The 72089-nt window shown below is 42.0% G+C and overlaps 1 protein-coding gene and 1 long non-coding RNA gene across 3 annotated transcripts; both read left to right on the top strand.

Moving 5' to 3' along the window:
- Positions 1-38563: 38563 nt before the first annotated feature.
- PPDPFL (pancreatic progenitor cell differentiation and proliferation factor like) lies at positions 38564-43495 on the top strand. 2 transcript variants are annotated; one of them, XM_028737011.2, is made up of 5 exons: positions 38564-38719; positions 39667-39768; positions 40410-40502; positions 40735-40834; positions 42051-43495. In XM_028737011.2, exons 2-5 carry the CDS (start codon positions 39714-39716, stop codon positions 42061-42063), a joined length of 261 nt encoding a protein of 86 aa, XP_028592844.1. In that variant the 5' UTR covers positions 38564-38719; positions 39667-39713; the 3' UTR covers positions 42064-43495. The 2 variants fall into 2 exon arrangements, with proteins under 2 accessions (XP_028592844.1, XP_028592846.1); XM_028737013.2 differs by having other exon boundaries at positions 38592-38719; positions 39704-39768.
- A 20589-nt stretch (positions 43496-64084) lies between these two features.
- Positions 64085-67335, top strand: LOC144328707 (uncharacterized). The gene is made up of 2 exons (XR_013393936.1): positions 64085-65611; positions 65777-67335. It is a non-coding gene; the product is annotated as an uncharacterized LOC144328707 (long non-coding RNA).
- The last annotated feature ends 4754 nt before the right edge of the window (positions 67336-72089 follow it).

The raw sequence follows: 72089 nt of genomic DNA, 5'->3' as shown, positions 1-72089 counted from the left end.
ATCAAGAAATGTGTGTCTTTATGAGAGAAAAAACAGAATACTGGTTCATGTCTTTTTCTTGAGAAATTCTTGAGAAATCCCTTCTGCTAACACAGAATAGTTTTGACTTTGGAATTGAGGGCCTTCAGTCATTAGTGGAAAATACCACAGTTTTTATTGTGAAATGCAAAAGGAATTGAGATTCATTAAGTTTGAAGAACTGGGGCACAACTAACAAAATGAATTTTAATAGGGACAAATGCAAGGTCCTATAGTTAGGCACGAAGAACCAGCTGCACAAATATAAGATGGGGAACATCTGGCCAGAGGCGTAGGAAGGTCAGGTGGTACCCGGTGCAGAAAATTTCTTGTCTCTCTCTGCCCCCCCCCACATTAATTTTTTTTTTTTTTTTTTTTTTGCCTGCAAAAATGGTTTTACGTTATTTCAAAGGAATGTGGATTCTGAGCCTCTGATAACAAGTAAGCGACTATGGACAGATACTTAAATCTACAGGATGGATTGTGTTTTGGTTTGTGTTATTTTATTTATATTTATTGTTTATTTAGTTTATAAAATTTATTTTAAAAACCTACAAAGTGGTATACCAAAACAAAAGAACACCACAGCAAGAAAAATTAAAAATCCTACTTTAAAACATAAAAAGCTAAAATATTAAGATTAAAATTTCTTCAACTTCCTAAGCATCTAGGTATGCTTGCCTAAAGAAGAATGCTTTTAGCAGGTGCCTGGAAAGAGTCTAGCAAAGGCACGTGCTTTGTTGAAATTTCAGCCTTCACAACATAGGAAAACAGCCAAGTAAACAGCTATTTTCATGGAGGAGGATCAAGATATTAACTGATATGCATGAAATTTCATATGTAGCTATATAATCCCATATGTAGTAAGATAAGACCTTTGCAGTAGGCATTTTTTTAAAAAAAGTTTTTTATGAAGCACGCTAGTAGGGCAGTGATTGTTCCTTGATAATTTGTCACCCCCCTCCATGATGGCACCTGGGACACCCTCCCCCCCATTTCCTACGCCCCTTCATCCGGCTTACCAGCAGTATACGTGAAAAAAATGTAGGAGGCCAACTAAACATTGGGAAGAATTTTCAGACTCCCTCAGAAAGTGGCAGGCTCTCTTCACTGGAGGATTTTAAGCAAAGGTTGGATGGCCACCTGCCATGGGTACTTACTGGTAACTTGATATTCCTGTATTGCAGGAGATTGGACTAGATGGCCCTTAGGGTCCCTTCCAACTCTACAACTCTACGCCAGTGTGGTGTAGTGGTTAAGAGCGGTAGTCACGTAATCTGGGGAACCGGGTTCGCGTCTCCACTCCTCCACATGCAGCTGCTGGGTGACCTTGGGCCAGTCACACTTCTTTGAAGTCTCTCAGCCCCACTCACCTCACAGAGTGTTTGCTGTGGAGGAGGAAGGGAAAGGAGAATGTTAGCCGCTTTGAGACTCCTGAAGGGGAGTGAAAGGCGGGATATCAAATCCAAACTCTTCTTCTTCTTCTACAATTCTATGATTCTGTGATTCTATGAAACATGACAGAAGCTTTTGGGGAAAGCTTCAATAATTGCCTCATGAAAGCTCAAGACTCATTGTGGTTACATCCTGCTCATGGGCTTCTTACAGGCATTTGGCTGGCTGCAGGAGGAAGCAGGATGCTGGTCTGCATAGGCATCTGGACTGATTCAGCAGGAAAGGATTGGATATATGGTGCATTCCCATTTAGTGTTGAATCTGATGCATTTGCTTGAGTGATCTGATTTTTTTTTTATTGACATCCATGGTCTGTGGCACATTTGCATTCTGCTTGTGGCACCAACCCACAGGGGAGCCATCTACATGATGCCCCCACAGAAAAGCATTGATAATCCCCCTATCAAATGCATGCAGCCATTCTGAGCACACACCTAGTCCTTTTGTTTCCTAAATGACCAAACACCATAGAAAAGGGGAAAGCTCAAAGCTGTATGGGAAGATTAAGGGTGGCTACATAGGTTCTCCAGAAATGTGGAATTGGGTGACATGACCATTTGGCATTTAGCTGAGACCTTAGGAAGGAATGCTGCTACATTTCCCACTAAAACACCCCCACCCCCACCCACACACCCTTTGCAATGTTGATTAATAAATAAGATAGCAACTGGCCTAATTACACCAGCCTCCTACAAAGCCTTAGCAAAGACAAAAGAGGTATTTAACCAGTGTTGAAAGGTAATCAATGTTTGCATCAGGCATATCTCAATGGAGAGGGCATTCCAAAGATGAATAGGGAATACCCCAGCATCTCTTTTTCTCTGAGCAGGTGACCTATGATTGGAAAACTTTACATGTGCACGTCTACACTGCAGATGATGTGGACACAACTCTGCATTCTGTCCTCCCTTGTGTTTGCTTCTGCTATCGGTCCAGCTTTGTATCATACTGAAATGCTAGCATTACTTATTTCACAGCCCATGACATAAGATTATGCCCTTGTTTTTATCTCATATTGTTGGAGTTCACCGCTGGTAAATCTTATGAATCATCGGACACAAATCACCGTCAATCTGCTCCCTTCCTAGAAATAATTGTACAGGCATGACTTTCCAGCTGCACAGGGTTAAACCACTTTGTTGTGTTCATTGTGGAGCAAAAGGCTTGTCTCAAATTCAATAAAAACAAGACAGAACAGAGGAAAGGTGCTGATAGTGCAGACCTCTGCCAGTCATGGAGACATGATTCACCACAGCATCAGCTTCACAGTGCTGCATATTTTAATAGCAGACAGATCATCCTTATGCTGCAAAACATATTAGGTGATATCCACTCGTGTCCCCTATGTTGACAGAAGGCAACAATCAGCAGAACAGGAAGGGATTCATTTGTGATTCCTCTTCCTCCTTGTAGTCCTCTGTGCCTCTTCAAATCTGCCCCACAGTGTCCCCCGACCTTCTGGAGTAGACTTGGGGTCTGTGTTGAGTATTGCCCCTCTCCCTAACTCATATCCAGATGTCTTCCATCAGTGCAGGGGCACCACTACGTATAGTGGTGCCCCTGTATATAACTATACAGTATAAGAGGATTGCAATGAAAGGCCATAGACAAACAATTAGAACAGAATAGTTTCATGTGACAGAGACAATAAGGCCTGTAATGCAAAGAAATCACTTTATTATAGAGTGCAATTATGTTAATGAAACACATTCCTAATATAAACCTCAGATAATTTCTGTTTACATGTGGTGATGAAATGCTTGCAAAATCCAATTTTCGTCATTTTATTTACAATTACTGAAGGTGTCACATAGCAGAGTGCATGAAGTACATTAGGTAAGTCAAGTGGCAAAGACCACCAGGGAACAACACCCCACTGTCTAGAAGTCTGACAAATCAATATATTACTGGGAGAACGTGCCGTGCTCTTAAGATAATGCAATAATCCTGTTGAATGCATCAGAATTAATCTCTGCTAAATGATACAATGAGCTGTGAAATTACAGTATGTAAATGTACAAAATTATGCTTACTTTTTAATACTTGACTGGCCACACAAGCAGACAGTGTCTAAGATACTGTGTTGATTAAGACCTCACAGGTGTAAGTAAAGTTGTGAGGGGTAGAATTCCATAACAACATCCCTAATTGTACATAGAAGACTGCATTACTTTTGGCTGCCAGATGTCTGGAAAAGAGAATGCCAGCACATGAAAGCTCTGGGTCTTGGTGTTGCATTTCAGCAGTAACTGGAGATGCAGCATCTTTTCTCTGTCTCCCCTCACACATTATTTAACATAGAAAATGGCAACATGGTGCCCTCCAGATGTCGTGGACTCCCAGTGAATCAAGGCAAATGTTGGCTGCTGCTCCTTCGCCTTGCTCCCGCCACTGCTCACTCACTCACAGAGAAGAAGGCAAGCAAGCAGCAACAGCAAGGAGGAGGGAGAGCAGCAGGGCAAGGACTCTTAAACCTTTTTCAGCCCAAGGGCCACATTTCCTCCTGGGACACTCCCAGGGGCCGCATGCCAGTGCTAGGTGAGGCCAAGAGGAGCAATGGACACTAATGTTACATTTGCACATTAGACTGGCTTCTACATCCACTCTCACATGCTCAAGGCAGGTACAGGGAAGCATATAAATTCAATAAATAAAATAAAAGGCATGATCAGAATTTAAGGGCACATTTCAATCAGGCAAAACACTCAAGGAGTGTGGTGGCGGCCTGGGAAGAGTCCCAAGGATCAGACAGAGAGGCCTGGAGCTGCTGCAATTCATCCTACTACACTGTTGCAAATCATGGTGTATCAGGCCTGTTGCCTTGGCAACCGGGATGCATTTCCTCCCTTCCCCATTCCTCTCAAGATGCGAGTTCCTCCCTCTCCATTCTGTCTGAGGCCAACTATTTACTTTGTTCACTCTTAATGCCTTTGCCATGTAACCATATTTGATTAGCTGTGTGATACCATGGCGTCATCATATTCCTGACATGATCCGAGATGGGGTGGGATCATACAGTGAGATGAAAAGAAGCCCTACAAAGTACTGGCTAGAGTGACAGAAGAGGTGCATAAAATAGGAAAGGACTGAAAGGTAGGGATTTGGGAGGAAGCTTTGTATACCCCTTAAAGCCACCTTTCAGCTCTTCCAATTTAAATCAGATAATTTTGGCAAAGTTCTAGAGGCCTTCCTTCCATTATTGTCCTTAGAACCAGTGCTTTTTATCCTGGATGGGGGGGTGCAGAAGTACCCAAACCCCTAAACATTTTGTGAAACTTTTGTCCATTTACAGTGCTACCTCGGTTTAAGAACAGTCTGGTTTAAGAATGATTTGGTTTACAAACTCCGCAAAACCGGAAATAGTGTCTTGGTTTGAGAACTTTACCTCGGTCTAAGAATGGTAAGGACACTGGCGGTGGGAGGCCTCATTAGGGAAAGCGTGCCTCAGTTTAAGAACAGTTTTGGTTTAAGAATGGACTTCCGGAATGGATTAAGTTCGTAAACCGAGGTACCACTGTACAAACACTTCGGGTTACAGACTCTGCTAACCTGGAAGTAGTACCAGCAGCAGCGGGAGACCCCATTAGCTAAAGTGGTACCTCAGGTTAAGAATGGTTTCAGGTTAAGAACGGACCTCCAGAACAAATTAAGTACGTAACCAGAGGTCCCACTGCACTGTATTTTTCCTGATTTGAACTATAAAATCGTGATTTTCTTGCGTCAAAATGAGAGTACCCCTAAACATTTTTTTAAGAAAAAAAGCATTGCTTAGAACTACAGTTGACCTAGCCTGATTCAGTCTCAGGTAGCAACATACACTTTCCCAGCTCTGGGAAGACCTTGTTTCAATGCATAACTGTATTATGGGGTGAGGTGTCCTGTTTCACCACCTGAGGCAAAATGGGAATGTGCTGCACCACCGCTGTGCCACTGTGCCGCCAAAGTCTCCCTTACCTGGCTTGTGCGGCAGCACCCATGAAGTGATGGCAGCTTCGAGCAAGATCTCGCAAGATCTCACAGTATTTCAGTGACATCTCATGGGATTTCTGTGAGATGCTGTGAGCTCTCAATGGACGCAGGCACTGCTGCTGCCACCACTTCTCCAGTGGCAGCAAAGGTTGTGGGGTGCTCATGGGTGCACCTCCAATTGGACTTCTGCCACCCAAAGCAACTTCTGCACCCAGTGTCATGGGTGGGCTAGCTCTGACCATATCTGCTTGAGTGCAGAGAGTATACTGCTTTTCTCCTAAAAGGTGCTAGGAGAGAGGAATGGAGATTATTAAAAGCACAAAAAGGGGTGGGGGAATAAAAAAAGCTGTTCATTTTTGCCGGGGCATTGTTATGGAAGAATGAAGTGCTTGCATTTACTGTAAAAAGCCACTTCAGAGCTCCTACGCTTGAGTGGCTCAGCTATAAAGGATTTTAAAATAAAACACAATCATTTAAAAACGTTTCAAAATGGTACGGAGATGAGTGTGGGAGTGGGCAGAGATTGTCACTCATCACTAATGATATTATCCAGTGCTGTTGCCTGTATTGTGATATTGACTCAGATGCATTCTACATTGCGGTCATTACCGATGCACTATCTTGGGAACTCTGGGTTGCACGCTATGGCACTGTTGGAAATTGACAGAATGATCAGACTAAATGCCAGCCTTTGTTTTGTATCTTATTTATTTTTACTTACCTTCTGAAATTCTAGTGATTTCTCTCATATGTTTGGCATTTATGATTTGTAGCCTTGTCAATTGCAAAATTAAACACACACACACTTTTAAAAAAATAATAAAAAAATACCAGTACAGTGGTTGCAAGGTGAGAACATAACTTATCCAAAAACTCTGAATGCAATCCAAATTTTGCTTAATTTGAAACCCCATTGATATCAGTGGATGAAACACCAAAATGTGTTTGTTTGTCTTGTTGAAATCAATAGGTCTAAAAAGTGCTTGACTTTGGCTGGACTGCGCTTACAAGTAATAACAGCGCATTTACAATTTTTAAAAAAACTGATCATGTGGAAACACCTGCATCTTTTAAACAGGCAAAGTGGCTAAACAGGAATAGATGCGAATCTGCCAGAGTTCCTGTCAATCTTCAGAAGTCTCTTGTTTCCAAGCAAGACACACAGAAGCTTTATTATGCTCTGTTCAGAACGTTGACAGTCTGCTTGGTTGACATCGCAGACCCCATGCATCTATTCCGATCAATGAGGTATGATCACAGTCTACATCCAACAGATATGCTATAATGGCTATGTGGTGCTTTCTTCCTGATTTGAAGGATGTGCTGTTACAATGTTTTTACAGAATAAATAACATTCATTTCACAAATGTTGTTCTGTGAAAGCGGAACAAAGCGAGAGATGTTTTTCTTTACTCAACCCCATGTTGAAAATAGAAAGCAGTGGGGGGAATGGACTTTAACCTCAGCTGCAATCATTAGAAGAAGAACAAACATTTGGTGTTTTTTTCTGGGAAAGGCACTGCAGACCAGGAGACTCTGACCCATGTCTTCGTCACTGCCATGTTGTACCATGTACTCAGAAATCAAGGGCAGTAGCTCTGCCGGGGAGAGAATAAGCTGGGCATGCCAACACCTCAGATGTTTATAGTACTTTGGAAGATAAGAATTGCCGTTTGTTTTGCTGACGTTAAGGCAGTGATCCAAAACCGATCTCTTTAAGAGGCCTAGGAGCCAAAGCATAACTCTTAGAAATGATTCACTTGAATGTTTGTTAGAATGTTTAAAGACATTTGCTTTGGCTGAGAGTTCCTCTGGTATTTCATTCTGGGGAATGACCCAAATATCTTCCGGAACAACTGCAGATTATTGTCTGTTTGTTATTGTACAATAACAGACTTCTTTGCCAGGAAGGAATCATATCAGATTTTGGTCAACCTGTTCTGGCTAGGGTTGCTCTTCTCTGAAAGAATAGGTCTGCAGACCGTGGGTGCTCATTGGTCCAGCACGGTCACTAGAGGCAACCCAGGTAAACCACAAAATGGTGCCCCCCCACTCCCCCTCTCCAATTGAGATGAAAAGAAGGAGTGAAATCAGCATCAGAATTAAAGCAGGGAGTGAAAATCAGCATTGGAATTAAAGGGGGAAATGAAGATCAGCATTGGAAAGAGAGGAGGTGGTGATGATGGAGCCCCAGATTTGCTGCCTGGGGTGGCTGCCTCACCCTGTTTCATAGGTGGCGCAGCCCTGCTTCAATGGCACAGAATGCCTTTCTGGGATGCAAGCTGCAACTCTTTCTAGATAAAGAAGCAGGGCTACTGTTATGCATACTCTGGTTCTCTACTGCAATGCACTGTATGTAGGGTTGGCTTGGAAGACTATTAAGAGCCTGCTGTTCAAAACAAAGCCTACCAGATGTGGCTGGTTTGTGAATATGTCTCACTAGGGCTTCAAGAACTTCATTGGCCTCCAGAGGCCAATATATTAATTTATGTGTTTAACTTAAGAGGCATATGTTCTGATGGTTACTGGATCCATAATGTGAACTGATGGTGGTTTTTTTGTTACTATTAACAGTACCTCTGGTTAAGAACTTAATTCGTTCTGGAGGTCTGTTCTTAACCTGAAACTGTTCTTAACCTGAAGCATCGCTTTAACTAATGGGGCCTCCCACTGCTGCTGCGCCGCCAGAGCACAATTTCTGTTCTCATCCTGAAGCAAAGTTCTTAACCCGAGGTAATATTTCTGGGTTAGCGGAGTCTGTAACCTGAAGTGAATGTAACCTGAAGCGTATGTAACCTGAGGTACCACCATATATATATATATATATATATGCAGGTTTTGGTGTCCTCGGGTATCTTCCCGTGTAAAAGTTTGGGTGTCTAGGCGACGTTTCGACGAGGTCTCACTCGTCATCTTCAGGCAGGTGCTTTCGGCTTCTTGTTACTGGAACAGAGCAGGATCTCAGTGTTTGAGTTCCTATAAATACTGTTGAGGAAGTGTGGCCTCCAATGTTCTGGGCAGAGAGGAAGTTCCCAGGCTAGTGTGCCTTTTCTTCTTTTGTTCCTTAATTGCTTGAGGGATATCTTGAGTGATTTCTTGAGTGATATCCTGAGTACCACTTAGGTGGGTCATTAGGTGTGGATTAGTTGCTAAAGCCTTTGTGTCTTGACCTCTTGAACTTTGTGAAGAGTTTTTCTGAGAAGATGGGTGTACTACATTTAGTTGTGCTCTGGCTTGGCTTCGTGTATAGGGGCGAGCTGTGGTTTTGTGGCCTGTGCCAGCCAGATCTGTGTAGGGATTGCAGGGGGGTGCAGCATCCGGAGGTGCCACCATGGTTTGGCTACTGGATGGTGTCTGTAATTTATCTGTGGAGAGGGTCTGGGTTTGGGTCTGGTGTGGTTGATTGGTGATGGCGTTCTGTGTGCCTCTGGATCTGGTGTCAGTTTTTGTGGGGAGGGCTAATTTCCAGATGTCTGGCAAGCGGGATGTGTCGTCACGCTTGTTCATGTTGTGAGGGTGTTTCTCTATCTCGATGGCTTCCATGATTATTCTCTTGTGGTGATGTTCCATGTTAGAGAGCAATTTGGAATCTGCAAAATTAATTTCGTGTCCTGTTTCTTTCATGTGTTGGAAGAGAGAGGAAGTTTTTTCTTCTTTTTTGACGGCATTCTTGTGTTCTGCGATACGTGCATTTATTCGTCTGTTTGTTTGTCCAATGTACGTGGCTGGGCAGACTTTGCAGGGTATTTCATAGACCCCTTGGTTTTCCAACTGGATTTTATCCTTGGGGTTTCTGAGGATATTGGCTATTTTTTGGTTGGCGCAAAAGGCTGTTTTGATATTGTGTTTATGGAGGATTTTGCTAATTTTATCTGTAGTGCCCTTGATATAAGGAAGGAGGGCCATGCCATTGTTTTCTTCTGTGTCTTGGTTTTTGGGGGGTGTTTCTTTTTGGATTAGCTTCGTAACCCTGTTTTGCTGGTATCCATTGGCAATTAACACATTTGAGAGATTCTGTAACTCAGTTGTCAAGTGGTCTTTGTCAGCCAGGCGTTTGGTTCTGGAGATGAGAGTCTTGGCTACGGAGTTTATTTGTGCAGGGTGGTGGTGTGATTGTGCATGTAAATAGCGGTTGGTGTGTGTTTTTTTCCGGTAGATAGTGTGTCCTAGGGAGCCATCAGGTTTTTTGTAGATTAGGACGTCAAGAAAGGGAAGTTGGTTGTTGGCTTCTATTTCCATAGTGAATTGTATTTTGGGGTGTAGGCTGTTGAGATGTGTGAGGAAGCTGTCCAGTTTTTCCTTCCCGTGTGGCCAAATTACAAAGGAACATGGAACATCACCACAAGAGAATAATCATGGAAGCCATCGAGATAGAGAAACACCCTCACAACATGAACAAGCGTGACGACACATCCCGCTTGCCAGACATCTGGAAATTAGCCCTCCCCACAAAAACTGACACCAGATCCAGAGGCACACAGAACGCCATCACCAATCAACCACACCAGACCCAAACCCAGACCCTCTCCACAGATAAATTACAGACACCATCCAGTAGCCAAACCATGGTGGCACCTCCGGATGCTGCACCCCCCTGCAATCCCTACACAGATCTGGCTGGCACAGGCCACAAAACCACAGCTCGCCCCTATACACGAAGCCAAGCCAGAGCACAACTAAATGTAGTACACCCATCTTCTCAGAAAAACTCTTCACAAAGTTCAAGAGGTCAAGACACAAAGGCTTTAGCAACTAATCCACACCTAATGACCCACCTAAGTGGTACTCAGGATATCACTCAAGAAATCACTCAAGATATCCCTCAAGCAATTAAGGAACAAAAGAAGAAAAGGCACACTAGCCTGGGAACTTCCTCTCTGCCCAGAACATTGGAGGCCACACTTCCTCAACAGTATTTATAGGAACTCAAACACTGAGATCCTGCTCTGTTCCAGTAACAAGAAGCCGAAAGCACCTGCCTGAAGATGACGAGTGAGACCTCGTCGAAACGTCGCCTAGACACCCAAACTTTTACACGGGAAGATACCCGAGGACACCAAAACCTGCATTCCTGTACCCGTGAAAATCTACGAAAGCATATATATATATATATATATATATATATATATATATATATATATATATATATGATTTGTCTTTGCCCTTCCTCTTCATTAAATTTGCAAATAAAAATATTAATAACAGAGAGCTTCCAGCCCATTTTTAAGCATAATTCAAAGTGATAGCACTTACTTTTTACAGCCTTATAGACTTTCTTGCTTTCTTGAAGGCCTGTAAAACAATTATTGTTGTTTTATTGCATTATGATTGACTGTAAACTGTCTGAATTTTTAAAAATTTTTGATATAATTTTTTTGATATAAACAGCAGGAAAACAAATTTGCACAGTATGTATTACGAGCAACGAATCTGGAGCCACTTTTGTAATGTAAGTGAATGCATGAAACAATATCTAGCAGAATGGAAAGGTTGCTGATAATTAGTGAGAAAGTATAGTGTGTTGCAGTTATAAATGTCCTTTGCCACTTCAGTCAGCTCACTAACTGCTTCTTAGTTCTATATCAGCTGTCATGTTGGGCTTCAGCAGTCAGCAGACCCTGTGCCGGGCAGGCAGTCGTGATAGGCTCACCATGGGCTGGTAGCCAATGTATGCAGGCCTTTATGCTACAACGTTTTTTAATTTCCATGTGTGAATAGGTATTCAGTATCATATAGAATATTACTGTCAAAGAGCCGAGATGCCAGCCATCCTGCAACATAATCAGCATGCTATATGAAATGCGTGGAGGGAGGTGTGAATAATAGTGACAAAAGACTGGCATGGAGGAAGGCTTTATTCCTTTGTGCATCTTATTTCCTCAGGTCTCTTTATTCTGTTTGAAAAGAAGCCCTGTGCACAAAATGGCGTGGCATTCATTCAGGATGGCAAAGGCACAAAATTACTTCAAACTAGCAAAGTAGATTCACAACCATTAGAGGGTGAAAAATGAAAAAGAATTAAATGGGAAATATATACCAGGGACTCAGCTATACAGCTGCAAATAAAACGTTTTGAATGTTTGTAAAGTGCAATATACAATTGTGACACTAGATGGCGACAGTGAGCTATAGCTAATTCAATGCATTTTTCAAAACTTTTTTTAAAAAAAGCATTTTCACAACATTTTAAACATATGTGTAGATTCCACCCAGGTTGGATCCAGACTAAAGGTTATATCCAATCTAAGTTCTCAGGGTGGACCATCTATTTAAAGCAGTATCACACTACTTTAACAGTCACCAAAGAATCATGGGAAATAGTTTGTTAAGGGTACTAAGAGCTCTTATTGCCCTCACAAAGTGGCAATTTCCAGAGCTGTCTGGGAAGCAGGGGCAGTGCTCCCCATATCACCACTTGAGGTGAAATGGGATGTGTCACCCTGCCCTGCTGCCAGTGCCACCATACCTGCCACCGCAGCTGCCTACAATACCTAGCCGGCTGCCTCTGCCGATGGTGAAGCCGCAAGGTGGCACCCTCATATGCACGCTACTTGCTCAGCTGCCTCCACCAATGGTGGAGAAGGGGTATCGGGGTGCCAGTTTCCAGCAAGGTCTCACCCAATATCCAAGGAATCACCCCAAATCTTGGGAGATCTAAATACAGATTTCCCTAGCCACATCAAGTGTGAAGCTGAGAGAAAAGGAGGAGGCAAAAAAGTCATGGGCTCCATGTCAAAAACGAAAGTATCGCATAGTATTCAGAAGGCGTCTGTTGTTCAGAATTGCATTACAGCTAACAGAATTCTTAGTTACATGGGATAATTGTACTTATATAGAGGGATTATAAACAGCCTGTTTTGGGGTACATTGGAAAGGAAAGGCCAGGTTTTTATAGTTCCTGTCTATGCACGGAGGCGATTTGTCACAGTAAAAGCCAATCATTATGACAGATGATGGGGCATTAAATTTGTAGGGGGTCTGGTATTTTCAAAGCCAGAACCCCAACAGTTAGCACATGCCCATTTCAGAACTGGCAGGTCCTTCAGGGGAAAGATGCTTTCTGAACTGATATGACATGGCTCAGAAGAAAATTGGTTTTCAGTTGAAATTTCACCATTAAAACAGGAGACCAGAGGGAGAGAATCAGTTATTGGTGTGCTTCCAAGAAACCCTTTCCCCACCGCACATTTCAAAACTGGTTCTTTCATTGGAGGCAATAGTACATGTAGCAAACGTTCTCCCAGGCAATCATGCCTAGCCTTTTGTTCATAAAGACGTGCAACCTCATTGCAAAATGAATTCTGCTAGCACATTTTAATGATAAAAGTAATTCCAAGCTGATTTGTAGTTTTCAACAGAAGTGTGTGGTGCAGCCTAGGCTCATGCCCACAGTACGCATGTATAGTATTTTTAATGCACATTTAAAGCACACGACTTGCCCCAAAGAATCCTGGGAACCATAATTTACCCTGCACGGAGCTACAGTTCTCACCATCCTTAACAAACTACAGTTCCCATGATTCCTTGGACCTTTTACACAACTATTGTTGACCCAGTAAAAAGCTATTACTGTGTATCTCCCTCCAGTTTTGTGCAGCAACACCAGAGCAACAAATCTGTGTTTGCCTTTGAAAGTTTTTAATAGTGGAAGGTTATAAAACCTTCACTTTCTCTCTAGCCTTAATGAGTTTTGTTTTTAAGCCAAGCCCTTATTAAGCACCTTGATCTCCTTTTGGGTCAGCCAGTTGTGATTATTTAGAATGCATGGAACAAACCTCTTGTGTTGGAAACTCTGAGTCCCAAGGTTGCTTAAATGTCAGGTGGGAGCTGTTTAGTCAGTAGGATTAAACCTACAACTAGTTTTCCGGGCTTCTCAGCCCACACAAGCCACCTTTGCTCCAGAAAGACCCGATTGGTTACCAGAAGATTCAGTCAACACTGAATAGCAGAATCACATTCGCAACAGCCTATTTTGAGAGTCTTCTGAAAAAGTGGGTCAAAGGTTGCTGCTGGTTAGCAAACAGCTTGGCAGTGCGTGAAGAAAATGGAAAAGGAGGGAAGCCTCTGTGCTGAGCTCAGCATTATCAGCAAGCACTCCAAAACATATCAATTTTTAAACACCTTAAAATGCCTTGCCCCAGTAGTACATGCATAAAGCAGCATTCCTAATGTGGCTAATAGATAACACAAGGAGCTGCTGACACAGATCTTGGTTATTTATTTATTTTATTGGAAAGTCAATGGCTGTGGTGCAGCAGTTCATAGGAGGAAAAGATCTTCTGATGTGCAGCTATTAGGGCAAATGAGCTATTATTGCAGCTGGGGAACACCCGCCTGCATAAATAACTGGGCTTGAGCACTAAAGACTGTCTTATTACTGGAATACTGCTAACCCACACATCCCCTGAGTCTTTTAATGCATGACCTTAGTTGCTAGTCTAGGTAGGAGCTGAAGTGGCTGAGTGCGCTTTGAGTGCTCCTTCTCGACAGACCCACCCAGGTGTTAAGATTAGCAATGGGTGCCGTTGTGGTCGTTCCACCTCTCTCTGCTGTTTGAGTTGCGGTGGCCCAGGAGAGGCGTTCTTTGTGGCAGCTCCTAAGTCATGGAATTCCCTCCTCACAGAAGTGTGTCTGGCTTCTTCATAGTATAGCTTTCTGTGGATCCTGAATATGTACCTCTCTACCCTGGCCTTGGACAGCTGAGAGGTGTGTTTTCAGAGCCCACCCTATTATGCCATCTACCCAATTCCCAGGCCCAAAATGGCCTATCAACAGCGCTTCCACTTTGGCAGGGCTCAGTTGACAAGGATTTAATTCAGGATTTAGTTTATTTGCTCTCATCCAACCCACCAGACAATGGTGTTAAAGAGTGCCTTTGTGCAGGGGGAAGGGGTGTCATAAGATATATGGACTAGCCCTCCCCAGCACCATGATGGACAGACCTATGTTAATGCAACCAACATGGCAGGAAAGTATAGTTTTCCTTGACTTCTCAGCAGCTATTGATACCATCAACCATGGTATCCTTCTGGAGTGGCTGTCTAAGTTAGGGGTGGGTGGCGCTGCTTTGCGGTGGTTCCAGGCCTACTTGGATGGTTGTTTCCAGAGAGTGATGCTTGGGGAGTGCTCTTCGGCCCTGCAGAGCCTTCGATGTGGGAGCCTCAGGGTTCAGTTTTATCCCCCAGGCAGTAGTGTAGCAAGGTCAGGTGGTACCCGGTGCGAAAAAATTCTTGTCACGCCCCCCCCCCCTGAAATTATTAAAAGAAGGAAAAATAAGATACTTACAGTTGCAAGTGTTATTTTCTGGTTTATTTACTTAACATTGTGAGCATAAGCACTTAAAACCCTTTTTCTTGACTTTGTTCTCTTGCTGAGTGCTGGTGCCTGCATTCTGCTTGCCAATGCAGGTTGGCAGCCCCTGGCAGTTTTTGGAGGATCTCACGCGCGGGGTTTGGTTTCTATAAGGGATTTAACCTTCATTCATCAGAAGCCGGTGCCCCACCCCCACCCACCCCCATACCATGTAGGGGGCCTGGGCCACTTCTCTGCCTACAATGCAGCCACTTTGCTACTAAATAAAATTGTTGTCCTGCCTAAATGACCCCATAGAATCAAGGGAAATGAGTGGGAGAAGAAATGTTTTAACTCATTACTTCAGGACAAGAAGCGGGGGGGAGGGGGGAGGGTAAGATGAAGGAGGGGGCGAAGCACGTCCAGCCTGCTGCTCATGAGCCTGCGTGGCCGCCATAGCCCGCTTTTGCCCACAAAATTGATCTCAGTACAAAGGTGGGGGGGGCGGAAGAGAAACCGTTGCCCACGCCTTGAAGAGGAAGTGAGGGAGCCATGTGACATAAGGACGCGGCGACTGGAGGATGGGGTTTCCACCTTGAGCTCCACACTCTTGTACCTGGTGGCGCTGATGCTTGACTCTCTTTCGGTGAGAGCAAGTGGCAAGAGGCAAGCAGTCCAGCAAAAGGAGCCTCGTGCACTTTCTGCTCTGAGGCCGCAAGGGAAGAAGCACACACTTCTTTTTTTAAAAAAACAAACACATTTTTGCCATTTTGATACTCCCCTCAGTGATGACACCCGGGGTGGACCGTACCCACTGCACACCCCTTCGTACGCCACTGCCCCCATGCTGTTTAACATCTACAGGAAACGGCTGAGTTGGGTTATCTGGAGTTTTGAAGTATCGGCAATATGCTGATAATTCACAGCTCTATTGCTCCTTTACATCTGCAGGTGGGGGAGTGGATGTGCTGGACCAGTGTCTTGCATTGGTAATGCACTGGATGAGATTCAAAAAAAGCTCAATCGAGGCAAGGCTGAGGCACTGTTAGGGGGTGGTTACCTAGGCAGGATGGGTGGAAGTTTGCTTGCTCTTAATGGGTTTACACTCCCTTTGAAGGAGTGGGTACATAGCTTGGGGTTTCTTCTGGATCCTTTGCTGTCATTTGAGACTCAGGTGGCCTCAGTGGCCTGGAGTGCCTTCCATCAGCTTTGGCTGGAGGCCCAGCTGTTTCCCCATCTGGAAAGGGACAGCCTAACTTCTGCCATCTATGTCATTCCAATGTTAAAGGTAAAGGTAAAGGTACCCCTGCCCGTACGGACCAGTCTTGACAGACTCTAGGGTTGTGCGCTCATCTCATTCTATAGGCCGGGAGCCAGCGCAGACAATTCTGGGTCACGTGGCCAGAGTGACAAGCTGCATCTGGCGAGCCAGCGCAGCACATGGAACGCCGTTTACCTTCCCGCTGGTAAGCGGTCCCTATTTATCTACTTGCACCCGGGGGTGCTTTCGAACTGCTAGGTTGGCAGGCGCTGGGACCGAATGACGGGAGCGCACCCCGCTGCAGGGATTCGAACCGCCGACCATGCGATCGGCAAGTCCTAGGCGCTGAGGTTTTACCCACAGCGCCACCCGTTTCCGAACATTCCAATGTTACTGTTGTGCAAAAAAGATGCACATTTTTCTGTGCCTCTACAAAATGCTGCACAGTATCTAGATCATTATTGGGTCATGATTCCACAATGCCAAAATATCTGTCTGGTACTAGAGCTGCACGCATGCCATATATTTAAAGCACACAACTTCTCCCAAAGAATCCTGGGACTGTAAATTAAAGGTAAAGGGACCCCTGACCGTTAGGTCCAGTCACAGACGACTCTGGGGTTGCGACTCTCATCTCGCTTTATTGGTCTGAGGGAGCCGGTGTACAGCTTCCGGGTCAAGTGGCCAGCATGACTAAGCCGCTTCTGGTGAACCAGAGCAGTGCACAGAAACGCCGTTTGCCTTCCTGCCGGAGTGGTACCTATTTATCTACTTACACTTGTTACGGCAAAATCTGGGTGCGAGGCTGCTCTGCCACCCAGCTCATCGGACTAAGTCCGTGGGTCCCTGCGGAGGAAAATGAGCTCAGCCGGAGACAGGAGCAAGCAGCAGAAGATCCAAGTTTATTGCGCAACAGGTTCAAGGCGAGATTGAACCCCGAGAATGGGGCGACCTAAACTTTTGAAACTCCCTCCATGTCCCAGAATACAGTGCAAGAAACGTCATGAATACATAATGAGAAGGTTGGGTTTCACGGGTTGCATCATGAATATATTACACACGTCATGAATATGTTTACAGAGAGGTGGGGTTACATTGATTTACATTTGAGATAAGGGAGGGGGAATGTGCAGAGTGAGGGATATACATAAATAAACATTTCTTGAGTACCGGTGGTGGCATGACAATGGGACAGTGATATGCATCGTCTGCCACCTGGCATTGCCGGGAGGAAGGGTTTGGCAGGACGATCTGACAGGATTAAGAAGTTCCTGTGTACGTGACCTGTCGCTTCAGGGATTATGGAGGTCGGGGTGGCATCATGGAGTCCAAAGGGAGCTGAGTTGAATGACACCAAGAGCTAGGAAATCGGAGTTATGGTTGATTTTATATCAATTTCCAAAGGTTTTCTATGCTTTCTGACCTATTCCGTATTGGTGATCAAAAGCGAAACAAAATGGACACATTGTAGCAAGAATGGATACACTCACGTTAGGAATAGGGCGGGAGAAAGGCATAGGAAAGATGGGGCTTATTCCGCCCGCGTGAAGACAGGAAAGAGAGCCTTTTATTTACAAGGCAGGGGTACAGTGTGGTGCCTATGCAATGGTGCGGGGGCCCCTGCAGTGCCCAGCCGGCCTCGAACCCCTTCAGGGAGCGGTGGGGAAGGATGGGTACCCCCCCCTGTTCCTTCCGTATCAGTCCCCCATTCGGAGATAGATTTGCATTAAAGTTCTGCAAGAACTTGCAAATCTTTTCTCCGCACCCTAAATCTCGGAGAATGTAGGGGTGCCCTGTGAGTGGGAATAGGCTCTAATGGAAAAGGAGGTGGGTGGGCAGCAAAAGAGGGAACAACACGGACGAATAAAATTACTTGTGGCACCCTAGCTCTTTCAAACACTTTCAATAGTGGTGTATGCTTTACATTTAGCAGGAAGGTCCACTACTGACTGAAAAAAAATGCAGTTTGCTTTTTAGCCCCACCGTTTTTGTGTTTTCAGGTGCCAAGCTAGCTCTTCTGTGGTCTCACACCGGCATAGTGGTACAGTAACACATCCTGCTGAATCCCCTCAGGGCTTTCATTTAACCATGTCGCCTGGCAACCACCATAGCTGACCAGGCTTGGACACATCATGAGAGATATGTCTTCGCCTTGGTCTTTCTATGGGGTTTTCATTATTGCAGGCTCTGGTCTCACCCTCATGGAAAGTTGTCCACTTGCTCTTAAAGGACCAAAAACTAGTTGCAGCCTGGATACACGTGCCCAATTCCGGTAGAGTCCAATTTGAATTTATCTTGCCCCATGGTTCTCAACTTTTCAAAACCAATATGTTAAAACCAAAGCCATTCCTAAGGGGGCATTTGTCCAAATGAGTCAATTTAACTCTATAAGGGACCATTCTTGCTACATCAAGGCATATACAATTTTCTTGTTATCAATAATAATATTACGTATGGTAGTCGTGTCCTCAAATAAATAAATAAAATTTGGGACATGATCTACACACAATTTCATCTGGCATCCTAATCAAAACATCTCAAATAATAATAAGGAGTGTTGCTTCAAATCTATCTGATAGATTAATTTCGCAGCTGTAGATGAAAACCAAGATTAATAAGTAAATAAATGCAGAACAATTGCTACTTGAAGACAGTACTGAATCTGCAAGAGATGCAGGGAAATCATAGAAAAGATTTGAAATAGTTTTCTGGAACAGAAAGAAAGAAATAGTAAAATTTGGGAACTTCATATATAGAAAAACATTGAATGCATAAATAAATGGGTAGGGAAGGTTGGCACTCTTCAGAGTGCCAGGTGGGACAAGGAAATATGATCATCAGTTGACTTGATCTAAGTATAGTCTGCTCTATTGGAAAGCATTGTAATATATGGGAGTCCTCCATGAAGACTTGGGGTGTAAGCCATATCCTTCTGCTGTTCATAGTTATGTATGTATTACACATAAATTTTTCTTTTGTGGAGATAACACATAATCAGACACACTTCAACATTCCTACATAATAACACATAATACACAACAAACTAATTAAATATCAGTTGAATATAAAAGTCAAAAAAATGTCCTTGCAATTCAACTCCTCCCCTGTTTGTCAGCCCCACTCCTCCGGCAGTCTATATCCTTTGAAAGAGATAGCTGTGGCCACTTTGAAACTTTGGTGTCTTCTGTTGTGGTGGCGAAGCTTTTCATTGGATCTGTAATAACACACTTGTAGAAGTGATATCCTGTAAGGGCAGGGTGGACTTAAAAGACACAGTTAAAATAATAATAAAACACACACACACACACACACATTGACCTATGAGGAACCAAAATAAATAAATGCTAAGACACAGAATTTTAAGAAATCTGAAGTAACAATGAAAATAAAAGAGTGTTTCTTGATGTGACAACATCGGCTAGAATGTTAATAGCAAAATACTGGAAAATGAATTAATGGCAATTTAAAGTTGTGCAAGTACCTTGAACTAGCCAAAATGACAGAATTAATAAGGAATGCTCAGGCAAAAGGTAAACAAATACCATTCCACAAACAATGTTTGGTTATGCTTCGGTTAATTTCATAGACATCATGGAAAAACGGATTAAATAAATGGAAACAGATTATTTGTAACTTTAAAAGTGTCAAAGCCACGAAGAGATGGAAGTCACTAATATAGTAGGGATTTCACAGAACAGAAAGAAAGTTAATACAGCAGGGATTTCACAGAACAGAAAGAAAGTTGTTGTGGGAGAAAAAGGGACAAACACTTTGTTATCGGGGTTCACATATCCTGTTAAAAGGGAAAATTATTTCATGTGAGAAGCCTGTCAGGAAATGCTGTTCCTAAAATGCACACAAACAAAGTCTGTGATTTAAATCCCATTGAGGGGTGGAATTCTTTGATATTTACCTGTGAAAAGAATTTGGCATGTTTAAGATTTCAAACTTGGGACACATTAAGGGTGATTTCTCTCAATGGTTCCAAGTTTTACATAAACCTCCTCCCCCCCCCACAGTTCCCCCTCCTTCCTCTCTCTCTCTCTCATTTCTTTTCCTATCCTTTTTTTTTTTTTTTTGATCTAGTCTCTGTGCATGTGTGGAGTTCATGTCTCAGCAAACCTTTTATACTATTGAAATGTTGCATCTTTTGGCAAAATTAGAATTTGAATAAGGGAAGGGTAAGGAGTAGATTTTAAAAGAGGGTTAGATTTAAACAAAAGAGAGAAACTCAGCAATTGAAGTATTCACCAACAAAAGCTAGCAATTTCAGCCCAAGCAAAGCGACTGCTTCCTTTATGTACAGGAAAGGGCTAATATCCCTCTGGCCATTCGTGGAACAATGCCGCGCCCTTATATATGGGGAAAAAATGGCCAGAGAATCAGAATTCATAGGATTTTTAATTTTTTTTTATTTTTTTTATTTTTTTTTAACATTCTAAGTTTTCGGCCTTACCATTTGCAGACAAAAATTTTTCCTGCCCCTTTATTTACAGGATTGGTCAAGGCCCGTGTGTATTTGTCTGATTTTCAAATAGTAGACAAAATGATAAACAAAATGATAAACACTGTAATCACTCAAATGCTTGGTACTACCAGTTGTGCTTCAAAACATCACAGCTTCACCTCTCACCTTTTTAAAACTAAAGAGCAAAGCTAGGCTGAATTTCAACTCCATCACCACACCAGAATTTAAGAATTACCCTGCAATGCTTGCAGACACATGTCCTTCCACACAGCCACAAATTGGGAGAGTTGAAAGGGACCCTGGGGTCATCTAGTCCAACCCTCCAAAATAAAGGGTTCACAGCAAGATTTCACAGCAAGATTTGTACTACACACACATACTTATGTACACAGGCACTACTGGGGAAGAGAGCACAATCAGTGCTCCTATCATGTACTAAGGAAGAGGAAAATAAAAATTCCCAACTTTATACAGAACCCTTTAGCAGATCTTGAGATTAGTTTGAGTTTACTTCCTTAGACGTGCAAGTTCCTTAGAGTGCAAGTTCCTAGACAAATTATCTTTAAAGAAAGATTGAAGTGAACATTTTCTTAAGATAGGGAGAGGATCTCTTATAAAGCATAGTTAAAACAGCCATAGATTTGATTTAAAGGGAATACAAAAGTGACAATTTTTCCTGAATTTGCAGAGGAATAGTAAGCCTAATCTGAATTTGCAGAGGAATAGTAAGCCTAATCTGAATTTGCAGAGGAATAGTAAACCTAATCTATGCCCCCCCCCCCTTTGCAGTTTCCTTTAAAGGAAGCTTACTCGGGAGTAAATTTACCTGGCACAGAAGTAAGAAGGAGAAGAAAAGAAGAAGAAAAAACCTGAAAGAGACAGAATGAAACAGGGGGGGGGGGCATTTTCTAAGAAAAGAGGCTAGGAAATCTTATAGAGACTGATATCAGGAGCCTTACAATAACTCTTCTGTCCAACTCTTATGTCCAACCAAATCAAAGTTAAAAATGGACTCAGATATTTTCTTAGAAAGAACACCATATTGTCAGTCATATGCTTAATGAAATACTGCATTTTAGCTTGAGAGCAATTGTGCTCAACTAGGCTTTCGCAGCAGAAACATTAGGTTAACTTCACATTCCAAAATAGACTGTAGACTCACAATCTCAAAAGTTGCGGCAAAGCAAGAGGTGGGGTAAACATTTGCACCCCTCATTCTCATTTTGTATTATTTAGGACTGATAAGGTCCAGCATGGCTTCCTTAGATTTAAAATTTTGAAGCAAGCTTGCAGTTTAAACTATGCACACTTAAGAAAGGTAGTCTGTCAAAGACAGAAGGAACAGACAACACACATAACAGACAACATGTAAACATACATATTCTACATATATGTATTAACAGACAACACACATAACAGACAACATGTAAACATATATATTCTCATCCTTCAGTTGGTTATTGCAAGGAGTTGGGCCGCTTCCTTTAGCTTCATTAAGTGAAATTAGTAGGAAGGTCCCACATGGTTTTAAGAGCCTCCTTGCCTCTTCAAACACAACCAGTTAACCAAACTGGCAGGGCTCACAATGCTTAGTTGACTGGGTACCCCTTTATATATGCATGCGTTGTTGTTGCTTTTTTTGGGGGGGGGGGATAGAGAAGGGAGAAAGAGAGGGGTTGATTTGGATTTGGGTAACTTGTACAGGGGTTTATTTAGGGTTTCCTATCTCTTGTTGCTTGGCAACTTCCTAATGGGTTTTAGCGAGCTCTATCTATCTAGTTTCCTCTATTCCTTTCCTTATTTCCTATTCCAAATCCTGGGGTTCCTTTCCACTCTGCCAAATCCTGCCCAATTCCTCCTGGGCTATCCCTCCTGGCAACCTCCTTATCTATCGTCCCAATCTCAGGAAAAGGGGCCCTACTGGACGCCCGTGCCGTGCGGTGCCAGATCGGGTGATCCCTGGATAGAACTTCGAACTGAAAATCCCCCTTGCTTTTGGAAGCGGGCTCACGCACGATACACGTGTTACGTGGCTCCGACCAGTGCGGCTGGGATTGGGATAGAAAGCAAGACCCCTTCCTGCCCCCTCCGTAAGGGCGCTCGGGAAGTTCGGAAAGAGAACTCCAACCCCTTGCTTTCAACTGAGATGCCCGTTGCGGAGAGTCGGCTGTCTTTCCAAGCCGGGTCTCTCCGTCTTACTTTCGGACTCTCAATTGGTGCGGCTGACTGGAGGGTTTGAGAGGAGAAAGAGATAGAGCTCAGAACCCCCCTTTTGGGTCGAGCAGCAGTCCACGGTCTCTCTCACCAATTGGACCAAGAGACAGGCGAGAAGGAGCGATAGAGAGGAGGGCAGAGAATTCAGTTGCCAGGAGACTTCCACCCCCTTCCCACCAGTGCACTGGATTTTCCTTTTCCTTATACTCACGTGTCTTCTATGATGATCCCGGGATCGATGAATAAGCCGGCTGGATCCCTCTTTGCTCCCCGGCTGAACTCCTAGGGCTTTTGATTACCGCCCGGGAGATGGCTGGGGGTCCAAAAGGATCTTCCCAGGCAAAATGGCCCGGAGCCGGCTGAAGATTTCGGGGCCCCCAGTCAGCAGCTCGGGAGAACCGCAAGCCCCACGTTCGGGCGCCATCTGTTACGGCAAAATCTGGGTGCGAGGCTGCTCTGCCACCCAGCTCATCGGACTAAGTCCGTGGGTCCCTGCGGAGGAAAATGAGCTCAGCCGGAGACAGGAGCAAGCAGCAGAAGATCCAAGTTTATTGCGCAACAGGTTCAAGGCGAGATTGAACCCCGAGAATGGGGCGACCTAAACTTTTGAAACTCCCTCCATGTCCCAGAATACAGTGCAAGAAACGTCATGAATACATAATGAGAAGGTTGGGTTTCACGGGTTGCATCATGAATATATTACACACGTCATGAATATGTTTACAGAGAGGTGGGGTTACATTGATTTACATTTGAGATAAGGGAGGGGGAATGTGCAGAGTGAGGGATATACATAAATAAACATTTCTTGAGTACCGGTGGTGGCATGACAATGGGACAGTGATATGCATCGTCTGCCACCTGGCATTGCCGGGAGGAAGGGTTTGGCAGGACGATCTGACAGGATTAAGAAGTTCCTGTGTACGTGACCTGTCGCTTCAGGGATTATGGAGGTCGGGGTGGCATCATGGAGTCCAAAGGGAGCTGAGTTGAATGACACCAAGAGCTAGGAAATCGGAGTTATGGTTGATTTTATATCAATTTCCAAAGGTTTTCTATGCTTTCTGACCTATTCCGTATTGGTGATCAAAAGCGAAACAAAATGGACACATTGTAGCAAGAATGGATACACTCACGTTAGGAATAGGGCGGGAGAAAGGCATAGGAAAGATGGGGCTTATTCCGCCCGCGTGAAGACAGGAAAGAGAGCCTTTTATTTACAAGGCAGGGGTACAGTGTGGTGCCTATGCAATGGTGCGGGGGCCCCTGCAGTGCCCAGCCGGCCTCGAACCCCTTCAGGGAGCGGTGGGGAAGGATGGGTACCCCCCCCTGTTCCTTCCGTATCACACTTGACATGCTTTCGAACTGCTAGGTTGGCAGGAGCAGGGACGGAGCAACGGGAGCTCACCCCGTCGCGGGGATTCAAACCGCTGACCTTCAGATTGGCAAGCCCTAGGCTCTGTGCGCCCCGCGCCCCTATGGGACTGTAAATTACCCCTCACTAATCTTCAGTTCTCAACAACCTTAATGGACTATAGTTCCCACAGTTCTGGGGGAGGGGGTTGCCATGTGCTTTAAATGTGCACAGCTGAGGTGGGAAGCACATGTAAAGGCATCTTCAGCCATAGTTGAGAGTTATGACTCAGTTGTGGGTGGCCCTTGCTCATGGTCAGACCTAGTGATTCTGAAAAGGGTGATAAAAGGGGAGAACTGCCACACTTCAGGAGAAAATGGAGGAATGAGAGTTTGTGTTCATGCCAGAACTGTGGAATTGTTGGTTAGCTCAGTTCCACAAAAGCAGCAGGGCTCTGCAGGAACCCCAGATAACTTTTAGCACATGTGCAAATATTTACATACCACTCTCTCACTTCTTAAAAGAAACCTGAGAAAGTTTTGATGAAATAGAACTCAAAGCGAAAGAATATCTGCCTGATGTAAACTGCAAATGTGTGAATAAGATAAAAAGTGTGTGTGTGTGTGTGTGTGTGTGTGTGTGTGTGTGTGTGTGTGTAATGATGGTGATGCACTTGATGCTGATGAAAGGCTTTCTCAAAGAGACAAGTTTTGAGTCCTTTATTCCTGTGATGGATGCACTTGAAACCAACTTGATGAAACCAGCAACCATATACATTTTAATCCTGCAACTTCAGAAAAACAGTTGTGTGGCAGTATAAAGCTTCAGACAACAATGTTGATGTTAACCTTACTGAGGAAATAAAGAACATCCATGCTTATATCAAACAAATCACTTGGATAAAAAACATTTATTACACAAAAAATTGTATCAAGTCATCATGTAAGGGAAGAGGCAATTGACTTTCCCTAATGTAGAAGCAACATTGTGGCACTTTTTAAGTCTCAGAGTGACAAACGGCTCAAGAGAAAGGAGATTTTCATGGCTGAAAAAGATCAAGAATGAACTGTGGAGAACTGTGCTACAAGAAAAGCTGTCTGCACTAAGTCTTATGTACCTTATGTGCATAGAGAATGATAAACTTCGTAATTTATCATATGACAACATTATCAATTTAACTTATTTAACTAAGTCCTAGTCAGAGTAGACTCATTAAAATGAATGAACCCAAGTTAGTCATGATGATAAATTTCAATGGGTCTACTCTGAGTAGGATTAGAACTGAACACCCACTACTCCTTAAAAAGTGACAAGAGTATAAAAATTTATGTTATGTGCAAAGACAACACAGTCCATTTGCATTTCCTCTTCTGTTTTCTAAGTGCTAGTTGTTGCTATTGTTGGCACCTGTCTGTCTTGGGAGACAATGGAAGAGTACACCTTTGGGGGTAAAGTGATACCATTGGAGAGTTACAGTGCTTGCTGTGGCTGTAGCAACGGATGCGAGAGAGACATGTTTTCTTGCCATAGGGGCTGGTGAAGGCGTCTGGTTTTGCTGCTACAGGTGCACCATGCGTTCCTTCTCTCTACGCTCCTCCCAGTGGTCACCCTTCTTGGTCAATGCTGTGGATACATGACCTCACTGCATTTCTCCAGGCACTGCTATCATCTGTAAGGGATCCCCATGGGGTGGGGTTAATGTTGCCAGTCTTCGTGTTTCATTTGCAGATATTTTGAATAAAATATTGGGGGCATGTAAATCTCTCCCCGCATAATTGTTCACATGACAGTGTGCACACACCATTTGAATGGCAATGCCTGAAGGGAGACCAGCTCAATACAGTGGTACCTCGGCTTACAAACTTAATTCATTCCGGAGGTCCATTCTTAACCTGAAACCGTTCTTAACCTAAGGTACCACTTTAGCTAATAGGGCCTTCTGTTGCCGCCGCACTGCAGGCGCATGATTTCTGTTCTCATCCTCAGGTAAAGTTCTTAACCTGAGGTACTACTTCCGGGTTAGTGGAGTTTGTAACCTGAAGTGTTTGTAACCCGAGGTACCACTGTATTTGAAAGCAGCTACACAGTATCATCTGCTCTTCATTCTTTGGCATCAGCTGAAAGTGTTTAGCAAACTTCAGCAATAAGCTGCCAATTCAGTTGGGGTTGATGCAAATGGATGGTGTTGTATAAAACGGCTGACTAGGCTATTAATCTTTCATAAATATTGTAACATTTCACAAATAGCCAAAAAATCTCCTTAAAGCACATTATAAGTTCTCATAACATTACAAAAACAATCTATCCCTAAACATAATTTCTATGGTATTGTATTATGTTGAAACAACAACAACTGGGCAAGCCTGAGATCACACAGATCCATTAAGTTTCCAGTACCAGTTACTAGAAGGTAACTTGCAAAATGTTTCACTTGGTGAAGAATATACTGCATCCTGATTTGACCCCTTCCCCCAAACATTTTTGGCCTTTGCTGGAGAGCAATGAGTTCACATTATAATTTAGAATATTCTGGATCAACAAACAAGGACTTGTTCTCTTCCCAGCAGCAGAGGTGTCTGGTATAAATTTAACCTTGTTGCTTCACTTCTCAGAATGCCATAGGGACTTTTTCTCCCCTGAGAGTTGTTTAACTTGGCCCACAGTACTATCACCTTACTCTGATGCTATCCAGGCAGTGCATGGTTGTTGATTGAGTGTTTTTTTATAATCTGTTAATCAGTAATTCACTTCTTCAGCATGCTAAACAGTGAGTCTATCTAGCAGCACCTGGAGAGCCACAGCCTGGTTCCCTGTTCTGGTTTATACAAATTTATGCCTCATCTTTTAGGACAAAGGCATCATCAAGGGGTGACTTCCAGCAGTACAATTACAATAGAAACAATTAATGTAGATTAGAAGATATTACACATAAATTCGTGTAAGAAGCCCTGGTAGCCTTTTGGCTTTGTTATTTTCTTAAATGAAAAGCATATTTAGGGCTGAGTTATTAGTGGATGTGCAAGGGTACCTGGAAGAATACCACAAAGGGGAAAACAGCTGACAGGAAAGATATATTGCATTTTGGTGCACTGCTCTGGAACCTACCAAGGCTGAAAGGCATTAAAACACACACCCTTTTCTTATTTCCTTGCATCTAGTCACACATCTGTATTGCAATGGTCATTGACTACCAACAATAAAAATCTTTGCTATGCTGTTGAACTGAGCTGAAATTCCAATTCCAGAGGGAGAGACTTTGAGACCATTGTTAGATTTTAGTTGATTAATGGATTAACCTGTTAATTGCATTTGTTTTAAAATGCATTCTTGGTTCGCAATGAAAACAGAGATTAACCAGCACCCTCAGAGAAAATAGCAGCTTGGGAGGAGAGGGGATTCTCAGCAGTGGGGGAGGCAGTGCAGGAAAAGGGGTATAATTTGCTGCGCATGTGCTATGGCCCTGATATTGCTCTGGGCCCCACCTGGCAGCTTTTTCTTTCAACAGAAAATCACCAGTGCTAGGCTTGTCACTGAAAATGTATATGTAACATAATGTGTAATTTGACCCAGAGACATTAAGAAAGGCTGGTGGAACAAGTATAATTAGCATATTGGCCACCAAACTTTTTCAGCAGGGGGCCGGTCCACTATCCCTCAGACCTTGTGGGGAGCCGGACTATATTTTGAAGGGGAAAAATGAACAAATTCCTATGCCCCACAAAATAAGCCAGAGGTGCATTGTAAATAAAAGGACACATTCTACTCATGTAAAAACACGCTGATTCCCGGACTGTCCGTGGGCCGGATTTAGAAGGTGATTGGGCCGGATCCGGCCCCCGGGCCTTAGTTTGCCTACCCATGAATTAGCACAATCCCTTAGGAGCATAGAATAGAAGAACTTTGTGGGGAACCACAGGTCAAAAGGACCTACGATTTCTATTTCATTCTGGGGGGGGGGGGGAATGTGAACAACTGAAAGAGCTTAAATATATTTAACTTGATATAGTGTTTAGAATTTCCCCCTCAGAAGTCTCCACAAAACTCAGGAGTGGGGGTAGGGAACATTTGACCCTCCAAATGTTGCTGAACTATAACTTCCATCGGCCCTAGCAGGTATGGCCAATGGTCAGAGATGATCCACCACCCCTGGTGGAAGGTTTGTTCTGAATGTTATTTATAAGGACTGTGTATTTATTATACTTTTACACTGCCCATCCAACTGTATTTTCTACAGAAGATCCTTGTCCCTACTAGTCCAAACAGCAGAGTGAGGACTGGCATAATGGGAGTGAAAGGCCATAAATATAGCTCTATCTTTCTTTCTCTCTCACACACAGGAACACTGCTTACTCCCTACCAATGCTCTATAAAAGTTATGATTACCAGATATGATCTGTTCAATCAAATTAAACTACACTGACTGCCTCAAGCCATTCATTTGTCATTTCAAAAATCAAATACAGAAAGCATTTCATAATATATAATCAGTCAAAGAAGACAGAACCAGGCATGGATGAATTTTCCAAGAGAATTGAGATAAGAGTCAGGAAATAAAAGCACCATATAGTATCAGATTGCACTGGGACAGGATATTATAGACTCTTAACCTTGGTCACAAATATATAACAATAAACTGTATGCATTGTAGCAAACTCAGGCAAACTACACTATTAAAATGCTACTGTTTTCATTTCAGAGAAGATGGTGGAGTTGAAGAATTACTCCAGTCTGGTATACTGAAATATTGAATAACTCCTAATTAATTATAGATCGGAATCAATGTTCATGGGGCATATAAATTGACCACAGGCAGATTTGCTGTATGCTGATGAAACTATCAATGAGCAAGTTATGCCATTGCACTTAACTTGCACTTAAAACAACTTTGGTCCTGAGGCACCATTAATGAGCCCTTGCGGTGTTTGGCAAGCAGTGGATTTGATGCTGGATGCTGTCATTAGCATTTCCCTCTACAAACGCACATTTGTTCCTCATAACTTCTTCAGTGCCCCATCATCCCATTGTCCAGCCAGTGTGGTGTGGTGCTTAGAGTGTTGGACTAGGACCTGGAAGACCAGGGTTCAAATCCCCACTCAGGAATAAGGCTCACTGAGTGACATTGGGCCAGTTACTGCATCTCAGCCTAACCTAATTTGCAGGGTTGTTGTGGGGGATAAATGAGGAGGGAGGAGAAGAACGCATGTCACATTGAGCTCCATGGAGGCAAAAGTGGGGTAGAAATGCAGTAAATAAATAATAAATGATACTGACAGAGATCTCTTAGAACAGATGGAAAGAGAGGGTGCAACATATCTAGTATTCCACAAACGGGATACATTATGGCACCAAAAACACAAAGTCAACATGAACTTCTAGGCTACACACAGTGGGGTTGTGAAGTCATGTTGGAACATCCCAACCACCAAGTGTGTGCAAAGCATCTTATGTATTTAGGATTGCCAGGCATCCATGAGTGGACGTGAAGTCTATATAGATCCTAGACTCTTAAAAGTCCAATGGCCAAAGATGTGAGCCATGCTGTCCTTTTCCTCTTTTTTAAAAATAGATGTTTGTGTAGCTTCTACACACACACACACACACACACACCCCTTTCTGATTATTTCTAACAAAATGCAGACCTTGGGAGCATAATTCAGTAATATAAGCCAGTTTATATAGTCTTCAAGCTTTACTTTAGAGCTAAGCCAGTGATCAATGAACCAAAGAAAAGATGGTTGAAAGGGGATGTTGTGTGAACAGGAGGAAGTTGGCTCACTGGTGGTTCAGTTGGTTAGAGCATGGTGCTGATAATGCCAAGGTTGCAGGTTCTATCCTCATATGAGGCAGCTGCATATTCCTGCACTGCAGGGGGTTGGACTAGATGATTCTCAGGGTCCTTTCCAAGTCTAGAATTCTATGACTGTCTTCTTCTAAGTTTTGTTGGAGGAATGAAGGCTCTGAATAATGGAGATAACATGCTGTGGTCACTCGGCTTAATTGGGTCACATCCGCTAAATACATAAGCAGCACTCTTTCATTGGTCATGGAAGTTTAACTAACAAAGTTTAAAACTCATGTGAAGTACACAGAATAATATGGAACTGTGGTAATCTATAGTTATTATCTAAGATGGTAATGGGATTCACTTTGTGTCCCCAATGTATCGCTAATGTCTTCTTGACAAATACTGTAACAGGAGAGACATTATTCAATTATTTGTATGCTTCTTTCATTAACATTAGGCACAATCAGAAATAAGTATCTGTGGGAAATTAGTCTGCTGCACTATGGCCAATTTTAGAAACCCCTCCTTCCATTTTTTCTTTTTCTTATGATGATCATCAGGGCCAATGTATTGGGATTAACGGAGCATACAAAATATGTCTCTGATCTGAAAGGCTAACACAATTAAGACATAACAAATGATAACCCTAGGACAGAGGTGGGGAACCTTGCGCCCTCCAGATGTTGTTGAACTCCTAGACCCATCAATCCTGACCATCATGACCAATTGTCAGGGATGACAACTGTAGTCCAGCAAAATCTGGAGGCCAAAGGTTGCTCACACCTGCCTTAGAACTTATACAACACTTTTAATTTTAATGAGAATATATGCAGTATCTAATTAAGATGAGAATAGAAAATTGAAATATTACTCTAACTGGAACTCTAATTCAAAAGGAGGGGTGTAAATTAAAAGAACTATGTGAAATTAAGATGTAATGCTTTAAATGAAATCTACAAATACCCAGTGCTTTTAAAATAAGGATGAGTACAGGTATAAGAATTTCAGAATTAACTTTTATTTTTCTTGAACCTTCATCACCTTTAGTCTACTTTGTGTGTCCTGCTGCTGTTTATACATTCAGTTCGCTCACAAAACCTACACAGGAGAGGACATGAGTTATAGTTGTTGCACCATTCAAAGAACCACAATGAAAATATGAAGATAGTTACTGTTTCCTCATTCTCTGCAAAGACTACAGATTACTTTTACTGCCTCTGCCTGACACATCTGTCAAAGATTACTTACCAGCACACTGCTGAGATAATAAAATCTTGACTGTTGTTTTGATCAGGATGCCCTTTCATATTGTACACTTGGCTTTGTGTGATCATGAACTTTACTTTTGTGAACTTTTGTATGTTACTGCAGCATTCTCAAGGTCTGATTGATGTTTTCATTACTAAGTGGACAAGTGTAGGCTTTTGCTGGGGGTGTTAAGTACAGGGGCAGACTTTAGTAATATGGTGCCCTGAACAAGAACAACATTTGGCACTCCCCCCCCCCCCCATGTTTCTTATTTGAACAATAATTTCTTCTGGTACAGTTGCTTTTTTATGGATCTTCTCAGTAGGTACCCATATATTATTATTATTACTATTTTTATTTTGTGCCCCCTCAGCTATGTACCCTGTGCAGGGAAACACCAACACTGCCCTAAATCTGGCACTGTTTTGCTAAGGCTGTAGCCATGGATCCATGGAGAAAGCTTGTCACTGCTGATTTGGAGATGGTATTCATCAATATCTCTGAACAATCCCACAACAGAGAGATGGACTACAGACACAGGTTCTCTCATGCTACTGTTGTAACAGTCCAACCAGTATGGCTATCATTTAGAGAAGCAGTTGCACCCTTGTCATATGTGATTATTCCTCAGCAGTACTTACATGTCTTGTTATTATGGTGTATATAAAGTAGCCACAGTAAATCGTCTTAAAAGGCATTGCTTTTCATGGGTAATTCAGGGTGCAATCCAAACTCCAGCCCCATGGTGCTGAGTGTGTGTCGTTGGAGATCCCCATTCTGTTCATGGAAGTGCTTCAGGTGATGTTTCCACATGCAGAAGCCCATGGAAAGTCATGAAACGGGGTTTTTTCAGGGACAGGAAGGGGCAGAGCTAGTCCAGGATTTCCTGATCCCGAGCCAGCCCTACTGCTGTCACTTGACAGCATCAGGTGTGATACACACCTGATTGCCACACCAGCTGCAGGCTTGGAGTGGGCTTTTGCCTGCGCTCTCATCTTCTGCCCTATCTGGGATGAGCAATGCGTCGGAGGATGTGATGTCGGCTTCACTGCTCCAGCTGGTGCTTGGCTGGGATTCGGATCGTTCTGCTACCCCAAAGTAGGCCTTGTGATGACATCTCCACCCCTGCAATTGCCCCTGCCAATGAGTCATCTCCCCTTTTTTTGTACAGCTGGAATTTGAACTATTATCACGCAGTAACAGTATTACAGTAAGTGGCAGAAGGTGGGTGGGTGGAAGGATAGATGGATGGTTTTGTCAGTGTGAGTGACAAAATAACTTGCCGCTGCTTCAGACTGCAGTCTTTTGCTTAGCCAGCACTGTCCTATGTGTTGTTCACCAAGTCTAGCCCTTGCTTCACTCCTTGGACCCTGTCATCATGACTGGATTAAGATGGTTGGGAATCATGGTGGAGTTCCCTAAAAAGCCACCCCCCATCCAGCAAAGAACATTTGAAATGATAAAAAGTGTTATCAAATAAAAATGTATTTATTTATTTTACTAGTCCTATTTGTATACCACAAAGAGAAACCGAAGGCTACAGTTCTATGCCCGCTTACCTGGGAGTAAGCCCAAATGAACTCAACAGGACTTACTTCTGACTACTCAGGGGAAAATAGTACACAGCTTTTGGTGAGAGTTACACCTGATGAAATGATGACCAAAAGCAAAGGATGAAACACATCAAAATCAGGAAGGAATGCTATTTCAGATTTAGGAGAGAGAAGAGAGCAAAGTATTATATTTTGGACCAAATGTCAAGATAATAATGTATTTATTACTGTGCATGCCATCTTTTGCTACGACCTTTTAACATTTTATTTTTATCATCATTCCTGTCCAATTGCACCATTTTAGTCTGATCTTGCTTGTCATCACACAACACACACACACACACACACACACACACACACACACACTTATGCCCCGCTGTTCAATACCTCTTCAATACATTATCAGGGTAGCTTGTTATAAAATACTAAAACCATGATAAAATAGCAAGATCATTATAATAAGATAAAAAGTACAACTCTAGAAAAGCAACATCAAACATTCTAGCAGGAGGGACATTCTGCAGAATGTCTGCCCTATCATTCTCTATATAAAATAGTTTTTTATCTCCAGGTCAAGAGATGAAAGAAAATGTGCATAGTACTTGCTCCAAAAATGTCTGGAACTTGGAATATTTGGAATAAGGAAGGGTGGATTGAAGTAAAAAAAAAAAAAAGTGTTTTGTGCAGCATAAGCATCGAGGTTGGTTCACGCCAGGATTTTCATTACTGGAAGACCAGCATGAAGAGGGGACACATTGTGCATCACAGATTTAAAATATAGGCAGATATTTCATAGTTAAGTGTTGAGCAGGCAAGTGATCAGAAATCAGGTGATGAACATGCATGTGTGAAGCAGCCCGTAACCTTTCTATCTTGCAGTTCTAAAATGGACATGAACTTGATGATTATCAAGTTCATCACTTGATTCTCATCACTTACAGACAGCATGTTGGTGAGTCCTCAAAGAGCTCTCTCTCTCTCCCCCTCCCTCTCCCTTTCTGTAATTTAAATCTATAGTTGTGAAGCGTGTATTCCACCTGGTGAGACTATGATTTATTATCTTTATTCTCTATTTTGACACATTTCAAATGCTTAAGGCTACTTGTTTGAAAACATTTGAGACATGAAGACTATCAAACACTCCCAGATGAGAGCCGCAAGCTTTGCATATACTGTTCTAGAAATGAACGAAGCAAGGCAGTGTTCTGTGGCTGCTTAATCAATCTTGATGAGTATATAATTTGAGCATCAACAGAAGATGTATTTTAATTGACTCGAAAACACACTATGAATTCAAATCTGGCAAATAACAAAGGACTTAGCCTTAATGAAGCAGTATCATGCAGTAGTCACCGCTGTGCCCGCATAACAACAAATGTACTCGTATCAGATAACCTTTTCACTTCTTCATGTATTTATATGAGCATGAACTTTCCTCTCCTTTCTTTGTAAATATTTGTAGAGTTGTGCAAATGCTGTTTTAGAACATGCGATCTTTCGCAGAGATTTGGGGAATATAATCTACCATTAAAAATGACCTTTCTAGCCCACTTTGTTGTAGTCATGTTGTAGGCACATGTCATGGGCTCAAAGTTTTGTTTAAGCAGTGGTGTCACCAGGTCTGGATCACTGCTTGCCAACACAAATTCCTTAAATTAAAGGGCACCAAGGATTCTAGAGTCTAACACCTCTCAGAAATGCATATACTACCATGCCCAAACTAAGCAAGCCAGGGTGGGGAGAGAGAGAAGAGAAATGATCTTATTTTGTCCTGCTAGTTCCATGCTTAAAATCTGGCATGGTGTAAGCAGCACATTCATGCCTCCTGATTCTAGTGGCTCAGCCCTACCATTTGTGGTGTCCCTGCATTTGTGGGGTGTGAAAAAAACAGAACTGGATGCCTACATATGTGTGAGAGAGAGACTGTTATCTCTGTGCGAAAGACAGTTTGTACGCTGTGTGCATGTGTGTTTGGTCTGCATGTGAGGTGAGTGTGTGTGCGCAGTATGTATATTGCTGAGTGGTTTTTTGTGTTGGGCACCTGTGCTATGTATATACCGTCCAACTTTTTGGGACGGTAAAGAGGGAATCTGTGATTATGTGCATGTCACATGCACGCACATGGGGATGTGGGGGGAGCGAACCGTTTACCTCAGGTCACAAAATATCTTGAGTCAGCTACTCAGGCCTACTCAAATCTCCCCAGTTTCCTCAGGATTTTACTCTACTGAAGGACAGCATATGTTTACTCCATCTCTGAAAACCCTATTGTAGCAAAAGAATGTCAGTCAATCTAACAGTCCCCAAAGGGGCAAATTCCCTTCTGAGTGAAGAAATATGACTTGACAGGTGGTTAAAACATTGAGCCAAAAGAGTGTGGGAGAGATAAAATTAGTGCCGATTTATGATTAGCTCCCTATAAACACCTCAGTGGACATAATGAAAACACTAGTCATCTAAATGCAGAATGAGCTCCTTTAATATGTTAACATTTTATGTCTGTTACTTTACCCAGCGTCCGGACCATTTTTCGGTATATCACGACAAATTAAAAAGCAAAACACGAAGTAAGTGATCCTACTAATTTTAGCACACATTGCACTCCCAGACACTTATCTCTGTCAGCTGTGCTATTTTAACCTGGGGCAAGCCTCCAAGTTTCCCATTCTGGAGTAGCAGTATATAAGTTGCCATTTAAGACTGACAGGAGGTCAGTGTAAAATGCCACTTCAACATACGAGGTAAAGGTTTCATATTAAGTAAAGGGACGTCTGCTACTTGTTTACATTCATGGACAAGTCTACATTTTCATTAGAACTTAGTGCACTTTGAGCAATGCTCTACTGGAGACATGACTAAACCAGCTCTGATGCTTCAGAGAAGGGACGGGATGTGCCGCCCACTGAAGCTGTTGCAAGAGATGGAATAACGTGATATGGCACATCCGTCAGGATGAAACCCCCTTTCCTATTTTATCTCTTCTTAGATAAATTTGAAAAGTGACTGATGAAGTGGGCCCTAGTCCATGAACAATAAACGTATCAGCCCTTAAGGTGCCACAAGACTCTCCACAGTCTTTGCTGCAACTGGCAAACACAGCTACTCCCTCAACCCCTGGTGTAATTCCCTCATTCATGTAAGTCACACAGCTCAGAAAGCTACACTTGAACTCCCTGTGCACATTTAATAAGTGCAGTATAAATGTGAATGAAGTGCAGGGCTGCTAGCAAATGTGGATGTATTTGCAGTACCAAAGTACAGTGGTACCTCGGGTTAAGTACTTAATTCGTTCTGGAGGTCCATTCTTAACCTGAAACTGTTCTTAACCTGAAGCATCACTTTAGCTAATGGGGCCTCCTGCTGCTGCCGCGCCGCTGGAGCACGATTTCTGTTCTCATCCTGAAGCAAAGTTCTTAACCCGAGGTACTATTTCTGGGTTAGCGGAGTCTGTAACCTGAAGCGTATGTAACCTGAAGCACATGTAACCCGAGGTACCACTGTACTCCATATGGAATTGCTGCTTATCCCAGGCTCCCCACACCCTTGTTGGATAAACGCAATGCTGTTGGATAAACTGGAAACAGCACAGCCTGAAATGATATGCATGCCAAACTCCTAAGCTTGGTAATATATCCCTGTAAAAATAAAGTTGGCTGCATTTGTCTATTAGTAAAACTGATAAGGAAATCCAATGGTATAGTATTATGCAAGGGTTAGAGTGTCAGACTAGAATTAGGAAGATTCCAGGTACAAATTCTCTTTTAGCCAGGAATCTCATTGATTGAGCTACTGAGCACGACAGTTGCAAGGTTAAAATGTTGGCTCAAGCAGGGGGGGGGGGGGTGCAGTTGAGAGAGAATAATGTATGCACCAGGATCTCCTTGCCTCATATAGGGAAGTTTTTAATGCCTGATGTTTTGTTGCATTTTTATATTTTACTGAAAGCTGCCTGGAGTGGCTGGAGCAACCCAGTCAGATGGGCTTCATATAAAAAATAACATGATTATTATTGGAGAAATTGCTAACATAAAACTTATATCAATCAATAAAACATATGGCTTTGAGGCACCCAACATTTAGAATAGTTCGCCAATCTCTACAGTTATGTAAAGAAACAAATAGTATATATGTTTGCTTGTTTGAATGATGTAGGCTTTTTGTCTAATCAATTACATAAGCAACTGGCAGGATGGACCTGCCTAGTTCCTGCTCTTCTGTGGTACACTAATGTGGAAATGTAATTTTATTTTTTACATTTATATACAACTTTTTCTTCCAATACACTAGATACTATTGCCTAAACCAGGGATCTTATAGCTTATAGCTTTACATATGTTGTTGGGCTCCAGCTCCCATCAGTCTCAGCCTGCATGGCCACTGGTGAGGGATGGCCGGAGCTCAGCAACATCTAGAGGGCTTCATGTTCCTCATCCCTGGTCCAGACAGTCAGTAGTAATGTTCTCTTTTAAAGAGAAACTCGGGTCCTGCCAGTTTACCTTTAAAGGAGTGGAAGGGGACAACTGGTTTTATGGTGCCAACCATTCTGCAGCACTATTGCCAACATTACTAGAGAACGGAGTCTGACTGCAGGCAACAGTGTAAAATCAGCTCCATTAGAAAAAGGTTTGGCTCCCATACTTATTGCGGTGATGAACAAATGGGAAATTGCCAGCCACTGTTAAGTATATCTTAAGTGTATTAAGTACATAAGAAGAGCCCTGATGGATGAGACCAAAGTGTTGCCTACTCCAAGCAGGGCATGAGTGCAATAGTACTCCCGGGCTGCTGCTAGAGGCATGCTGCCTCGGATGCTGGAAGTAGCATGTAGCCATCATGACTAGTAGCCATTGGTAGCTTTATTAGCCACAAACTTTTCTAATGCCCCTTTAACATGATTCACTTGGGTGGCGTCACTACATTTGCAGTAGGACATTTCATAATTTTGCTGTTTGAAATAGGGGACCATGAAAGAGAGGACCCTTTTTCTGGTGGTGTTTCCACACCTTTGAAGCTCCCTCCCAGTTGAGCTATGGCAGGTGGCTGCACTTCAGGCTTTGGGAAGCATTAAAGACTCAGTCATGTCCGTCAACCTTCCTGGTGTTAATTTTTGTTCTGCTTGAAGATGGCTGGAATATTTTTGTGTTATTGTCATGAGTTTACCAATCTGTCCCCCCCCCCCCACATTTCTTTTGTTTACTTCATAAAATGTATATACTGCTTGATTGCAGGAAAACTCAAAGCTGTTTACAAAAAAAGAATAAAACAGTAACATTGGCTGCTCCACAGTGACTACTTTGGAAGGTGGTGGAGGTTTTTAAACAGAAAATGGAAGGCCATCTGTCAGGGATGGTTCAGCTGTGATTCCTGCATTGGAGATGACCTTTCTGATTTCCTTCTAACTCTACATTTCTATGAGTCTATGAAATGTGGCATAAATACACGCCCGGCGCCCTCCGAGCAGAGAGATTTACACCTGGGCTGTTTGCAAAGGGCAGCGCTGCCAAGCAGCGCTCTAGAAACACGGTTTTGTTTTTGTTTTTGAAGTGTGTCCTTCCTATTCGACGGCTAAGCCCGCTGCTGCTTAATCCTCTGGAGGGAAACAACTATTGTGTCCAAGCTCCGTTTGCCACCCACCAAAACCCTCCCGGGCCCTGAAGCAGCGAGAGGAGCTGCGAAGGCGCGCTCCCCTCAGCCGCCGATGCAAAGGGCGACTGCGGAGCACGCGCTCCTCCCCGGCCAGCCAGAGGCGCAGCACGTGCCCAGGGCGGGCGCCTCATTGTTGTTGTTATGGCTGCTGCTGCTGCTGCTAGGGGATCCGGGGACTTGAGCAGGCCTGGCCCGACCCGGGTTGAAGGAGGACAAGCCGGCAGCGCGCCAAGTGAGTTCGGTCGCGCGCGACGGCCCCCGCGCTCCCCACCCCCGCCGCCTGTCGGGTCAAATTTCAGCTCCGTCGCCGAGGGCTCCTCTATATAAAGAGGAGGCGGCCAGGCGGGCAGTGAAAGCGAGCTTGCTTTCTCAGACTGCGGCGAGGTCTGTGTTTCTCTGAAGGGAAAAAAAGAAGCGCGACGTGGCTGCTGATCTCTGCCAAGAAAGAAAGCAACAGGTAATCTAGACTGATCATGTGCATGCCTAGTTTTCTCCTTCCCCGCTTGAGATTCCGTGAATGAATGCCCAAACTTTCTGCAGGAATAAAGTGCCTTCTGGAGTTTGCTTTTCGCAACTCATGATTTGAAGTAATAATGCCCCAAGCGGGTTCGTAGAGATTGCATTTCCTTGACTGGATGTGAGTTTCTATCAGTAGGCAATGCAAGATATGCCTCTCTGCATTATGGCTTTGAGTTGGAGAATCTAACAGGTTGCAAAGCTTTTGCAGTGCTGGTATGTAAATCTTAGTTGGGCTGTTGGTGGAATCTCTAAGCACCTGATCCTAAATAGCACGTGCACATTCATAGTCAGTGGGTTGTTGCCAACATGGGAAGTAGCTCCTTTACATAAGGTGAGCAATTTGATGATAGATCTGCAGATTCACAGAAGACCCAAGCTGGGGCTCAGAAGCAGATCACATGTTTCACACATAGAAGCCCCAAGCTTGGGCGTTTTCAGTTTAAGGTAGGACATGATGCGAACAACTTCTGCCTGAAAGCTGCCAGCTCTAAATCGAAGCCAGGCAATATTAGGCTGGATGAACAAATCATCTGATTTGGCTTTCTGTATGGCCATCTCTTGACTTTAAAATGCTCCCAACAGTTGCAAAAGCATTCATTTGCAAGTGCCTGAGCTCAATGATAAAGTGCAACATAATCTGAGGGATTTATTTTCATGTAGTGAGCATAAACCTCAGGACTTTGGGCACATGTGGGAAAGATCCACACATTCTTCATCTACAAGAATATTTCCACTGTACCTAGGAAACTCAGACCCATAGAGTATAAGGTCTATAATCTTATAGTGCAAGTATGTGATACAGTTCCCAGTACTGTAGACATCTTATCTCTATGCTGTGGTTTAGCAAATTAACCTACAACTTCCCTATTTTCTTTTGACCTGCAGGTGTCCTTACATAATTTTTGCCTTTTTGTCTGGGCAGAACCATTGCAATGGCAGCTGTGCCTTCTGCTGGGTGCCTTCTGGCAAAGAACCAGTACTACAGAAGTAAGTTTTCTGCCTTGAAAGGACTAACATGATCTCAAAATGTTTGTTTCTGTACAGACAGCCACATGTTTAGTGTGCATACTAGTATGGGTTTCATTATTCATGTTTAGGGCTGGCCTTAGATTTAAAAGCACCACAAGCAAGAGGTATATTTGCTTCACCCCTCCTTTTGCTCAGCTCTGGAATATCTTTAATTGTATTTGTAGCCAATTTCTGCATGCATGATTTATTCCTGTCATCTAACCTGTGGCAGGTGCCCCTAACTGGAACCTGTTGCCCACCAAACTTGATTTCCCCCAGCAGTTTCCTGGACCACCTGCCCTTAAAACTAGCTCTCTTTATATGACTTTTCCTGAGGGAATCCTTTGTTTCTCCAAGAAACATTTAATATTGAAATAATCTTTTTAATCTCAGTCTTATTTGAATGTATCATATGCATTTGAATCATACTAACTTGCAATTAATGTTTGCTTACACAAGTGTAAAAAATTAGCCACTGTTTGAAACAATAGGCACGGATATGTGTTTACTAACCATTTGTTACATTTTAAGAGTTGTTTCTTTAAAAGTAATCAAAGGTGTCTGTATGATACTGATTTGATTTCCCCAAATGTAATGTAGGCTCTCTTTTTTACACACAGCACGACTGAATTCTGACTCTAGTGTTTCTTCAAGCAGTTCATCTTGCTGCTCTGAACCCACAAACTCCTTGGACCAGGAAAAAGCACATCATGGTATTGTGATGCTTACTTAAATTATTAGCTAAAATCCAGAAAAGTTTAGCATACTTAATGGGAATAATTTGACCTGTCATCCCCAACTGTGCATTTAATTCTAAATATGTTTTCAGATAAGACTACAGTATGCTTTGCCTTTTCTGGTATTGTTGCTTCATTAAAATTAATAGCCTTTTTTGTTGCTTTGGTTTTTATTATTCACCAACTCCATATGTGTACGCTTTTATAGGGTTACCTGACGTGTTTGAAAGATGCTGGTGGATAAAAAGCTTCTTCCACTGTGAGCCCATGCCTCAGAATGTAGGCAGGAAAACATTGTCAGCCAGCAGGTGAGAACTGCTTCACTTCTGGGGGGGACATGATTCAATAGAATTAATATTATTGTGGCTTTATAATCTGACCACTTTTATGTTGAAAGGAGATTTCCAAAGATTGCTGTGATGCTGATTTTTGTTTAAACTTAGAATAGCTCCTCTTGAAATGTGTGGGTCTGGTTTATTAAAAATGACAAGTATAGGCCAATTTATTTTAGTGGAGTGGGAGGTTATTAAATTGCCCACTGGCTGCCAATATGTTCAGTGATCTTTTGTTAGTGAACCAGACTGTAGAACAATGACAATTATGTGAAGGTTGCCATACAGGTTTCAGGTGCTTGACATTAAAGTTCAGTCAAATATCTGTAGCTCCTTGTTAGGCTTTTCAACTACCCACAAGGTTTTTTTTTGGTAACAGCACCCTTAGAGCGCAGTCCCAAACTTAATAGGCCTTACTTCTGAGTACACATTCATAGGATTCTGTTGCAAGTATGCTTGTAATAGATGCCCTAAAATGACATTTATTCCATCCCTGTTACTTTATTTAAAACATATCTAACGTGTTACATCAAATAGCTATGTACACTCCATTGCTGCAGATCAGCTTCTCCCAACTTGGTACCAATGGTCTGGGATCATGGGAGTTGTATTCCAAAACATTGAAAGGGCCTCAAAACTGTTCCAGAGGAAATGTGCTTCCTCTGTAACTTAATTTCCCAGGACTTTAGTTTTATATGGACTTTAATATATATACAAATCTGCAGTCAGCTAATATCCATTTACAAGAACAATTTTTTTTTTTTACAAGTCAAAACAATATTACAAATCTATTTTAAAAAGCAATAAGACTGGAATCTTTCATTTGCATTCTCCGGTTTTATGGGAAACGGATTTAAAAAAATGTTTTCTGTAGAGCTTAACTTATTATGTATAGAAACAAAAGCACTTCTTTAGTTGTCCAGAGAAATTATCTTCTCACAGCTGGCGTGCAAACGTAGTTTCTTTTTCTTTACTGTTTTCGGGGGAGGGGATTTAAAGGAGAATTCCCATTTATAATCCGTATTGTCAAGCGGCAAAGCAAAGTTAAAAACTTGACAATTCCAAGATCATGTAAGATTTGAATCTTAGACTAATAGGTTGATCTGCAGTTCTGGTTTCTACTCAAACTTGTCCGTAACTCTTTACAGCAATCTTTGATAAAAGGTCTATTCTTAATTTATTTTTTTGACAGTGCTAACAGCTGACTTGGACTCCTACAATGATGTTGCACCCACAGACTCACTTCTTGAAAGACTTGAGGTCTTCCAGGTGGCTGCATTCAGTTGTGTGAAGAAAACAAACTGCTTGAAACTTCCCTTGCAGGAAAAATGCAGATTTCCAAGGATTTATCCATAGTTTATTCTTAAGGCAGCCACTGAAGTTTCCATGTCTGCTGCAGAGTTTTTGATACTGAACAGGTGTTCTACTTTTCGTAATGACTCTTCTATATCATTGGAAGAATGCAAATGCAAAGACTTGTTAGGCTGGAGTGTCTGCTAATTATCCAGCCTTTCCTTTGCAAAACTGAAAAGCTCTTGCAGACTGTCTGGGGCAAAATGATTCAAGGTTATTTTGTCTTCAAGCACACTCTGTCTTCTTAGCCTTAAGGGACTTGATCCAGACAGTTGCAATTAGTTCCTACTGGTTTCAATGGGACTTAAGTAGTTATGACAAATTTGCCCCTTGGACTTCATTAGGACCTAAATTCAGCTAACTTAATCTCAGTCTGTCCCAAGGTTTAAATTTAGATTGTTAGCTCACTTCACACTTAAATTATGTTTAGACAAAATTTGTTCGAAAATGCCAAATGTAGATGTTAAGTTTTAGAAGAAATCTAGTTAAAGCTTCTTCATTTATGGAATATTTCATCAAATAAATGAATTGTATTTGCCAAACCTAAACATATTGCATGGGAGTAAGTCCCGCTTATTTAATTGGAACTCAGTTCAACACCAGTGTTACTAGAATCTCTTATTCCCACATCAGCTATGTAGAGTGCAATTTACACCACATCTAGATGATATATGCCTTAATGTAAGTAAATAATGTAAGGAGCTGAACCAAAGTACTTGATTTTTCATTGACACTTTGATTGTTCATTGATTCTTTCTGGTAGGTCAGATTTCCACTTTCACCAACTCTAAAGAGTATGTATACAGTCTCATCAGATGAAGAGATGGGATTGCTATATGATGCAAATTTAAATATCAATGTCTTCATGCTGCAACATTTTCATTTGGCATCTTTTATTTTTCTCAAACTTTAAAAATGCTGAAATACTTATCTACAGAAATTTCTGTGACACCATGTGCGTGTGCTCACCATGCTTGTTTTGCTCTTACGCTACTTACCATGCCTAGACATGTGATGCTTTTAAAAAACTAAATCTACTGAGAGAAAATTGATGAGTGTAGGGTAAGTAAATGGCAAAAAGGAGTAAGGCAGAATGTAAAGGAAAAAATGCCTGTTCTAATCTGGACTCACTTTGTTAGAGTTTATTCATCTTTGTACATGTAAAAAGATTTTGTATGGTATTGTCAGAGATTTTGTATAGTATTTGTCAGAGCCATGTCTTAATGTACAGAATTAACTGGTTTTTTTTACTAAGTTTTATATTAATAAAGCTTGATAAATATATATGACTTGTGATCATGAAAACTAGAAGCCATTCATAGTAAATATGCACCTGGAATGTTGGACCAACTTAGGGGAAATCAGAACAACAACAAAAAATGATTAGTAGTTTAAGCAATCTCCCTTGCCCCAACTCTGCTAAAATGCTCCACCCCAAAGATGATTTTCTTAAAAAAGAAAAAAGTCATTGGTCAGGGCTTCTCTACATGCTTTGGATCCTATTGTTTGTCCTTACCTTACAATCTTAATTATGGGTTTGCCATTTTTAAGCTCATTGGCATTTCCACCAATTGATTATTAATGAGTCAGATGAGGGTTTTGTTTTTGTTTTTTAACAGTTAACAATCACTGAGAGTATTGGATCATAGGAAGCTCTACCTTACACCAAGTCAGATGGTTGGTCTATCAACCTCAGTATTTTCTGTACTGACCAGCAGTGGCTCTCCAGGTTTTCAGACAGGATTTTCTGCCAGTGCACCGTGAAGATGCTGGGGACTGAACTTTCGCTGCTCTACCACTGAGCTATGGTTGTGCTCCTTACATGATACAAAGTACAACCACAATCAAAACATTCTGTTCTACTCACTTATCCACTGGAACATTATAGGTGTCATAAAGATTTAATATGATCTTTATCCAGACCATAAAAAAGCTTGTCACATAAAGGGACAGTTGATGTTCTGATCAATAATGCAGTTGACAGAAAGTAGGGCACCACAAATGTAAAAGAATAAAAGGTTATGGGAAAGTATGTTAAAACAAGGCAGTTCTGTGGACAAAATCTAATTTATTATAAAGTAATAAACAAGCCACTTCTGAATTCATTGCAAGTGCCCAAAGAAAGACCAGCAATGAAAGAAATACTGTATAAATAACTGGAGACTGTTGCCCCAACTCACTTTGCTTGCTAGCTTCACCTATGTATCTGCCAGCTCCCCCCTTCTTTCACACCTGACCAGTCTGTCCTTCCTTTATACTTGAATAAACACCCATTTTTTACATCTCACTGACCATCACCTCCTAGCCTACCCCAAGCCCGTAAGCTAATTGTAGCTGCATTTAATGAGGGAGGGGAAAAACACTTCATAGGGTGGTTTGTGAAGTGCTCCTAATCCTCAGTTAAAACAGCTCACCTGTGCTGCCTGCCACTCTGTCATTATGCTGGAGCTGGTGTGGCTACACACTGCAACTTGACAACAACCTTACATTTTTATGTGTATAGGGAGAAAAGGCTGTGACATACTGCTGCTGGACAATTTCATATCAATACTGCCTTTTGACCAAGGAATTTAACCGTGTATAGAGGTTGACTAAGTAAAAAGAGTCTGTTGGATCAGTCCAGCCAGCATCCTCTTCTCACTAAACAGCAGGCATGTGTCAAGTAGCTTTGCAAGGGAGCTATATTATATGAACCATATTAATATCTTTATGATGTTGTTGTTGTTTAGTCGTTCAGTTGTGTCCGATTCTTCGTGACCCCATGGACCAGAGCACGCCAGGCACTCCTGTCTTCCACTGCCTCCAGCAGTTTGTCAAACTCACGTTCGTAGCTTCGAGAACACTGTTCAGCCATCTCGTCCTCTGTCATCCCCTTCTCCTTGTGCCCTCAATCTTTCCCAACATAAGGGTCTTTTCCAGGGAGTCTTCTCTTCTCATGAGGTGGCCAAAGTATTGGAGCCTCAGCTTCAGGATCTGTCCTTCCAGTGAACACTCAGGGCTGATTTCCTTAAGAATGGATAGGTTTGATCTTTATGTTACCAACACCTTAATGGAGTCTTCATTCAGTAATCAAGGCTCAAACTTGATGAGTAATTTGAGGGAAATCACTATACGTTGGCCTAATCAATCTCACAAGGTGATTGTAAATAAGAAGAAACATCCCTATGTACATCATCCTGGATAAAGGATAGAAAAACCCATGGAAAAAAGTCAGTAGCAATTCATTTATTTTACAGATCTATATCCTACCATTAAAAAAAACAAAAACCTTTCCCATGAGGTGGCAATCAAACAAAGTAGCACCAGTTTAGGTTTATCCTTCCTTGAGCTTGCAGGCTGATAAGGGCCACAAATAACATTTTCATTTCAGACCTATTTGTGATATTGTTGACAAGGACAAGCTATCTTCTTTGGGGAACGTGTGAAGTGAAAAATGTTCTGCAACGTGGATTTGTAAAGTGCAGCTTACTGTGTATGTAAATCACTAGGCACAGGCAATCACCAGAACAGCTCAAGTCTATGGATATGCTTGAGCTGCAGTATTTGCACAGCTACAGCTAAAGCATGATTTCCCTAGTGCTAACAAGGCTGGTCCTGCTCACTCCTCCCTCTGCCATACAAGCCTCCATCCCTTCTGAGCAGTTGTGTTGAAAGTCCATGGTGACACTGCATAGGTTGATGTCATATAGCTCTGGGCTTATGCACTGAGCAACAGAAGCCAAGCTTTGCTAGGGTTGGGGCAACCACTTTCGGAATACATTTTTTAAAGGTTCAATGAATTGAAGAAATCAAGCTTTAGGTATTTGTAAATTAGACTATAGCTGTTAGGTATGGGAAACTTGGACCATTAGTTTCTCGTTTTTTTCTGTCTTCTGTTCCCCACATATCCACATCAGTTTGTGAATTTTTTGTAAGTCATCATGATAATTGAGCAGCATTTTAGTGCATATTTCTTCTAATATACATATTTTTGCAAAGCCATTTCACCTGTTACATGGTTTTGTAGGTATTTTTTTTTTACTAGAATATGAATTTATATGACAATTTACTCAAGTATATGTATTTTTGTACTCATTACTTGACTGCACTGAAAAATTCAGAGAAGTGTGAATTTCAAATGATGCTGTGTTTTGGCTGGTGTATTGTTCCATAAAGTGTGAATTATGTAGGTTTGCTTTTAAATGCAAGCTGAACTGAATTTCTCCTCCATTCCTATTGGCTACTTAAAGTAATCTCCATTCAGTCCAAGTAGCTTCATGAACTGATGTTTTTCTGAGGACCAATGGCTATTACTCTGATTATTCCTCATGGGACTTATCGTTGTGGAAGCAGCCTGAGTGACTACGTCCTCCTCCTAACGTTATGTTGTGTAATACTTACACTACAAGCATGAAGTGTCTGATGAAGGAATACAGTGGTACCTCAGGTTAAGTACTTAATTTGTTCTGGAGGTCCGTTTTTAACCTGAAACTGTTCTTAACCTGAAGCACCACTTTAGCTAATGGGGCCTCCTGCTGCCACCGCACCGCCAGAGCACGATTTCTGTTCTCATCCTGAAGCAAAGTTCTTAAGCTGAAGCACTATTTCTGGGTTAGCAGAGTCTGTAACCTGAAGCGTATGTAACCTGAAGCGTATGAAAGCTGAGGTACCACTGTATTCACAAAAAGAAATGGGAACATATCTTCAGTTTAAACTGTTAAATGCATTTATTTCATTGTTCTTTTTCCGAAACCCAGGGACATAAATTTTATATATTTTAGATGAGATAAACAGCTGAAACACTTACGAATGCTTGAGCTGTTGTTTCAATGGATTTCCCTAGGTTGTGTTTTTTTCCTCCTATAATAAAATAATAATGGAGACGTTGCTTACTCAATACTATTCATTTGGGAAGTCAAATGCCTACAGCAGCCTTACTTCAAAATTTCTTTGGAAAAAAAGAGTGCGCAGCACAGCATTTTATCATCTCCACCAGGACTAACATCGTTTGGAAAATATTTAAAGGACTGTTATTTCAGAAAATTGCTTGCTGTTGTTTTGTAAATGACAAGTCTTATCCACCTAAGTTTTCATGTGTTCCAGCATCTCTCATTTTAGAATGTAATCAGATGAGACTAAACATAATTGAGCTGGCATATAAAAGTGAAGAGCATTTGCCCCTCCCAAATGCCAAATGCATTTACGTTCCAAAGACTCAGTGTAGGCGATGCCCAAAACCCAGAATTAGAATGAAACCAATTAACCTTCTTAATATCTTTTCCGAAGTTTTTCCTGGGAACCACTGGAATGATCTCTGTTATTACTTTGCATTCAGAAGGTCCCAGGAACAATCGCTGTCATTTCCAGGTATGGCTGGGAAATATACCCTGACTGAAATTCTGGACAGCCCCTGAAAATCAGTGTAGACAACATTAAGTTAGATGGAGCAGCAGCCTGAGTCAGTATAAGGCAGCTTCTTATGTATCTCTCTCTGTTTATGCCTGAAATATAATTCTTAATAGTTGCAACAGAATCATAGAAAGACTTCCACACCCTTGTAAATATAATTGTTCATAAAGCAAGTTATCAGAAAGATATTCTGAAACCTGTAGGCTCACAAAGAATAGCCATAGCCTTAGAGTACAGCTAGAATGTTTTCAAATGATGGTTTTTGTGAATGATGTCACCCATGGTTTTGCTGATTGTTACTCATTTGGGGACACATTCCACATGGGGACTGTGCCTAAAATCTCAGTTCTGTTTGCTGTAAGTCCGAATGGCCAAAAAAATCTGCATGGGTGGTACAGGAAAAGTGGTGCTAAGCCAGCCAACACCACATCATATCTCTGCACCCTCCTAGTATTTGAAGAGATACTAGTTGCTATGTCTTCCATAAGGCACCTTTGCACTTCTCTTTAGCACAAGCACTCCTAGGGAAGCTGTTATTTGGATATAGCATAAAAGGTGAGCCCAGCAAGTGACATGTTTGGGTTTTATTTTAAGTGACGTACTGTATGCACCTAACCGTATGTGTAGTCTCTTTCGTGATACCATGATGAGTTCATCATTGACCCATTAACCTGAACTCTGTAGTTTCCCACAGGACATAATGCCACAAAGTGTTAACATGTTTTTAATGGAAAAATAGGCATTTGTAAACTGGTTTACTGTTTTACAATGGGGCACAGTGGCTGCATTTCTGCACCAAGCTTTGCAGCTTTGTTTCTGGTGGTGGGTTTCTTGTGTTTGTTTTTGTGAGGATGCTACCTTGGCTGCAGTAAAGGTTCTGCTTTTGACTGAGCACTCCATCAGCTGATCCCAGGGACCAATCATTTTCTACCAGGCCCTATAAAGCTTGTCCCTAAGCAACTTGAAGTCTAAGCAACTTGAAGAGGCATCTGCCTGGCTAAACTCCTGCCACCTTTGGAACATGATATGACACCTGGCCCCTCTGGTTGTCAGCTGCTGCTTTTAGAACTTGATTTCTTTCCAATCTTGAGCTGCAATACCTGCCAGTCTTTACTGCTTCTTACAGAACTGAGTCATTGCCAGTGCTGGACTGTGCTACTCACCTCTGGTCCTATAGGGCTAGCATGATTCCTCTACTTGAAAACCTGACAGCTTGGAACCTCACTGCCCGCCCGCATTAGAACATGAGAGACCCATAGCTAACTTCAAGGCAGATCAAATCTAAAATGTTGTGTTGTTTTGCCAGGGAGGCAAATAAAGAGTGAAGGATTTCAGCTACCTTTGCTGTGTCTCTAACAAAAAATCCTCATTGGTTAGCATTGCTGCCATTTGCAGCAGGAAGGATCCAGTCACAAAGAGTTTGCTTGTGGTCCATGGGGTGCAATTCTAGCAATTGAGAAGAAAGGACACAGCATCCCATTAGAAAGCCTGGTATGCCAGCAATGTTTTTGTTGGGAGACCAAAGCATTGCCTTTCTATATTTAGCTTTTTTTTTTTTGTTCTAGAATTTATTTCAAGAATGATAATCAAGAGCATACTGAACTGTTATCTATAGGGCTTATTCAATGTATTCATTGATAGCATATACAGATCACAGGCACTGAAACTTAGCCGTTGACTGAGAGTCTTCCCAGTTGTACCTTTTCATTCCAATGTGTCTGCAAAATTAGTGAATTGTCATCCAGCAGTGCCTAAAGCTTCTGAAACTGAGGGACCAACAGAAGATATGCAGAACTGAATTCTCCTTCCTAAGAATACTTCCATCACTAAAATTGGACACATTATATGTCCCTATGTTTAGAAAAGGATGACATTATAGATAATTTTGTAATGGACTGGAGATGTTTGTTGGTAGGGTGGTTTTTGTGATTGCCTTTTTGTATCTTTATTTTAGATCTTGTTATTTATGTAGAAATTGTTCAGTTTGGTTGTGCATTTTTTTATGTGTTATCTATTATTTATGGCTACTTTTGTTATGTTGTAGCCATGTATTTCTTTCATTTTGTAAGCAGCCTTGAGCATGAATTGAACTGTGGAAATGCAGCATGCAGGTAAAATTACGTATGTATGTATGTATGTATGTATGTATTGGTTTGTTCTTCTATTTCCTCAAAAATTCACTTTTGAACATTGCACTAATAATAAAAAAGTGGAATTGCGCTAACAAGCAAGTAGGGTGGGAGTGTTTTCTCCTAAAATAAGAAATAAATGCCAGCTATTCTGCTTGAATATGTAAACTATCCATTGTTTTCACTGGAGCCTCAGATTGATCACAGGAGTCCTGGACATATAAAGATGAAGTGCAGGTGGCTTGTGAGGAAGATTCTCACTCTTGGCAGTCAGTCTCTAAAAAATATCTACTACATGCCAAACTCAACATGCCAACTGGTTGGTTTGTGGGGTATGCAAATAGCAGATAGCCATGGCATGTGAATTAGTCATGATCAGTCTAGAGTGTCCACGTGACAGAATTTAGAATAGCTTCCTCATGTGCTGGAGGGCATTTGTGTCACCCTCAAGAGGACAAGAGTGAGAATTGGATTTATTTATTTCAAATCATTATAGTTGAAGGCCCCAGAACTTCAGAACAAATACTTTAATTCACTCTTACTGATACAAATCAAATAACTGGAGGAATTGGATTATTATTATTTATTATTAAATTATTATTGTTTTAGGTACTGCTGCTTAATTTGTTTATCCACCCCATCCCTGTCTCTGGGTCAGTCAGGGGGGAAAAAAGACCCACTTTGACAATAATATAGATTTAACTTTAAGTGGGTCTCTTCCACTTTCTCTTTTGCCTTAACAATATTTGTATGAGATGTGTTCTAGTCTCCAGCCTGAAAGATGGAGTCAATTGTGAAATATTCCAGTGTTTTGTTAGTACTGTGGCACATTAACTTGTGCTACTGAAATTTATTTCTAATTGGGGAAAAAATATTTTCCCCATCTTATTTATTAGTGCAATCCCACTTTTATTTCATTAGTGCAATGAACTTTTGAGAGAAAAGAGGATGAGAGAAGAATCCCTTACAAAATTATCTGTCATTTGATCTTTTTTCTAAACATTGTCAAAGATGTATAATGGGTCCAATTTTAGTAATGGAAATGTTCTCAGGAAGCAGGATTCAGTTATGTGTATCTTGACATCTGTGATGATTCTTCATCTCCTTTCCTTTTTTCAGTGAGGCCTAATTAAGGTTTATTTCCTTTGTGGCATCGTAAAGTGTGCTTTCTGCTTAACCTGAGAAGCACAAAGGCTGCTCTATGCTTGCTGGTGCTAGAATGATCTGCCACAGTAAAATTGGAAGTGTTTCATTGAATCACAAACAGCAACATCTTTCCAGAAGTGAGAGAAAAAGAGAGAGAGAGAACTTGACATCTGAAGTGAGAGGAATGCATGTGTCTATGTAGGAAATGCAGACTGCATTTTGAATTTATTTATTATAAACATTTCATTTCCCTTCTTGGAATTCACAGGAAAGCTACATTACTGTGTACATTCTTGGGTATAGTCAAGTAAGCAGAAAAGTTAACATTAGCTGTCTTGAGGTGAAGACTTTAGCATGTGGGTTTTGCACCCTTAAATTTTAGCAACAATTCCTAAAGCAGGCAGAAACATCATTAAGTGGTTCACCAAGACTCTCAGCAATTTTCAAGAGGTCTGTTAGAGAAATAAAGTTTGGGAATCACAGGTCTAGGAAGTTCCTAGCAGGCTGAGAAAGGCACTTTCTCCCTGTCATTTTTACAAACGTAATATAAATAGCTACTATATGGAGCTGCCTGAAGACATTTTGATGTCCGAAGCAGACCACCAAATCCTCCCCCCCCCCCCAGTATGATGGACAACACATCATCCCAAACTCAATTCTTGCCTCCATTCCTCCACCTAATTCCTGCTACCTGAACATAACCTGAACCTTGCAGTATGGATTGGTTGACTCTACTGCCCTCCACAAACCTGTCAGTTGGAGCTGGCATCAAGATGGCTTGCATTGCTCTTCTCAGTGTACCGAGTTCTTCAGGGAGATTTAATCTGACCCAGCTACCGTAGCAGTTGTGACAGGCATGACTGCACTAAAAATAATGTTTACAACAAAGTGATATCAACAGAGGAAAGGCATCTCCCTTTGTCTCAGCACACAGCATAACTGCTAGTAATGGATCGCTGTATAGGGGCTTAGGAACCAAGAACATACTCAGAAGGTGATGGACTTTCCTTCACTGGAGATTTTAAAGCAGAGGTTAGATGGCCATTTGTCATGGATGCTTCTACTCTTCCTGGATCATATGATTAAGATGGTATCTGTATTTCTCTTTTATATGATGATATAGCCATGCCTGCTCAGGACATGTTGAGGTAGGTGATTAGCTGTGGGAGGAGCTTATCAGAGCTTCAGGCCTAGCGGCGCGCGCAGTTTGATCCATATTTTAGATTTAGGGGAGCTAGTCTCAAACATTTGTTGGGGGAGACCTAGGTTTTTTGGGAGGGATTTATTTGTCCTGTCTCCACACTTTTTATGATAGAGGACCACTGTAGTCACCCCCAACGACACGTTCCCAAGATGGAGGGTGAGGGAACAGCTGCAGTCGCCTGTGGTTCCTGCGCAATGTTTGCCATCTTGCCAAAGGTTGCAGGCAGCTTTACCTGCAGCAATTGCATGTTGATTGCCCTCTTAAAAGACAAAGTCCAGCAACTGGAGGAACGTGTAGCTACGCTCCAAAGAATTAGAGAGCTGGAACTCTTCTTGGAAGCAACAGAGCACACCGTCTCCACCAAGGAAGAGACAGGGGACTCCCCTGAGAAGGTGGCTAGTTCACCAACACAGGAGCCAGATATATGGAGAAACGTGACTCAAAGAAGTAGGAGGCCCAGGGTTCGCTCTGATTGTTTAGAAATACGCAATCGCTTTGAGGTCCTTTCCCCTAGCATGGAAGACGAAGAGCAGACTCCATTTGAGGATCTCTCCCTCATTACAGTCGATCAGGTATATGAAGATGAGGAGCAAAGGCAGTCCTCTCGGAATGTCCAGGCGACCTTGGAACCGACAGCTCACAGAAGAACCCCGACCAGACCTAAGAGGAGGCGTGTAGTTGTGATAGGGGATTCCCTACTGAGGGGAACAGAAGCAGTGATCTGTGGGCCTGACAAGATGTCTCGGGAAGTGTGCTGTCTCCCCGGGGCTAAGATCCAAGATGTAACTGAACGACTGCAAGGAATCATAAAACCCACTGACAAATACCCCTTCCTCTTGGTTCATGTGGGAACCAATGACACTGCAAGCAATAGCCTCCAGAAGATCAAATGAGATTACGAGGCTCTGGGCAGGAAATTGAAGCAATTAAATGCACAAATTGTCATCTCATCTGTCCTCCCAGTTGAACGACGTGGCCCAGGGAGAGAGGGAAAAATAGTGGAAGTGAACAACTGGCTTCGCAAATGGTGCAAACAGGAACGGTTTGGATTCTTAGATCACGGAATGCAGTTTCTTGAAGATGGACTTCTGGCAAGCGATGGGCTGCACCTCACAATGGTTGGGAGGAATGTTTTTGCAAAAAATCTCAGAAACCTCATCAGGAGGGCTTTAAACTGACTAATGTGGGGGAGGGAGACAGTGCTCCTGAAGGTAGGAGTCTATCAATTGATGAAGATGATCATCCAAATGTCATAGACCGAATGGAGCAAAGAGCATGCAGACCTAGTGGTGGGAGTAGAAAATCCTTAAATAAGAGACACGGGGGAATGATTAATGGACTTCAATGTCTGTACACTAATGCGCAAAGCATGGGAAATAAACAAGATGAGCTTGAGCTCCTGGTACAGCAAACTAAATATGACATAATAGGAATCACTGAAACCTGGTGGGATAAATCCCACGATTGGAATGTAATAATGGAGGGATACAATCTATTTCAAAGAAACAGACCAGACAAGAAAGGAGGAGGAGTGGCGTTATATGTCAGGGATGTGTATACCTGTGAAGAGATCCAAGATTTAGAACCTCAAAGCCAAAGTGAGAGCATTTGGGTCAAAATTAAGGGAGAGAAGAATAACAGTGACCTCATTGTGGGAGTTTACTATAGATCCCCAAGCCAAACGGAGGACATAGATGATGCCTTCCTGGAACAGATGGCCAAGCATGCAAAAGGAAGGGAGATAGTAGTAATGGGGGACTTCAATTACCCGGATATTTGTTGGATGTCAAACTCAGCCAAGAGCATAAGGTCAAACAGATTCCTCACTGCCCTTGCAGACAACTTCATTGTCCAGAAAGTGGGAGAAGCAACAAGAGGAACAGCCATTTTAGATCTGGTCCTAACCAATGTTGATGACCTGGTTAGTGGGGTAGAAGTGGAAGGATCATTAGGCGCGAGTGATCATGCTCTTCTGAAGTTTACTATACAGCGGAAAGGAGCAGCCAAGCATACTAGGACTCAGTTTCTCGACTTTAAGAAAGCCGACTTCATAAAGCTTAGGGAAGTGCTGGGTGAGATCCCATGGACAGTAATACTAAAAGGAAAGGGAGTTCAAGATGGCTGGGAGTTTGTTAAGAGGGAGATAGTAAAAGCACAACTTCAGGCAATACCAATGAGACGGAAACATGGAAGGTGCCTAAAGAAGCCAGGGTGGCTATCTAAAGAACTTTTAACTGAGTTAAGATTAAAAAAGGATGTGTACAAAAAATGGAAAAGGGGGGAAACCACCAAAGAGGAATTCAAACAAATAGCCAGCACGTGTAGACACAAAGTCAGAAAAGCTAAAGCACAAAATGAACTCAGGCTTGCTAGAGAGGTTAAAAGCAACAAAAAAGGCTTTTATGGGTATGTTCGTAGCAAAAGGAAGAACAAAGAAACCGTGGGGTCACTCAGAGGAGAAGATGGTGAAATGCAAACAGGGGACACAGAAAGGGCTGAACTCCTCAATGCCTTCTTTGCCTCAGTCTTCTCCGATAAAGAAAACAATGCCCGACCTGAAGAATTTGGAGCAAATGATTCAGCAGAGGAAACACAGCCCAGAATAACTAAGGAGATAGTACAAGAATACTTGGCTAGTCTAGATGTATTCAAGTCTCCAGGGCCAGATGAACTGCATCCAAGAGTATTAAAAGAACTGGCAGATGTGATTTCAGAACCACTGGCAGTCATCTTTGAGAATTCCTGGAGAACAGGCGAAGTCCCGGCAGACTGGAGGAGGGCAAATGTTGTCCCTATTTTCAAAAAGGGGAAAAGAGAGGACCCAAATAATTACCGCCCAGTCAGTCTGACATCAATACCAGGGAAGATTCTGGAGCAGATCATTAAGCAAACAGTCTGTGAGCACCTAGAAAGGAATGCTGTGATCACCAATAGTCAGCATGGATTTCTGAAAAATAAGTCATGTCAGACTAACCTGATCTCGTTTTTTGACAGAATTACAAGCCTGGTAGATGAAGGGAACGCAGTGGATGTAGTCTACCTTGATTTCAGCAAAGCATTTGACAAGGTGCCCCATGATATTCTTGTAAAGAAGCTGGTAAAATGCGGTCTTGACTATGCTACCACTCAGTGGATTTGTAACTGGCTGACTGACCGAACCCAAAGGGTGCTCATCAATGGTTCCTCTTCATCCTGGAGAAGAGTGACTAGTGGGGTGCCACAGGGTTCTGTCTTGGGCCCGGTCTTATTCAACATCTTTATCAACGACTTGGATGATGGACTCAAGGGCATCCTGATCAAATTTGCAGATGACACCAAACTGGGAGGGGTGGCTAACACCCCAGAGGACAGGATCACACTTCAAAACGAGCTTGACAGATTAGAGAACTGGGCCAAAACAAACAAGATGAATTTTAACAGGGAGAAGTGTAAAGTATTGCACTTGGGCAAAAAAAATGAGAGGCACAAATACAAGATGGGTGACACCTGGCTTGAGAGCAGTACATGTGAAAAGGATCTAGGAGTCTTGGTTGACCACAAACTTGACATGAGCCAACAGTGTGACGCGGCAGCTAAAAAAGCCAATGCAATTCTGGGCCTCATCAATAGGAGTATAGCATCTAGATCAAGGGAAGTAATAGTGCCACTGTATTCTGCTCTGGTCAGACCTCACCTGGAGTACTGTGTCCAGTTCTGGGCACCACAGTTCAAGAAGGACACTGACAAACTGGAACGTGTCCAGAGGAGGGCAACCAAAATGGTCAAAGGCCTGGAAATGATGCCTTATGAGGAACGGCTAAGGGAGCTGGGCATGTTTAGCCTGGAGAAGAGGAGGTTAAGGGGTGATATGATAGCCATGTTCAAATATATAAAAGGATGTCACATAGAGGAGGGAGAAAGGCTGTTTTCTGCTGCTCCAGAGAAGCGGACACGGAGCAATGGATCCAAACTACAAGAAAGAAGATTCCACCTAAACATTAGGAAGAACTTCCTGACAGTAAGAGCTGTTTGACAGTGGAATTTGCTGCCAAGGAGTGTGGTGGAGTCTCCTTCTTTGGAGGTCTTTAAGCAGAGGCTTGACAACCATATGTCAGGAGTGCTCTGATGGTGTTTCCTGCTTGGCAGGGGGTTGGACTCGATGGCCCTTGTGGTCTCTTCCAACTCTATGATTCTATGATTCTATTCTATGTGTGCCTACAAATGCCTGCAGGCTACTTCTCCATATTCATGGAATAAGCCCTTCTGGAACTTTTATGACTGAGGGGTAAAAAGCTCATGGAAGGTCTTTCCACTGTGATTCTGTTTTGCCAGAAGATAGGCTGCTGCCTGTTTGGTAAAGTTGGCTCAGAAAATAGCACTTTTGCTGAAATGCACAGGAGCACAAAGTGAGCAGCTTTGGGCCAAAATCTGGAAAGTGTAGTGCCCCATAAAGTATTCAGGGAGTGAAAAAGACAGGACTGGAGCTTTCCAAGAAATTGTGCTTCATTGAGAAAGTAAACAAAATGGTTATTTAATAGTTAATAATGAAGGATTGTCTCAGAGAATGGAGAGGGCCATTGAAAATTGCTGTAGTGGAACCATATCCAGGCACTTAGCTTTATCACAGTGGGGGAGGGGGGAGGAGGGCATATACATTAAATCCATACAATTCCTGAAACCTGAGGTAAAGCAAGATGCCTTGGAGGGATATGTGTCTTGTCAAAAGTGAAGAAGGGCAATTGATATGGTTTGTGCCTTTCAACCTGGAAAAATGTTATTCTGCCACATGGTTGCCTATTTATTCTATCTTGTTGCAAATTTAAAGAGGAATAGCACATTGATCTCAGTTTAAAACCACAGGTCAGGTTTTAGTATGCATTTGTTTCAGCCTGCTGCAGTTCATTAAAAAAAAAGCATAGAACTAATGCCCTTCTGAAACATTGCTTTGCAATTAGCTTAATTACAACAGCTGTGTCAAATGTATGTATGTCTATGAAATTGATTCATAAACCTGTAGCTTGCTTGGGACACTTTTATGCAACAGTGAAAAGGCAGCTTTCACTTTGGTGATAGAAAGTCATGGGTATTCATGGCATCCCTGTTAAAAGTGTATAATTTATGGAAGCAAAAGTAATACTTGTGAGATTTAGTTTCTTACTTTAGTACACAAAGCCTCAATTATTTATTTCCATTATCCACCATTTTAAACTCTCTCTCACCATATATATATATCCCCACATAGATAAATATACACACTGAGATTAGGAAATTAAAGAGCTACCAAAGTGCTGCTTGGACACTTTTTCCTGATTGCAATTCGGGAGCTCACAGCAGGAGGAGGAAGAAATGGAATGCACCTTCATGCTGATAAATCATCAGTGATTCGAAGCTTGATGATTCATTTTTTAATCAGCTGAAACCGGGGCTTTAAAAATGCAGCCAATATATGCAAGTATGAGGCACATCAAAGAGCAGCATTAGCAAGGGCTGTTATTTTTCTGGTTCATTCTCAGCTTGCTGAATTCCATTTAATGTAGTGGGGTTCCCCCTCCCCTTTTCAGCATATGCCATGAAGGCTTCCCCCCCCCCTCTTTTCTTTACAATAACCCTGCTGACAGTGAGTTATCTAAACTGGGAGTACTTACGTAATATCTGCAGAAATGGGAATCCATGCAGAGGCAGCCCAGTGCAGAGGTGTCCGAATTGCTTCTCTCTCTTGGCTGCAGGCACAATGTAGAGAATCTGCAAGGAGGCAGAAGCTTGAGGTAGCAATATTTTTACAAAGCTAAGCAGAATGCCAGATTCCTAATATTATACCATGCCTGGTCTATGCAGGTGCCATTGCTTGGCAATTTGCAGAATTGAAGCTTTTTAATGCTCATTCCTATCAACCCTTGAAGAGGGCTATGAAGCTTGAATACACACAGTCTCACCACCATACTAGGGCCCAGCCTTAGATCATGAAATATACTTGGAATCGAGAGTGGATTTCATGCTCTTTATTCAGCTCATAGTGGTGAGGAGGAATGAAAGTGCCCTCAGAATGTCTGCTTTATATACATTATTTACACAATGGGCCCCACGTGATTGGCTAATTCCGGGATTCTCCTGTAGGCCAATCAGGTTGCAGATTCCCTTCCACCTGGAGCTGGATTGGGTGGCTCCTGTGGACCAATCAGACTGCTGCATTCTGAATCCTATTGTTCTAGGACCAATCAGACTGTTGCATTCTGAATCCTATTGTTCTAGGACCAATCAGATTGCTGCATTTTGGATCCTATTCAACTCAGTACATAACAGATCAGTAGGTTGCTGGTTCAAGATCAGGAATGTCTATTCCCTCAGGCTTTGTTGCGGTCGGTTTTTAGTGTCAGGGTTTGGGGAGGGCGAGTTGGGGGCATGCTCCATCTGGCTCTCCCTGATTGCCCAAGGAGGGGGACACTGCCCCACAATCCCCCCAGCTCCCACTGGGACCCTCCCCAGCTTCCTACTTCTCAGACAAGGCATGGAGCATCGAGAGTTCCATAAGAGGCTTTAGGATTGGGTTCAGCAGCCTCTGACCATTGGCCATACTGGCTGGGGCTCATGGAAGGCCAACAACATCTGAAGGGCCAGTTATGCTGGTTTAGGGGTAGCGTCACACATTTCTCTGAAACGTCTGTGTGGGAAACAGTGTCTGAAACATACACACTCTCAGGTGTGAAAATAATCTTTTGATTTTGCTGAAATCACACATCTTTGCCAACTTTTGGGAAGTAATCTTGGAGCATTCCTGAGGAGCATCTTGATTATTTACTTATTCAATTTATATCTCACCCTTCCTCCCAAAGGAGTCCGGCAGGTAATAAAAGCCGCACAACAAATGGTGCCACGTGATGCAACAGTTGTGCGCAGGAAACAATCCAATGTTATTTCCTAAGCAATGAAAAATGTATTGGTGTAGTTCTTTTTAAAAAACATTTTCTCCCCTTGTCAGTCAAGACACTTTAATTAGAACAGGAATGAAAGGACCATAATTCAGCCTTTCTGAAATGATGGGAGCTTGAAATCAGGAGAATAATAGGGTTGAAACTGCAGGCATGAAGAAGCTTTATGGGGAAACAGCCAAAGTTTCCTGTTGAATAACAGACTGCTTTCATGGTTGGTAACTGTTATGTGCTTGAGAAACTATAGATACAGTAGGATATTGTAACACCTTGTCATCGTTCATGGTTTGATGAAAGGGCAGTTATCCACAGGTCACTTAAGGTGTTGTCCTTGTGTTTCCTTTCCATGCTTTTAACTGCTGTTGCACCAGCTGAAGTGGTTTGTGGATTGCCCTTTTTGAAACCAAAAGCAGCTTGAGACAGTCGCCAGCCAGGTTTCATCAATAATGAATAGCTTTCTAATAGGCTGCACTAATATAGAGATGCTTCTGAGACCCAGAATGGCCTTATTCCTTCAGCATCCTTAAAATGAAAGTAATATATTTTCCAAGTGCTCCAGTGATTAGACTTGGCAATGGCAGCTTTGCCATTAATTAGACAAAGTGAACCACCTAATTCCAAGAGCCCATGATGCAATCACAGCACATTCATTCCGGGTAAATTCTCATGATGTACAATTACAGCTGCTTAAGGACAGTACTGTAAAATCTGACAGGATGACAGCCTCTTCCAGAAATGATATGAGAAATAATTTGAATCTCTATCGGGAATATGCTCACAAACCTTTCACTGCTAAGATTGATAAATAGCTTAATCATAAATCTGCCAGTGACCCAAATGAAATTTGATGCAGTGCTGTGACGCATTCATGAATACATACAATAGGACTTAAACCGGCAGATGACTCTCTCTTTCCACTCCCCTCTCTCCCACTATATATTTATTTGCAATGTTTTGGGGTTTTTATGATTCTATAGCTGTGCAGCAAAGAGTAAAAAATAATAATTTGGACGCTCTATAAATACAATTTAAAATAAACAAATAACCAAAATAAAATACAAGAAGAGAAAATAAGCTACCATTCAGAATGCCTTTGTTGGGCTGCAATCCTAAATGCATCGGCAGCAATCCAAAGGCCCAATGATACGCACACGGACTGCCTTTGCATGAGAACTGCCCCATTCATTTCAGTGGACGTGTCACATCTGTACACACTGTCTCCACTGAACTAAAGGAGACATTTGTAGGAATGAAAGATTTCAGTTCCTATCTGTGTGTTCCCTGCCCCAGAAATAGCTGTATGAGGATCAATTATTTGGAAATACATTGCATTCAAATTAATGGCACTTGCATGTAAATCTGTGAGAGAGGAATGCTTGTTAATGAATACCAATCCAGTAATGAACTATTTTATTATTATCAACTTTCACATTAGTCCACAGTTATGTGTTTCTGTCAGTGTGGTGCTCTGGGTGTGATTCTGTGGGACATGACTCTCAGAATCTAATCCTCGATGCTTGAATTCCCTTTGTAGCCTTGAGTCATTACTATTACTCAACTGTAATTCCTCAATCCATAAAATGAGACTAAGTGATTTATCTCACAGGAGGACTAAGAATATAAAGACTGAATTTCTCTTTGCACACTAAAATTGCCATTAAAATGAGGAACTTTGGTCACAGTCCTAATGAGAGAGTGGATCTATTTTGCAGTGCTGTAACTGGTACCAAAATCCTATATACCGGGTATATCTAAAGATGAAGCTAGCCTATTTTGAAAATCAAAAAACAAACACCCCCAACTCAGTGATATTATTTTGCAAATGAATTGAAAGAACCACTTTAAGCCCTAAAAGTAAATGGATTTTCAAGGGAAATAGCTGGAATTCATTTGACAAGGCTGAGTCAAAAAATTCTCTTTCCCCTGTGACAGTTAATTACAAGATTATCACTCCCAACAGCACAGTAGAGCACAAGCAATTTTCATGGAAACGCAAAATTAGATTAAAGGATAAGGAATGCTATAAATATAGTCCATAATATGTTATCTATTGCCATGTAGTATCTGCACAATCCCGAGCAGGTGCCTTCTCTGGTTTGTCCCCAACTGCCGATGACTTGTGACAGTTTTACTGCTACTTTTACCATTTAACATCTGAATAGCTCCAGCAGTGTACAAGGCAGGGTACATCTGATAGAAGTGACACAGCCCCTGTCAAGCAGGCTTTTAGCCTAATATTAGACAAGACAGAAGCAGGAAAATCTTAGCAATTTACAGTGAGTACCTGGGGTAGCACAAGGGAGGAGTAAGTAAAGAAGTCGAAAGTGGAAGTTGAATCAGGAAGGAGGAGTGGTCTGTGAACAGAGACAATGAATAAGCCAAAATATGGTGGGCTCCAGGCCTCTTGCCCCTCTCTTCTTGGTTTGGCCACCTTGCAGTCAAGGAGTTATCATTTCCCCACTTGAATGGGGGGGGATGTGAAATTGACTGATGCTCAGCCAAGATAATACAAGGCATTTGGCGAACAAAGATACCCACATGACTATTTAATTCTTCTTATAATGCAAGTCAGGGAGGGGGATAGCTTAAGAACTAGAAGCCTGGAACTGATGCAGAGAAAGTCAATGAGGGTATAGTGACACCTATAACTTGAGGTGGGATGCAAGTTCCTGTCAGTGATAAAGCAGCTGTTGGCTTTTATATTTTATGTTAATTGCACTTTTGGATCTTTGTACCTTGATCTTTTGTGCTGGGCAAATATAGCTTAATTAGTCTGCAAATCAGCACCTTAAGAGTGTAACATACTGCTGGTGGGGCTTATATCATGCCTTCTATAAGCAGCACGCATCTCACGTACCATTAACCCTAGGAGTTCTGTATAACTCAAAAGCTAGTTCACTGCTTTGTGGTTTTGAGTTGTCTCTTCCTGTTTGGATTTAGGTAGGGACATTGATTTTTATGGTGCCTCATTTTTGTTATCAATGTCATATTTCATATGACATTTCATATTTGTATCTTGCTCCTCCTGAGTACTGAGGTGCCGCATGTACCTTATTAGTCCACCATCCAAAGTAAAACACAGAAATGTGCAGAATGCATTTAAATTAAATTAATTAAAGGATCATTGATGTTTAATCTATTGCAATTTGCTCCTCATTAAGAGGAGTAAAATTAAGCCCTCACTGATCACTTTACTGATGGACCTCCTGTTCTTAATGACCTTAGGGACCAGTCCTCCTGTATCCTGGAGGTGGAATTCAAAGAGCTATTTCACTGCCCTTGGAAACATTTGCAGAACAGAACAAAAGACATTCTGACATTCTTCCATTGGAAAGTCAATTGCCAATATGATGATACTGGATGTGCGGAGCAGGGTGGTTAGAACTCAGTTCCCAGTGGAAATAATGCAAGCTCTCTTGGGTCTTAATTTCCTGGGCAAATTCTACTATCTACTATTTTTCTACCTTGCTTTCTTAGAAGTATTTGAGACTCCATGGCACAGACAATTCTGGGCTTGTTTCTGCATATTGTGCTCAATATTAATAGCACACAATATACAGTTTTAAATAATGTTCTAAATGCAATTAATCAGCACTCTAATGGTCGAACTATACCATTCTACCAGCAAGAGATTTAGGGCAGTGCGAGTGGTTTTCCCACACAGAGTGCTGAGCCAAGGAGGGCACAAAATACTACTACTACAACAACAACAACTACTAATAAACCTCTATTTATACAGGTACCTATTGAGAAGATCCAATAAAAAGCAGCTGTACCAAAAGGAATGTGAAAATAATAAATTTTAATAATAAATTTTGCCCTCACTCAGGGCACCATATTACCAAAGTCTGCCCTGTTGTCCCCTTTTAGTTCCTCTCCTTTGTCATTTGTCTTATTTGTACCTTCTGTAAGCTAGTGATAGCTGTCTTTCTATCTCTGTGCCTCTGCTTCCGTTATTTTAATTTCATATTGTGTATATACAAGTGCTCTGTATGTAACACTGTATGTCGTTCCTTAGATTTATTTCATTCTGTTCTACTGTATATATTGATTCCCCCCTCCCCTTTTGCCCTTGCACAGGTTATTTACCCTACAGAGTTCTGGGCTAAGCAACTCGCTTCTTTGTGATCTAGTGCTTCATTTTCTTTTCCAGAGATCAACACCTTTTCACTGTGCGGTGCTTCTTCATAAGGAAACATGCGAAAACAAACAAAACTTGACAGCAAGCACTTGCCTGAGAACTTAACTGTGACTTGTAGACGAGCAGTAAATTCTTGTCTCTCCATCAATGTGTGTTGCACTGGCTCATAAAAGTTGAGCACATCCATTGGTGAATTCTTACAATAGGGCTTAAGGATGCAGTTTTTTTCTGTTCTGTGCCATTAGGTATCAATCAGGAAAAAACATAGTTCAGGCCATTTAATCAGCAGCATGAAAATGCCCAAGGCAATTTATATTTGTTGTTTTACTCACTTAGGATAAAGTCGCTCCAAGCCTGAGAGATATCCTAAATTTGATTTTATTTTAAAGCTATGTTGCCCTCCTATTGGCTTAAAAATGCTTTGCTATTTATATCTGTACACTATGCTCTCAGCCTCTCACATCGTGTCCTTAACAGGATTTCACTCACAATTAGGGTACACTCATTATATACGCCACTTATATAGAGAGATGCCTGGATGGGTAATTTTCAGTAGTATTATATTTAGTAACCCCAGGTTGCTTTGGGGTGACATGGTATCTATCAGCATTTGAAGGAAGGGCTGTAGCTTAGTGGTAAAGCATCTTGAGAGTAACCCCTATTGGCACAACTATCTGGTTGGAGGCCACAACTGATCAGCTCCCTACATGGACACAGCAGTGTTGACAGCAGAATGGGTTCATACTTTTAGCCCTGCCCTTTATGTTTATTCTTCTTTCTGCAATCTCCATGTGCCATTGTGTCTTTCTGCAACAAACATGTGTCGAGTGTGGTCATCTGCAGAAAAATACTGACACACATATGTTGCAGGAAAGTGGGCTAAATGCATGATATGCTCTGCTAGGAACACAGTTTTGCTCTGCATGAGAATGATGCATGAATAGGGCTCCCATGATTGTCTGTTTTTAAGTGGCCATTGCATGATTATGGGTTATCCAAATCTACAACTATACTCTCTTATCAAAGAACAAAATTCCTTTCCTCCAATTAACCATTTCCAGGTCATTTCAGGGCTTTGTGCCTCATGGAATATATAAATTATCTTTCAAGGTGCAGTCCTTTACTTTCTGATGAGAGAACACTGTAATATACAGTAATTCCATTTTTATTTATACATTTTACAGTGCTTTCCTTTGCTTTTGTCTTTGCTACTTCCACCCTTAATATATTTTAGTTCTCTGGATCTTTGAACTAATCACACATTTACTCATGAAGAATAATAAAGTGAGTTTAATCTGTTAATTGGTTTTGTATTTTGGGAAATGCTTAGTGTAATTGTCACAAGGTCTGATGAATGCATGCCATGGAGCATTAAAAAGCACCCCTTCAATGGTGAAGAAGTGTCCCCCCCCCCCTTGAGAAATCAATATATAGTTTCTGGATAAGAGTGATATTAATTGTTGTGCTTGGTAAGAAAAAGGAATATATTTTACTGTCTAGCACTGCTATGAAGTTGGCATTCTATATTATGTTGTAAAAATGCATTGGGAGGTAATGTTTTAAAAAATCAATGCGAAGCTGCAAGTTAGGGGGCATGAAAGCTTAGAAACTCTTTTCTTTAGTATCCTGTAGAATAGTAAGATCACTCCTGTGTTTGATAACCTCCGGATGGTGTTTGCATTTACAATCAAGATGTTGCTGTGGAAACCCCTATAATTTCTATACTGATGAGAATGTGAGTCTGGATAATTAATATTATTAGGGGCCGCTCGAATCTCTAAGCAGTGAGAGACTCCAGAGGTTCCTTACCCAAGTTTGGTTTCCTTGCAATGAAGTTCAGCAGAGTCTGTGGTATCTTTAGGATATATGGTTTTAGTTACACATGTATACAACCCAAACAGGGGATGGAGGGGCTCAAAGCATTAATACTCCAATAGATCTCACTTCCCCATTTGGTTTCCAGGGGAGCCCCAAAGTCCAGCATAGGTTCAGCACAGAGCGGGACATGTCTCTCTGTCTGCAGTTTCCAACATTCAACCTCCAGCTTCCAGCTCGCACACATGCTGGCTATTGTTCTCAAACATAGCAGCTAGGTGAGGGAAAGGCTCACCTATTTGTTCTATGGCCCATAGCAGCTTCTTAGGATGTGCTATGGTGCTTAACTAGCCAGCCAAAGCTATTAACTTGACAAATTGCCTGGTTTGGCAAACTTCATCCTTTGCATTCTACCCTTGCGGATACAGGATCTCAAGAATTGGAAGGGACCCAGGGTATTGTCTATCTTACCCCCCAACTCATAATTAAGGAAAAAAATTAAATTTTGATGCTTAATACAGACCAACATTGCTTTCCTGAAAGATGCAATATGCTGTCATTGAGAAGGAGACCTCTAGGGGGCAGCACAAGTTGATGCATTGGAAGGAACGGAAGGTTATACGTACAGCGACTTCAGCCCTCATCCAGACCACCTCCCCACTATGCTGACATGTAAGGAATCAGGCATTTATAAATGTTTTAAGAATGAGACATGCAAGAATCTGCTGGTTTCTAATCATGTCAGAGCAGAAACAAACTTCTGTGACTTCCCTTATCTGATTCATTTAATGTCTGAACCAGTTCTAAGAGTAACTTGAATTCGCCTTTTTCTTGAAGGTTACTGCAAACACTTCCCTTGTGCCTTTGCTGAGGGCACCTGCAAGGTGATGTGCCTGCCTGACTGAAGAGACCAAGGAAAGACAAAGCAAAGCAGTTGGATTTTAATATACGTGGATTCAAGACAGCTTGGGGTTAATGGGCCCAAATGGCTCCACCAATTGTTCCTTGATATTCCTAGGAAGCCAGTTCAGATACTGGACCAGCAGCATAATATGCTCTTGAGGACCCATCTTTAGCCAGAATCAAAGTGCAACTTTCTCCACCAGTCAACAAGAAAATAAATTGCATTTGAAGATTTTCGGAGGAGAGAAAATGGCAGTGAAATGCTCATAGGTCAGGTGCATAGTTTTTGTTGCCCTTAGCTCCCCCCCCTTTTTGGTGGTGTTTGTGAGTGCCCTTTTTGCATTCAGCAAATTATCTTGCTGGAATTTGGCACTCTGTAGCCTGCTTGGGTATCTGCACTTCCTGAAAACCTACAACATCTGAAGGGCACCATGTTGTCTACCCCTGGCCCCTGTCCTTCATTCCACTTCTTTTAGCCACCCTGTCACATGGCTAGCCTCCCTGGCACTCCCATTTCTCACAGACCCATAACATCCCTCCCTGCCTCCCTCCCTCATATTAAGCACTGTGAAGTTTCCTCAGAGCCCCCCCCATCTCAAAGCAGCTCTGTCTCCTTGAGTCTCCTCCTCCTCCTTCTCCAAATACTCTTCCAGCAGTTTCCTGCTTCTCAGCCCATTGTATACAACCCCACCCACTCATTCTTTCAGCCACCTTGTCTCTAGGCACTGAAGGGCAATAGCTACTTAAAAAGTAATGTAGCTACTAGTATGAATACTACTGAGAGCAGCATACTAATTAACTACGCATCATAAGGTGTTAAAGATGGAAGGGGGAAGGGGGTCAGATGCATGCCATGCCCCCAACATCCTTGCATATGCTGACCTCTCTCCTGTACTCTCTCTCCTGTAATGTGTTTAGGGCTCACTTCCATTTTATTTGATTCCAGAAAAAAATATGTTTGAAGCCCTCTTAACCTGGAAAACCAGGAAAGTGACAGAATTTGAGATGGAATACCATCATACAGGTTTTTTTTCTTGCTGTCCTCTTTGGGGAATCACGGGACAGCCAAAGCATGATTATGGGGAAAGGTTGGGGGAAAAGCAATGTTGTCCAATGACATTTCTTGTGTCACACCATGCCCACTGGTTTGGTTGAATTTAGCATGACATGCTAGTAGGTCAGTCAAAAAGCCACAGTTCCATAAGGCAACATGTACTGCAATGTGAAAGCAACTTTGGAAAATGGGACAGAAGCACTAGCATTATAAACAGGAAAATGAATGCAATATTCCCATCTTCTGAATGTAACCCATATCTCCCTCCCTCTGTCTGTCTGTCCCTCTCTTTCTCTTTCATGTGTGATATGTTGAGAGTAAAACAACAACGCTTGCAGGAAGTTACCTGAACCCATCGGTGGTGGGGAGTGATAGATGGAAAAGCAACCCATTCTTCTCTCACTGATTCCTTCTTGAATAAAGATTGCTTTTCCTCTTAGTTCTTTACTTATTTTCTGCTTCATTGTTAGTGTTGAACCTTCTTTTGTTAACCCCATGACTCTACGATGAGCACATGTACACTGGTACTCAGAAAAGCTTTTAAACCTTAAGTTTCTTTATTCTTTCAACCGCCTGCCTTACAGACTATTTATTACTGCAGTCTGCTACACACACATACTCTCACCAAACTCCAACATGATCTGTCCTTCCAAGCTGACAGGCACAGTCTTTGTGGGAGGTTTCACTGCCAGAAGCACAATACAATACAAGATTGGTGTGTATGAAGAAATTGTTCTCTACCGAAATCTTCCATTAAGGTGTGCAAACAGAATCATAACTTAGCCCCCCGTGATTCACATTTCCCTGCAATCTTCATCTGTTTAGCATACATTACCACAAAGCCCATAGAGTAGATTTTCTGAGATAATGGAACTTTGCCTGCTTTAATGGTGGCATACAACAGATGCAAGCCTTAAAATCTGCGAGCACCATTCATATCACCACATGCAAAACGGCTGCTGCATTTGTTAATGGAGAGATTTATATATATCGCCCCATGAGCCACTTTGGAAAGGTAGCCAAAGGCATTTTAACAATAACACACATTCTACTTTTGCCTGGACATACATTACGACATAAATATTGTAATCCTTAATATAATCTGGAATGATGGATCTTTATAAGCACTTAAGTACACATTAAACAGCAGCTTGTTTTTATTCACTTTACATCTGCAGTTGGGAAACAGGCTATCACGCTTAGCAGGAGGCCTTTCTGTTCATTTCAGAAAAAGCTCTCCGCTGGCTATTCAATTAATAATAATAATACAGCTGTAAGTCACTATTTGAAATGCAGCGCACATCACTTCTGCTAAGCCCCTGACATGGCTCTCTGTTGTCAGGCAAGTCCATGAACTGCAGAACTGCATTTTGGAAAGATACATCAGCATTCATTGAAGCCATCTATTGAGCTGGCGTCAGTGGCCCACAGTCTTTTTCGAGGGGTAACAGAATAGCTAAATAAGCCATTATGCCAAGGGAAGGGAAGGGCCTGATTAGTAACTTCTAGAAGAATGCTGTGGAATTAAAAATAACTGTCTTCAGCAGAATGGCTTAAATCTCAAATCTGCATGCAGTTTATACTCCCCAAGTCAATAAATGCCTTGCTGCCTGAATACAGAAGGTCTTAATGAGAAAACATGTACAGAACATCAGGCTGACTGTGTGCAGGTTTGCAATCCTGAGCCATGAAGTGGCCTGTGAAATCTACCACACAGAAAGGCACCAGTAAAACCTGAAGCAGTCTGAAAAGCAATTTGAGAATCAGCAGCTGTTGGCAGCTGCCACTCAATGGAAAGGAAACAAAGTTCTGCATAGGAAGCCCAAGCCCTTGTTGGAGGACTGATATCTGTGGTTTTTAATATGTTCGGGATCTTCAACTGCTATGGGACCGTGGGCACATTTGTAGTTTTGAGAAAGTGTCACAGGTGTCAGTCACAAAATGACGGCCATAGGGGTGTGACATAGCAGAATATGGCTGGCATGGGGCATGTGGGGGAAGCCAATGGAATTAGGAACTGAGCAGGAAGAACTGCCTCTCACACACTGGATTTTTTGAGGGGATATTTGCTGACACCTTTCATGGGAGGCATAGGAGGTACTGGTGGGCAAACTAGTGCCCAAGTACCATGTTGACAATCTCTGATGTATAGACAAATAAATTCTTGGCCAATCTGGAACCTCCAAATGTTTTTGATTCCAACTCCCATCAGCCCCAGCAAGCACTAGGCTGGTGAGGGCTGGAATAACGCTCCAACAATTTTCAACAATCTGTTACTTACTTACGTAATCCCCATTATTGTTAGCTCTGAGCAATGGTGACATATTCTGTTTTGCCGCCTGAGGTGAAATGGAAAGGGGTCAGCCCACCCTACCCATGCCCCACCCATGCTGAAGCCTCCCTTACCTGGGTTGTGTAGCAGTGCCTGCAAAGCAGTGATAATGACAGCAGGTTCTAGTGAGATCTTGCCGAAATCTCGCAAGCTCTCATGTGCTCTATGAGATCTTGCAAGAATCAAGATTTTGTGTGTGCTATGTGATCACATGAAATTTTGGTGAGATTTTGCTGGAAGCCACCAACACCACTGCTGCTGCTGCTTCTCCACCAACACCGGAGGTGGTGGGTGGGCAGAGCACCCACAGGGGTGTGCCTCTTTGGATTTTGCCACCTGAGGCATCTGTCTCAGTCTGTCACATGAGCAGGCCAGCCCTGGCTGCAAGAGGCGAATGCCCATGCTGAATACATTATTGAAATATGAATGCCTGCCCATGGAGAATTAACAGTACGAGAGAAGGAGGAAGAAAGACAAAGAAAAATAGGTTGTTATTATTTTGTTATTTATTAAATTTGTATACCACCCTTTATCCGAAGATCACAGGGGGGATTCACAACACGACTTTCTGCAATTAGAGACTTAAACTATATATTTTAATACAGTACTTCCATGATTATCTTTCAGCCAAATTAACTTGCTCTAATGGAGGGAAATTATGCTAAATAAAATTAAGAGTGAAACCATGGTAATTAAATTTGCCATGACCAATATTTACAAAACCTTCGCATTTTGGCATAGCACCACAGGTTTCTTAAGCGCCTCATAATTAGTATGCAAAAAATAGCTGAAGGTAAATGAAATGAAAGAGTAACTTCTTTATAATAACCTGTTACACATACTTAATTATCAGGATTATTTGCATGCCTTTGGTGGCTTAGTCTCTGCACATTTGATGGAAACAGGTGTTGAGCTGGCTCTGAGCTATCACAGTGATTCATTAGCCTGCCCATATATCAGCCTTCCTAAACTGTGATCTTTTTGCAGGAAAAGAAACCTACTTTTGTGGTTTATTGAATGTATCTTAAGTGGCCTATAAAGAACAGTCCACTTCCTCCTTTGATATTTGCCTGGTGTGGTTTAGTCTGCTGTGCATGGCGCTCCATTCTTCTCCCTCTCCATCCCTTCCACTAGTTTGAGTGGGAGACAACATGAACTACTCTACAAAGCTACGAGAGAGGTACGTCTTTAAGGCTTCACACATACCATACATTTAAAGCATATTACTTCCTCTGAAGAATCCAGGCTTTTCTAGTTTATCTACCACAGAGCTACAGCTCCCAGCACCCTGAACAGACTACAGTTATCAGGATTCTCTAGGGGAAGTTATGTGCTTTAACTTTAAATATATGATGTGTAGGCATTCTAGTGGGGTTGTTCTTTTAAAAAAGGAAGCAGTTTGACGAGAGAAAAGTACTTCATCCTGGGACCCACAGGTAAAGAGAGAATATTATAGCTATGACTACATGGCGGATTTCAACTGTATTCTGAATTTGAAGATATACAAGCAGCCTTCTTGTTGATGAAGATATGGGTTGAATGTAGGATTAGATTAGAATAGTTGATAGACTTAGATAGACAATTTTTCTCATTTCCTATTTACAACTTAAATATCGCTTACCAATAAATGCAGACTGGCCATATCTATTGTACTGGTCAAAACTCAATATTCTTTCTAGGTGGTGTTTTACTAATGTGTAGACACGCATGTGGAGATCAAATTATGAAAAATCTGCTCCCAAGTTTTGCTTCATATTCAGCATCTGAAAACAATATCTGGGGCTATGAATACCAAGGTTTTGTTTTTGTTTTTTTGGTGGTGGGGATATTAAAAACTCATTAGGGTTGTTTTTAAAACCTAAGATAGTCACACATCCTGAAATGTGACTGAAAGGTGTCCAGAGCCCACAGTTAATTAGAAGCTATTAACTTCTAGTGAATTCCAGTATTCCAATTTAAAAACCTATTGTATGCATAAATCAGTTTGGCTCACCCAATTGTTTGCTTCAAATCACTACTTTTGCCAACAGTGTGGAGAAGTGAACTGGAGGCTACGTGGCTTGGAAACATTTTTCAAGAAGTTTGAAATGTCTTCCCAACCTTTTCTGCCTGATAAATCATGGGTGCAGAGGTGAAAACAATAAGCGCTGTTAGGAAGCGGTACACACTGACGGCTATAAATAACTCCCTCCAGGGGAGTGAGAAAAAAGCCATGGAAAACTGAAAGTGACAAAAGAACATTCTGGAGAGACGGCCTTGCGACTGCCCCTCCGAACTCTCTCGGTGTGCTGGTGGGAGGGTTCTGATACACAGCTCTGTACAAACACAGACTACCCTATTTCTTTCAGTGTCAGAAAATAATCTATTTGTTGTACAATGGAAATTGGCACAATGCAATTTCTGACAGTGGAGAAGAAGGTCAGGCCCCTTGTTATGTATAGCTCTCTGTGCTCGTTGGAGCCCCAATGGAGCTCTGCATCCTGGCCTGGGTATCAAAGTGATAAGCCTGCTGAGTATTTTTAAATACTAAGTCTGAAGACTAGGCTTTAAAATGTGTCCAAAAGCAAAAGTTTGCTTTTTTTTTGCATCTGCATTGCATTCTTAGAACCCATGAACAGATGTTCGGCTAGACCATAAACGAAGCTCTAGTGTTGCTCTTCTGCGGTGTGAGAACAAATAATGGTGGTTATTAGCAACTGAAATGGCATTGATTTGGCTCATTAAAGAAAAGAACCCCAAACCAACAAATTAAAATGATGAAAGTAGGAACAGAAGGGAAAACAAGACAGGGACAGAAATTCCAGATGGGGCTTAAATGTAAAACAAGCCACAAAACTTTGGACAGGTTGCTGCTCCCCATA

This window comes from Podarcis muralis, chromosome 8 (assembly GCF_964188315.1).
Source record: "Podarcis muralis chromosome 8, rPodMur119.hap1.1, whole genome shotgun sequence".
Lineage (NCBI taxonomy): Eukaryota > Metazoa > Chordata > Lepidosauria > Squamata > Lacertidae > Podarcis > Podarcis muralis.
Note: the sequence above shows the minus strand (reverse complement) of the source record. Positions and strands in the feature narration are given on the sequence as shown.

Coding starts and splice junctions, on each gene's coding strand:
- PPDPFL (XM_028737011.2), top strand. CDS start 39,714: ATGGCAGCTGTGCCTTCTGCTGGGTGCCTTCTGGCAAAGAACCAGTAC. Junction 39,769..40,409: donor AAAGAACCAGTACTACAGAA/GTAAGTTTTCTG, acceptor TTTTACACACAG/CACGACTGAATTCTGACTCT. Junction 40,503..40,734: donor CCAGGAAAAAGCACATCATG/GTATTGTGATGC, acceptor ACGCTTTTATAG/GGTTACCTGACGTGTTTGAA.